This window comes from Salmo trutta, unplaced genomic scaffold, assembly GCF_901001165.1.
Source record: "Salmo trutta unplaced genomic scaffold, fSalTru1.1, whole genome shotgun sequence".
Lineage (NCBI taxonomy): Eukaryota > Metazoa > Chordata > Actinopteri > Salmoniformes > Salmonidae > Salmo > Salmo trutta.
In genome coordinates this window covers 1820329-1892417 of record NW_021823043.1, presented here as the reverse complement: position 1 = coordinate 1892417, position 72089 = coordinate 1820329, and positions in this window count along the sequence as shown.

The window sequence follows — 72089 nt, the reverse complement described above, 5'->3', positions numbered from 1 at the left end:
TACACTGTCTACCATCTCATATGTGATAAACCTGTCTCTGATGGTTGAAGTGTGCACACTGAGTAGCCTATGTTTCCAATGATCAGAAGCAGCATTGGCAGTCCCCTGTGGTCTCCCATGTAAGAATCAAACTCCCATGTAAGAAGAGAGAGTGAAGGGAGAGTTCCCTGTCAGTGGTTCCCATCGTTCTCCATGTGTAGCGCTCAGCCTTGGAGTATAGTAGAGCAGAGTAAACTATCTCATTAAGGGCTAGCCTGACAACCTCTCACCTAGCAGTAGTGTACAGCAGAGTAAACTATCTCATTAAGGGCTAGCCTAACAACCTCCCACCTAGCAGTAGTGTACAGCAGAGTAAACTATCTCATTAAGGGCTAGCCTGACAACCTCTCACCTAGCAGTAGTGTACAGCAGAGTAAACTATCTCATTAAGGGCTAGCCTGACAACCTCTCACCTAGCAGGAGTGTAGAGCAGAGTAAACTATCTCATTAAGGGCTAGCCTGACAACCTCTCACCTAGCAGTAGTGTACAGCAGAGTAAACTATCTCATTAAGGGCTAGCCTGACAACCTCTCACCTAGCAGTAGTGTAGAGCAGAGTAAACTATCTCATTAAGGGCTAGCCTGACAACCTCTCACCTAGCAGGAGTGTACAGCAGAGTAAACTATCTCATTAAGGGCTAGCCTGACAACCTCTCACCTAGCAGTAGTGTACAGCAGAGTAAACTATCTCATTAAGGGCTAGCCTAACAACCTCCCACCTAGCAGTAGTGTACAGCAGAGTAAACTATCTCATTAAGGGCTAGCCTGACAACCTCTCACCTAGCAGTAGTGTACAGCAGAGTAAACTATCTCATTAAGGGCTAGCCTGACAACCTCTCACCTAGCAGGAGTGTAGAGCAGAGTAAACTATCTCATTAAGGGCTAGCCTGACAACCTCTCACCTAGCAGGAGTGTAGAGCAGAGTAAACTATCTCATTAAGGGCTAGCCTGACAACCTCTCACCTAGCAGGAGTGTACAGCAGAGTAAACTATCTCATTAAGGGCTAGCCTGACAACCTCTCACCTAGCAGGAGTGTAGAGCAGAGTAAACTATCTCATTAAGGGCTAGCCTGACAACCTCTCACCTAGCAGGAGTGTAGAGCAGAGTAAACTATCTCATTAAGGGCTAGCCTGACAACCTCTCACCTTGCAGGAGTGTACAGCAGAGTAAACTATCTCATTAAGGGCTAGCCTGACAACCTCTCACCTTGCAGGAGTGTACAGCAGCAGGCTGACAGATTGGCTGCCACGCTGATAAAAGGAGAATTCGACGCCATCGCAGCCTTGCCTGAAAACACAACGCATCACTCAGGACCCGGACCCTGGAGGGGCTGTCATCTTATCTCTCCATATCTCTCCTCCCCTCTCTCTCTCTCTCTCTCTCTCTCTCTCTCTCTCTCTCTCTCTCTCTCTCTCTCTCTCTCTCTCTCTCTCTCTCTCTCTCTCTCTCTCTCTCTCTCTCTCTCTCTCTCTCTCCTCCCCTGTCCCGTTCTGTTTCTTTCTTTATCTCTCTCTTCTTTCCTCCCCTCTCTCTCCCATTCTGTTTCTTAATTAATATCTCTCTTGTCTCTCACGGTCTCTCCCTCTCACTCACCTAATGAATGACAGAAAGCTAGGACACTGTCAGGAGGACTTCTGAAGGAGAATGCTGGGTAGAGTTTATAATAACCCCGTCAGAGGAGGAGGTACATCACAGTAGTAGACTACCAACTGTGATGAAAATATCACCTCTGGAAGTTTCCATTATTCTGAAAGGTGTTTTGTCTTCATTGGGCTCAGTGGTGTGAAATGGAAGCCCAGGATGATGTCTCGGTCTCTCTCTGTGCAGGTTGGTGTTTTGAAGGGAGGTTTGTTTTGGGAAGCTGTCGTGTTTTCTTGTCATGTGAAACCCTGCCACACCCCTCCTCCCATCGCCTCTCAAGCTGCCTGCCTCTCGGGCTCAATAGAATGAAGATATCAGGTTCTGTCCCAGTCAAACTCCAGCTGAGACAAATGGCTTGTTTAAAAGAGTCATTAGCAACATTACTTCATATAGCCTGAGTACTGAATTACACCTCTCTTCCCCCATCTATTGGTCCACTGCAACAAAGCCTACTGCTGCCTCGGTCCGCACCCACACACCTACCTACCCAACACCTGTGAGAAGGCGAGGCGCATGTTATCGGGTTACACATAGAGCGTGATGGATTGGGGATGGGAACACCTCACGTGGAGAAGAGTTAAAGCGTTATCGCCTAATTGAGACGGATGCATTTTTAATGACTAGCGTTGGCTCGTAGTGAGAGAGGCATCGAAATATGCGAAGTCGGTGAAAAATGCTGATGATGAGCCAGCCAATGGCTGTATGTTGTTCCAAGAGTTTACCGTTTTTTTCTGCACTCATTATACTGGTTCACGACCTGAGAGATTGTGTTGCGTTTGATTGATGCCGTCTGACATTCCATTTTCAGAGGTAAAGCACTTTTAAAAGAATAGAAGATTCTGCTGATGCAATAGTCATATACAAAACAAGGATGCATGTCTCGTCCCAAAGAGGCAAGCACTGTAGGAATTGTAGAATGACTTCAAAGTGAATTGCATCAGACTGACACAAAGCTCCTCTGCCCTACATATAACCTAGTGCCTTTTCACAATCCTGTTTCTGCGTCATTTGAAAGAGAACCTCTATTAATATTCAAGCAACTTCTCAGTTATAATATTATTTGAGGAGGCGTTGTTACCACGTAATTTCAACCCAAAGAATCTATGTGGGGACATTGAATCAACGTTGAAAACTGATTGAATTTGCAAAACAGTCATCAACTAAAGGCATTTTCACCAACTTTTACAACCAATGGCATGGTGACATGTTTTGTTCAGCTTCCACAATCTTCTTATTATCAATATATTTCAACCAATCACCAGTCATTTGTGTCAGTGATGTACATGTTGAGTGCCCTTCTCTATAAGCATGCTGAAAGTCTGTTATCAATTTGTTTAGAGAGAAACAGAATTGTATTTTATCAAACACCATTTTTTCAACAGTTTGCTAAGAGCTGGCATAAAGCTGATTGGTCTGCTGTTAGAACCTGTAAAGGCTGCTTTACCTCTCTTTGGTAGCGGAATGACTTTCACTTCCCTCCAGGCCTGAGGACAAACACCTTCCTCTAGACTCAGATTAAAGATATGACAGATAGGAGTGACTATAGAGTCAGCTAACATCCTCAGAGCCTTCCATCGAAGTTGTCAATGCCAGGATGTTTGCCATTATTGATTGATAACAATATTTTTTTCCAACTGTCCCACACTAACTTTACAAAATTCAAACTTACAATGCTTTTCTTTGATTATTAGTTTTTTTTATGCATGAATACGCAGTGGCAACCCATCATGTTTTGAGCCCTACATTTTGCATTAAAAAACAATGATATATATGTATATACACAATCCAAAAATGTGCTTTTCTTTCAAAAACAAGTGACTCCAAACTTTTGAAGGGCTTTTGAACCTGAACCAGATTACAGGCTGGTTATAGTGAGAAGCTTCCTCTTGAGCAGATAGCTTGATGGAAACCAGTCAATATTCAGGTCCCCAAGAAAGTAGACCTCTCTGTTTACATCACATACACTATCAAGCGTTTCACACATATTATTTAAATACCGACTGTTAACACTTGGTGGCCTATAGCAACACCCCAAAAGAATAGGCTTTAGATGAGGCAGGTGAACCTGCAGCCACATTAATTCAATAACATTTGACATGAGCTCTTTTCTAAGCATTACTGGGATATGGCTCTGAATATATATAGCAACACCGCCCCCTGTCACGCCTGTACCCGCTCCCCCTCCCTGGCGCTCGAGGGCACCAGGCTACCCTTCTTTACACGCACCTGTCAACATCATTACGTGCAGCAGCGCTCATTGGACTCACCTGGACTCCTTCACGTTGTTGATTACCCCCTGTATATCTGTCTGTTCCTCGGTGGTGTTCCCTGTGTCCTCATTAATTGTTGTTATGTGTTCCCGTCCAAACGCTGTTCCTGTTCTGTTTCATGTCCGTCAGCTATTAAACCTTCCCTCCCTGTACCTGCTTCTCATCTTCTGTGTCGATCCTTCCACCCCCATAAGCATTCCTGTCTCTTCTATAGATGTTATATCCTTGTATTGCTACTGCTGTATTATCAAAGGAATTATCTAAGTGAGTCTCAGAAATGGCTAATATATTCATGTTATCTGATGTTAGCAAGTTATTGATTTCATGAACCTTATTTCTAAAGCTCCACATATTAATATGGGCTATTTTCAGCCCTTTCCTGGGTAGCTTCTCAGAGATAGACATAATATGGAAAAGAACAAACAAAGCAAGAGAAAAAAACATTAGCAGCCCATTAATCAGTTGCTGTGTGTACAGTAAGTGTGTGTGTGTGTTGCAGGGTTGAAGCTACGAACCCATAGGCTTGGCTCTCCCATCCCTTCCAGGCTTTTGGGAGGGAAGGTGGACAATGAGCCTTTCATAGGGAATGTAAGTAACTTCCCCACTCGCTCTGGCAGCTTTCATGGCCGGGATAAGTTATTTTATCTTCTAGCGCACATCTTTAGGATAGTCCTCGTTGAGGAAGATGTACGTTCCCCTCAAGTTCTTGACTAATGTCCTCTCTCAATGATTTACAGATTGTTGTCACCTTGCCGTTTTCCTGTTTAAACTCATCGGGCTGACCTTGGGAGAACTGCAAACTGTTCTCCAGGTCCTGGACCTCTCTGGTCAGGTCTATTATTTTATTAGTTGACTCCACCAGTATTTGGACAAAACACTTGAAAAATGTTTTTGTTTGTTGTAATAACTGCTTGTAAAACTATTTCTGTTTGTTTAAAAGATCCTTCATCTGTGATAGAGAGACACCACTGTCTTCAACGGTACTCCCACCGGCTTTGGTCTTTGTCATTGTAGCAACGAAGGCTACACTGTTACTCCCTGCAATTTCAGACAGGGCAGGTCGCATGGAAGATGGGAACAGCAACAAACAGTAGGGGTCTAGACAGCCACAAGCCCGGGACAGTGAATACGACAACCAGAGACAGAACAGGAGAATGATCCCACAACACTTGATTTTTCAGCTATCTCTGTGGGTTGACTGGGTTCAGAAAGGGTTTATTTCTCAGCTATCTCTGTGGGTTGACTGGGTTCAGAAAGGGTTTATTTCTCAGCTATCTCTGTGGGTTGACTGGGTTCAGAAAGGGTTTATTTCTCAGCTATCTCTGTGGGTTGACTGGTTTCAGAAAGGGTTTATTTCTCAGCTATCTCTGTGGGTTGACTGGGTTCAGAAAGGGTTTATTTCTCAGCTATCTCTGTGGGTTGACTGGGTTCAGAAAGGGTTTATTTTTCAGCTATCTCTGTGGATTGACTGGGTTCAGAAAGGGTTTATTTTTCAGCTATCTCTGTGGGTTGACTGGGTTCAGAAAGGGTTTATTTCTCAGCTATCTCTGTGGTTTGACTGGGTTCAGAAAGGGTTTATTTCTCAGCTATCTCTGTGGGTTGACTGGTTTCAGAAAGGGTTTATTTCTCAGCTATCTCTGTGGGTTGACTGGGTTCAGAAAGGGTTGATTTTGAAGTGACAGGTCAAAAAACAGATCCTAGAGATGAGTTTTAACTGTGTACTGCCAGGGCTCACCCAGTAATTTGGCACCTGGGGAAAACTATCTAGATATCAAAGAGAAGATGTCTTAGCGTTGCCGGGGTTTGGTAATGAGATGCAGACAGTTCTCCCCTGTTGCCATCTATCACCGGAGAAAATCTCAAGAGACTAACTTTACTTTTAGTTTTCCTCCTATGCAGACTGTGTGTGTGTGTGTGTGTGTGTGTGTGTGTGTGTGTGTGTGTGTGTGTGTGTGTGTGTGTGTGTGTGTGTGTGTGTGTAAAACACCTCTCTATGCTTCTACTACATGACTAGTAGAGCTGGGTCAAGGCCAATGGGGAACACAGCTGTTAGACTGCTGCTTGTTTACGCTCAGACATTATTCTGTTTTAGCCATCATCTAATATGTACTATATTTCCTTAATGATTATAGTGATCATGGCATGATGAGTGTTATGGTTAAAGAACATATTTTGCTGAAGGAAATGGGAAATAAAGGTCAACCTCAATGTAGTACTTACCCAAACGGCAAAATCTTCAAATAGTTATGATAATACGCCATGTTGTAATGTATAACCATGTATAGAAACACAGTGCTGTGTGGGTAATATACCATGTTGTAATGTATGACCATGTATAGAAACACAGTGCTGCGTGGGTAATATACCATGTTGTATTGTATGACCATGTATAGAAACACAGTGCTGTGTGGGTAATATACCATGTTGTATTGTATAACCATGTATAGAAACACAGTGCTGTGTGGGTAATATACCATGTTGTAATGTATAACCATGTATAGAAACACAGTGCTGTGTGGGTAATATACCATGTTGTAATGTATAACCATGTATAGAAACACAGTGCTGTGTGGGTAATATACCATGTTGTATTGTATAACCATGTATAGAAACACAGTGCTGTGTGGGTAATATACCATGTTGTATTGTATAACCATGTATAGAAACACAGTGCTGTGTGGGTAATATACCATGTTGTAATGTATAACCATGTATAGAAACACAGTGCTGTTTGGGTAATATACCATGTTGTAATGTATAACCATGTATAGAAACACAGTGCTGTGTGGGTAATATACCATGTTGTAATGTATAACCATGTATAGAAACACAGTGCTGTGTGGGTAATATACCATGTTGTAATGTATAACCATGTATAGAAACACAGTGCTGTGTGGGTAATATACCATGTTGTAATGTATAACCATGTATAGAAACACAGTGCTGTGTGGGTAATATACCATGTTGTAATGTATAACCATGTATAGAAACACAGTGCTGTGTGGGTAATATACCATGTTGTAATGTATAACCATGTATAGAAACACAGTGCTGTGTGGGTAATATACCATGTTCTGCATGGATGTTAAATCAGGGAGGTGATTGGCCCTGCAGACTGTAAGTAATTGTATCTGTCTCTGTCTCTATGTGTAGGAGGAAATGTTCCTGTGATCCATAATGCTTAATTTTAGATCTAGACGAGAGAGAGAGAGAGAGAGAGAGAGAGAGAGAGAGAGAGAGAGAGAGGAGAGAGAGAGAGAGAGAGAAGGAGAGAGGGAGAGAGAGAGAAAGGGGAGAGAGAGGAAAGAAATGAGAGAGAGACAGAAAGCAAGAGTAAACCGTTCAATATTAATCTGATCTTTGTGTTATTATTCCTGAAGAGTCATCTGAACTGGAGACTGATACAGGATGCTGAGGTGAATGTATGCAGAGGACAGTGGAAGGTGATTAGACATGATCTTTTCACACTGCTGAACCAAGCCAAGCCAAGTATTTTTTTTAAACCTTTATTTAACTAGGCAAGTCAGTTAAGAACAAATTCTTATTTACAATGACGGCCTACTAGAGGACAATGTGTTAACTGCCTTGTTCAGGGGCAAAACAACAGATTTTTACCTTGTCAGCACGGGGATTCGATCCAGCAACCTTTCAGTTACTGGCCCAACCCTCTATCCACTAGGTTACCTGCCACCCCGAGTAAAGCCAAGCCGAGTAAAGCCAAGCCAAGTAAAGCCAAGCCGGGTAAAGCCAATCCGAGTAAAGCCAATCCGAGTAAAGCCAATCCGAGTAAAGCCAAGCCGAGTAAAGCCAAGCCGGGTAAAGCCAAGCCGGGTAAAGCCAAGCCGAGTAAAGCCAAGCCGAGTAAAGCCAAGCCGAGTAAAGCCAAGCCGGGTAAAGCCAAGCCGAGTAAAGCCAAGCCGAGTAAAGCCAAGCTGAGTAAAATTATGCTGTGCTGGCCTGTTTATTCATCCATTATTGCAGCTGGAATCGTTCTGGAAATTACAATGTGAAAGAAAAGTATCCAAACCAGCAAATGAGTTTGGGTGTGTCAATCTGCATGCAGATATTAATAGTAGTCTCTATCATTGGGTGTGTCAATCTGCGTGCAGATATTGATAGTAGTCTCTATCATTGGGTGTGTCAATCTGCATGCAGATATTGATAGTAGTCTCTGTTGTTGGTTTGTGGGGATGGGTTGGACATAGTCCACATATTGGTCAGACAAAAGAGGCCAATGAGCAGCTGCTCCACTCAGTACAGGCTGTGTGATCCTACAGCCTGGTTAGTCTGTGCTGGATGACATTGTGATGCGTGGTGGAGCGGTAGCCCCACTCAGTACAGGCTGTGTGATCCTACAGCCTGGTTAGTCTGTGCTGGATGACATTGTGATGTGGTGGTGGAGCGGTAGCCCCACTCAGTACAGGCTGTGTGATCCTACAGCCTGGTTAGTCTGTGCTGGATGACATTGTGATGCGGTGGTGGAGCGGTAGCTCCACTCAGTACAGGCTGTGTGATCCTACAGCCTGGTTAGTCTGTGCTGGATGACATTGTGATGCGGTGGTGGAGCGGTAGCTCCACTCAGTACAGGCTGTGTGATCCTACAGCCTGGTTAGTCTGTGCTGGATGACATTGTGATGTGGTGGTGGAGCGGTAGCCCCACTCAGTACAGGCTGTGTGATCCTACAGCCTGGTTAGTCTGTGCAGGATGACATTGTGATGTGGTGGTGGAGCGGTAGCTCCACTCAGTACAGGCTGTGTGATCCTACAGCCTGGTTAGTCTGTGCTGGATGACATTGTGATGTGGTGGTGGAGCGGTAGCCCCTCATTCCTATTGTTCCTGAACATTACACAAACTAGCTCAGCCAGATCCCCCAGCCTAGTCCCCTGTCACTGGGCAGTGGTGTGAAAGCAGGTTAGTTAGCGCTGCTAATTGCCTCTATTTGATAGTGAGCGTGGTTCTGTCAGAAAAAACTGAATGAACTGAATAGAAATACATGTGTAATGGAACATTAAATCCACAAGCTTTCACTCTGTTGGTCAAATTCCTCCCGTCATTCTCTGTCTCGGTAGAGGAACGTCTAAAGACTACAGGCTGAATGAACTAGCAAGGCAAGCTCCACTACTGAGCTAAAACACAAATAGCTCTATGCATTCCTTTGACCTTTAATGTTTCTACTTTCTCCCATGTTGGGAGGCATTACAGTAGGGTACGAAGGTTATCACCTCTGTGTGTGGGAACGTCCGGAGGAGGTCAAGGGGTCTGTGTCATGGTAGTAGGGTCAGACAGCGATGCATTACACTGCCCTCTAACTCTACTAGACCCTGTAGGACAGAAGGGGGTCTATCTGATACATTAGAGGTTGCTTTCATAGATCAGATTCCATCTTATCATATTGCTATAGTGAAATCATCTTTATCACTATGTGACATTTAGTCCCTTCCCATAATTCCCTTGAGCAGGAAGCAGAAATCCAGAAATGCAGATGGTGTGTATAGGGGTATTATCGTATAACCTTTGACACCTGGGTGACCCTGAACACATGGCTGTTAGCTGACCCCTGCTGGATGAAATGTCTTTAGAGAGGAGAGGGAATCTGTTTCAGGGAGTACCAACATCTGGTGGGTTCTTACTCAGCATATTGTCCTCTGAATGAGGATTGGTCAAGGAGCGCTCGATGAATGACTGGTATTTATTAGGATCCCCATTAGTTCTGCCAAGGCTACTCTTCCTCGGGTCCAAACGCATAAAGACACTTACATTACATATACAACAAAAGATAAAACAGTACATCATATAACATTATTACACCACTACATATCTACAATACAAAATGTATAATACAGCAATATTACAATGTGCGTGTGTGTAGAGTGCGTGTGTCTGTACCTTTGTGTGTGTCTCTTCACAGTCCCCGTTGTTCCATAAGGTGCATTTTTACCTGTTTTTGAAATTTGATTCTACTGCTTGCATCAGTTCCCTAATGTGGAATAGAGTTCCATGTAGTCATGGCTCTATGTAGTACTGTGTGCCTCCCATAGTCTGTTCTGGACTTGGTGCATCCTTCTTGACTAGAGAAGCTGTCAATACTTGTTAAAGCTAGTTAAGAGGGAGGAACAGGTTATTATGTAAGTGTTGTCTCACACTAGCTAGTTAAGAGGGAGGAACAGGTTATTATGTAAGTGTTGTCTCACACTAGCTAGTTAAGAGGGTGGAACAGGTTATTATGTAAGTGTTGTCTCACACTAGCTAGTTAAGAGGGTGGAACAGGTTATTATGTAAGTGTTGTCTCACACTAGCTAGTTAAGAGGGAGGAACAGGTTATTATGTAAGAGTTGTCTCACACTAGCTAGTTAAGAGGGTGGAACAGGTTATTATGTAAGTGTTGTCTCACACTAGCTAGTTAAGAGGGTGGAACAGGTTATTATGTAAGTGTTGTCTCACACTAGCTAGTTAAGAGGGAGGAACAGGTTATTATGTAAGTGTTGTCTCACACTAGCTAGTTAAGAGGGTGGAACAGGTTATTATGTAAGTGTTGTCTTACACTAGCTAGTTAAGAGGGAGGAACAGGTTATTATGTAAGTGTTGTCTCACACTAGCTAGTTAAGAGGGTGGAACAGGTTATTATGTAAGTGTTGTCTCACACTAGTTAATTTAGAGGGAGGAACAGTTTTTTTTGTAAGTGTTGTCTTACACTAGCTAGTTAAGACAGAGGAACAGGTTATTATGTAAGTGTTGTATCACAGGCGAGTTAAGAGGAAGGAACAGGTTATTATGTAAGTGTTGTCTCACACTAGCTAGTTAAGAGGGAGGAACAGGTTATTATGTAAGTGTTGTCTCACACTAGCTAGTTAAGAGGGTGGAACAGGTTATTATGTAAGTGTTGTCTCACACTAGCTAGTTAAGAGGGAGGAACAGGTTATTATGTAAGTGTTGTCTCACACTTGTTAGTTAAGAGGGAGGAACAGGTTATTATGTAAGTGTTGTCTTACACTAGCTAGTTAAGAGAGAGGAACAGGTTATTATGTAAGTGTTGTCTCACACTAGTTAATTTAGAGGGAGGAACAGTTTTTTGTGTAAGTGTTGTCTTACACTAGCTAGTTAAGACAGAGGAACAGGTTATTATGTAAGTGTTGTATCACAGGCGAGTTAAGAGGAAGGAACAGGTTATTATGTAAGTGTTGTCTCACACAGGCTAGTTAAGAGGGAGGATGGGTAATTATGTAAGTGTTGTCTCACACTAGCTAGTTAAGAGGGTGGAACAGGTTATTATGTAAGTGTTGTCTCACACTAGCTAGTTAAAAGGGAGGAACAGGTTATTATGTAAGTGTTGTCTCACACTAGTTAGTTAACAAGGAACCACCTGCGGAACCCCTAGCCAACAGCCAATGGCATCGCACGGCGTGAAATACAAAACCAACTAAAATACCACAATTCAATTTTCTCAAACAATCAACTATTTTACACCATTTTAAAGACAAGACTCTCGTTAATCTAACCACATTGTCCGATTTTTCAAAAAGGCTTTACAGCGAAAGCAAAACATTAGATTATGTGAGGAGAGTACCCTGCCAAAAATAATCACACAGCCATTTTCAAAGCAAGCATATATGTCACAAAAACCAAAACCACAGCTAAATGCAGCACTAACCTTTGATGATCTTCATCAGATGACACTCCTAGGACATTATGTTATACAATACATGCATGTTTTGTTCAATCAAGTTCATATTTATATCAAAAACCAGCTTTTCACATTAGCATGTGATGTTCAGAACTAGCATACCCACCGCAAACTTCCGGTGAATTTACTAAATTACTCACGATAAACGTTCACAAAAAACACAACAATTATTTTAAGAATTATAGATACAGAACTCCTTTATGCAATCGCGGTGTCAGATTTTAAAATAGCTTTTCGGCAAAAGCACATTTTGCAATATTCTGAGTAGATAGCTCGCCATCACGGGCTAGCTATTTTGACACCCACCAAGTTTGGCACTCACCAAACTCAGATTTACTATAAGAAAAATTGGATTACCTTTGCTGTTCTTCGTCAGAATGCACTCCCAGGACTTCTACTTCAACAACAAATGTTGTTTTGGTTCGAAAAAATCCATAGTTATATTGAAATAGCTCCGTTTTGTTTGTGCGTTGAGGTCACTATCCGAAGGGTGACGCGCGAGTGCATTTCGTGACAAAAAATGTCAAAATATTCCATTACCGTACTTCGAAGCATGTCAAATGCTGTTTAAAATCAATTTTTATGCTATTTTTCTCGTAAAATAGCGATAATATTCCAACCGGGCGACGTTGTATTCATTCAAAGACTGAAAGAACAAAATGGAGTAGTCTCGTGGATGCGCATCTCCAGTGTCACTGTCCCCAGGCAGGCAAGTAACAAACAGAGCTGCTGTACTTAGCCCAGAGACTGCAGACCTCTCATTCCACTTTCTGGCACCTTCTGAGAGCCAATGGAAGCCTTAGAAAATGTCATGTTAGAGCACAGATGCTGTATTTTCGATAGAGAGGCTACAGAAGGACAATAAATTGTCAGACAGGGCACTTCCTGTATGGAATCTTCTCAGGTTTTGGCCTGCCATATGAGTTCTGTTATACTCACAGACACCATTCAAACAGTTTTAGAAACTTTAGAGTGTTTTCTATCCAAATCTACTAATTATATGCATATTCTCGTTTCTGGGCAGGAGTAGTAACCAGATTAAATCGGGTACGTTTTTTATCCGGCCGTGAAAATACTGCCCCCTATCCCAAACAGGTTAAGAGGGAGGAACAGGTTATTATGTAAGTGTTGTCTCACACTAGCTAGTTAAGAGGGAGGAACAGGTAATTATGTAAGTGTTGTCTCACACTAGTTAGTTAAGAGGGAGGAACAGGTAATTATGTAAGTGTTTTCTTACACTAGCTAGTTAAGAGGGAGGAACAGGTTATTATGTAAGTGTTGTCTCACACTAGCTAGTTAAGAGGGAGGAACAGGTTATTATGTAAGTGTTGTCTCACACTAGCTAGTTAAGAGGGAGGAACAGGTAATTATGTAAGTGTTGTCTCACACTAGTTAGTTAAGAGGGAGGAACAGGTAATTATGTAAGTGTTTTCTTACACTAGCTAGTTAAGAGGGAGGAACAGGTTATTATGTAAGTGTTGTCTCACACTAGCTAGTTAAGAGGGAGGAACAGGTTATTATGTAAGTGTTGTCTCACACTGTCTAGTTGATTTCCAAATGTTCTGTCATCGTCTGAGACATATTATTTAGCACTACAACATACTTTATGGTTGCAATTTAGTTCCGGACTACCAAGTTATCGGCTTCATTTTGTTGATTAAGCTTGTTAGATTTGATTTGGCAGATAGTTAATCAATCTGGTTTCGTGACTTATTGGTGTAAATCCTGTCTGTTTCTTAGCCTCTGATCCTTTGGATCCCCTAAAGACTGATTTAAAAAAAAAAAAAAGTTTACTTTTTTTATTTCACCTTTATTTAACCAGGTAGGCCAGTTGAGTACAAGTTCTCATTTACAACTGTGACCTGGCCAAGATAAAGCAAAGCAGCGCGACACAAACAACAGTTACACACGGAATAAACAAACGTACAGTCAATAACACAATAGACATTTGTGTGCAAATTAAGTAAGATTAGGGAGGTAAGGCAATTTAGACTGGTTTAGACTAAATACTGGTTTAGATTAATGACTGATTTAGACTAGTTTAGACTAAAGACTGGTTTAGACTGGTTTAGATTAAGACTGGTTTAGACTGGTTTAGATTAAAGAATAGTTTAGACTAAAGATTGGTTTGGACTAAAGACTGGTTTAGACTAACTGACCTGGAAGAATGAATTGGAAAGCTATAAAATCTTTAAAGAATTAACATGGAAAACACAGGATGGATTACTCAGTTCTGATCACAGCTCTCAGGGTTTTTTTAGAGTCCGGGTCTCCTTGAATGATTAAATGAATTGGGGAATTATGTTGTAGATATAAGAGTCTTACAACATCTGGCCTCAATGTCTAATACATATTAATTTAGATAAATATTTATTTGTTGAGGTTTGGGTGGCACTTTATTCGTCTGATGTGTTGACCAAGGACATGAGTTTGATTGGTCTATAGAAAGGCACATTCATATTCCATTTGATTTATTTATTTTTATACAAGGAGCATTTTGGGTGAGCTACTAATCACAGTGTGCAGTGCTTTGTTTGTGAAGGAGTTTGAGGTCACTGTGGTCTGCTGCTTCATTAAACATGATCATTCCCTCTGTATAATGACATTCTTTGTGGAGATTCATTTGTCTTCTCCAAATATAGAACATTGTGTTCAGGTTAATTGTTTACACCCCTCTTTGGGTACTTTATAACACCCCTCTTTGGGTACTTTATAACACCCCTCTTTGGGTACTTTATAACACCCCTCTTTGGGTACAGATTGAAAAGGAGGACAGCATCATTTGAAGACCCTCACCAGACAATAGTATCAGTGTGTGTTAGAGAGAGAGAGAGAGAGAGATAGCGAGAGAGGAGAGAGAGAGATAGCAAGAGAGGAGAGAGACAGAGAGAGAGAGAGGAGTAAAGAGAAGGAGAGAGAGAAGAGAGAGAAGGAGAGAGAGAAAGAGAGAGAGAGAGAGGAGATTGCGAGAGAGAAGAGAGAAATAGGAGATTGCGAGAGAGGAGAGAGAGAGATAGCGAGAGAGGAGAGAGACAGAGAGAGAGAGAGAGTGAGGAGTACAGAGAAGGAGAGAGAGAAGAGAGAGAGAAGAGAGAGAGAGAGAGAGAGAGAGAGAGAGGAGAGAGGAGAGGAGAGAGAGATAGAGAGAGAGGAGAGGAGAGAGAGAGAGAGAGAGAGAGAAGATTGCGAGAGAGAAGAGAGAGATAGGAGATTGCGAGAGAGAAGAGAGTGATAGGAGAGAGAGAGAGAGTGAGAGAGAGAGAAATAGAAGGAGATAGCGAGAGAGGAGAGCGACAGAGAGAGAGAGAGGAGTAAAGAGAAGGAGAGAGAGAGAGAGTCAATTCAATTCAATTCAATTCAATTCGCTTTATTGGCATGACGTAACAATGTACATATTGCCAAAGCTTACTTTGGATATTTACAATATAAAAAATAAATAAAAATGAGAATCAAAAATTGTCAACGGGACAACAGTAAAAACAATAACCAACGGTCAATATAACCATACATTCAACAATAACAATAATCATACAGTTGAGGACATGTGCAGGTTTATTGGTCTGTCAGACACTGTCCCTCAACTTATGGCAGGCAGCAATGTAGTGCGCTGCCAACCCACAGCTCTCTGCGTCCTCCCCCAACAGGATGGGTAGCCAATCCTCATCAGAGAGGTCTTTAAAACCTTGAATAAGGATTTCAAATTTGGGGAAATGACACTCTCTAATTGTTTTATATTTTTGACATTTTGTCAGGAAATGCAGCTCCGTCTCAGGTTCTGCTGTTGTGCAGTGGTTGCACAGCCTTTCCTCTACAGGGAGCCAGGTTTTCCTGTGTCTACCCTTCTCAATGGCAAGGCTGTGCTCACTGAGCCTGTACTTTGTCAAGGTTTTTCTAAGGTTTTGATCAGTAACCATGGTCAAATATTTAGCCATAGTGTACTGTCGATTTAGGGCCAGATAGCACTGCATTTTGCTTTGTGTTTGTGCTTGTGTTTCCCAATAAGCAATGTAGTTTTGTTTTGACTGTGTTGTAATTTGGTTTATTCTGATTGATTGGATGTTCTGGTCCTGAGGCTTCAGTGTGTTAGTAGAACAGGTTTGTGAACTCAGCCCCAGGACCAGCTGGATGAGGGGACTCTTTTCTTTGCTCAGCTCTTGGCATTGCAGGGCTTGGTAATGATATGAGAGGGGGTCACTGTATTTTAGATGTTTCCAAAACTTAATTGCTCTTTTTTGAGTTTTTATTATTAGTGGATATTGGCCTAATTCTGCCCTGCATGCATTGTTTGTAGTTTTCCTCTGGACACGTAGGAGAATCTTACAGAACTCTGCATGTAGGGTTTCAATGGGGTGTTTGTCCCATTTGATGAAATCTTGTTTTGCAAGTGGACCCCACACCTCGCTGCCATAAAGTGCAATTGGTTCAATGACATATTCAATTAGTTTTAGCCAAATTTTAATAGGTATTTCAATTTGAATTTGCTTTTTAATGGCGTAGAATGCCCTGCGTGCTTTCTCTCTCAGTTCATTCACTGCCTCATTAAGGTGTCCAGTTGAGCTTATTTTTAAACCTAAGTAATTGTAGTGTGTACAGAGAGTCTGTGTGTTGGTGTGTGTGTTCAGCCTAAAGGTTTTATCTGCCTCCACTGCCAGCTAGCCAGGTAGTCAACCTGATGTGTGTATGGTTGTGTGAAATTGTACTGTGTCCATCAACATTGATATCAATTAGATAAACTGGTAAGGCAGACTGGCCTTCATAGCATAGTATTGATTTGATTAGGGAATCTACTAACAAGAACGTTGACCACATCCAAGCAATGCATGGATGTGTGTGTGTGTGTGTGTGTGTGTGTGTGTGTGTGTGTGTGTGTGTGTGTGTGTGTGTGTGTGTGTGTGTTGTTGTCAGTGTGGGGCGGAATCCAATTTCGGCTAATTTGAGTCAGTAATTTACATTTATTTTGCCACTACAATTCAAATCTACATAATTTATCTGGCCCATTAACAAGATAAATGGACATTCTTTGTATGCGTCCCAAATAGCACCCTATTCCCGACATGGTGCACTACGTTTGACCAGGGCCCATAGGGAATAGGTTGCAATTTGGGATTCAGCATTTGTATCCAACTAAAACTAGCCACTTTGATAAGAAAAGCATTTTACAACTTCTTGCAAAATGTATAAATTCATAAATGTAGTGTGAATCGTTAACGCAGAGATAACGCATGGAAGTAATCTACCCTTTAATTGATGTAAAGGCAGTATAGTTTATTGGCTTTTTCATTCGACACAGTTTCCCCTCAGGACATATAAGCGGCGGTATGGTACTGAGCTTGTCTGATGACCAAAGTTGGATTCATAGTCTGTAGTCTGTGAATGGGATTAAACATTTATTCATGAGGCTGGATCGTTGTGGATGGCTTCACTGTTACACAGTAATAAGGGTACGGTATTGTTCTCTGTAACACAGTAATAAGGGTACGGTATTGTTCCCTGTTACACAGTAATAAGGGTACGGTATTGTTCCCTGTTACACAGTAATAAGGGTACGGTATTGTTCTCTGTTACACAGTAATAAGGTTACGGTATTGCTCCCTGTTACACAGTAATAAGGGTACGGTATTGTTCCCTGTTACACAGTAATAAGGGTACGGTATTGTTCCCTGTTACACAGTAATAAGGGTACAGTATTGTTCCCTGTTACACAGTAATAAGGGTACGGTATTGTTCCCTGTTACACAGTAATAAGGGTACGGTATTGTTCTCTGTAACACAGTAATAAGGGTACGGTATTGTTCCTGTTACACAGTAAGGGTACGGTATTGTTCCCTGTTACACAGTAATAAGGGTACGGTATTGTTCCCTGTTACACAGTAATAAGGGTACGGTATTGTTCTCTGTACACAGTAATAAGGGTACGGTATTGTTCCCTGTTACACAGTAATAAGGGTACGGTATTGTTCCCTGTTACACAGTAATAAGGGTACGGTATTGTTCCCTGTTACACAGTAATAAGGGTACGGTATTGTTCCCTGTTACACAGTAATAAGGGTACGGTATTGTTCCCTGTTACACAGTAATAAGGGTACGGTATTGTTCCCTGTTACACAGTAATAAGGGTACGGTATTGTTCCCTGTTACACAGTAATAAGGGTACTGTATTGTTCCCTGTTACAGTAATAAGGGTACGGTATTGTTCCCTGTTACACAGTAATAAGGGTACGGTATTGTTCCCTGTTACACAGTAATAAGGGTACGGTATTGTTCCCTGTTACACAGTAATAAGGGTACGGTATTGTTCCCTGTAACACAGTAATAAGGGTACGGTATTGTTCCTGTTACACAGTAATAAGGGTACGGTATTGTTCCCTGTTACACAGTAATAAGGGTACGGTATTGTTCCCTGTTACACAGTAATAAGGGTACGGTATTGTTCCCTGTTACACATTAATAAGGGTACGGTATTGTTCCCTGTTACACAGTAAATAAGGGTACGGTATTGTTCCCTGTTACACAGTAATAGGGTACTGTATTGTTCCCTGTTAACAGTAATAAGGGTACGGTATTGTTCCCTGTTACACAGTAATAAGGGTACGGTATTGTTTCCCTGTTACACAGTAATAAGGGTACGGTATTGTTCCCTGTTACACAGTAATAAGGGTACGGTATTGTTCCCTGTTACACAGTAATAAGGGTACGGTATTGTTCCCTGTTACACAGTAATAAGGGTACGGTATTGTTCCTGTACAACAGTAATAAGGGTACGGTATTGTTCCCTGTTACACAGTAATAAGGTACGGTACTGTTCCTGTTACACAGTAATAAGGGTACGGTATTGTTCCCTGTTACACAGTAATAAGGGTACGGTACTGTTCCCTGTTACACAGTAATAAGGGTACGGTATTGTTCCCTATTACACAGTAATAAGCGTACGGTACTGTTCTCTGTTACACAGTAATAAGGGTACGGTATTGTTCACTGTTACACAGTAATAAGGGTACGGTATTGTTCCCTGTTACACAGTAATAAGGGTACGGTTTTGTTCCCTGTTACACAGTAATAAGGGTACGGTATTGTTCCCTGTTACACAGTAATAAGGGTACGGTATTGTTCCCTGTTACACAGTAATAAGGGTACGGTATTGTTCCCTGTTACACAGTAATAAGGGTACGGTATTGTTCCCTGTTACACAGTAATAAGGGTACGGTATTGTTCCCTGTTACACAGTAATAAGGGTACGGTATTGTTCCCTGTTACACAGTAATACGGGTACGGTATTCTTCACTGTTACACAGTAATAAGGGTACGGTATTGTTCCCTGTTACACAGTAATAAGGGTACGGTATTGTTCCCTGTTACACAGTAATAAGGGTACGGTATTGTTCCCTGTTACACAGTAATAAGGGTACGGTATTGTTCCGTTACACAGTAATAAGGGTACGGTATTGTTCCCTGTTACACAGTAATAAGGGTACGGTATTGTTCCCTGTTACACAGTAATAAGGGTACGGTATTGTTCCCTGTTACACAGTAATAAGGGTACGGTATTGTTCCCTGTTACACAGTAATAAGGGTACGGTATTGTTCCCTGTTACACAGTAATAAGGGTACGGTATTGTTCCCTGTTACACAGTAATAAGGGTACGGTATTGTTCCCTGTTACACAGTAATAAGGGTACGGTATTCTTCACTGTTACACAGTATTAAGGGTACGGTATTGTTCCCTGTTACACAGTAATAAGGGTACGGTATTGTTCCCTGTTACACAGTAATAAGGGTACGGTATTGTTCCCTGTTACACAGTAATAAGGGTACGGTATTGTTCCCTGTTACACAGTAATAAGGGTACGGTATGTTCCCTGTTACACAGTAATAAGGGTACGGTATTGTTCCCTGTTACACAGTAATAAGGGTACGGTATTGTTCCCTGTTACACAGTAATAAGGGTACGGTATTGTTCCCTGTTACACAGTAATAAGGGTACGGTATTGCTCCCTGTTACACAGTAATAAGGGTACGGTATTGTTCCCTGTTACACAGTAATAAGGTTACGGTATTGCTCTCTGTTACACAGTAATAAGGGTACGGTATTGTTCCCTGTTACACAGTATTAAGGGTACGGTATTGTTCCCTGTTACACAGTAATAAGGGTACGGTATTGTTCTCTGTAACACAGTAATAAGGGTACGGTATTGTTCCCTGTTACACAGTAATAAGGGTACGGTATTGTTCCCTGTTACACAGTAATAAGGGTACGGTATTGTTCCCTGTTACACAGTAATAAGGGTACGGTATTGTTCCCTGTTACACAGTAATAAGGGTACTGTATTGTTCCCTGTTACACAGTAATAAGGGTACGGTATTGTTCCCTGTTACACAGTAATAAGGGTACGGTATTGTTCCCTGTTACACAGTAATAAGGGTACGGTATTGTTCCCTGTTACACAGTAATAAGGGTACGGTATTGTTCTCTGTAACACAGTAATAAGGGTACGGTATTGTTCCCTGTTACACAGTAATAAGGGTACGGTATTGTCCCTGTTACACAGTAATAAGGGTACGGTATTGTTCCCTGTTACACAGTAATAAGGGTACGGTATTGTTCCCTGTTACACAGTAATAAGGGTACGGTATTGTTCCCTGTTACACAGTAATAAGGGTACGGTATTGTTCCCTGTTACACAGTAATAAGGGTACGGTATTGTTCCCTGTTACACAGTAATAAGGGTACGGTATTGTTCCCTGTTACACAGTAATAAGGGTACGGTATTGTTCCCTGTTACACAGTAATAAGGGTACGGTATTGTTCCCTGTTACACAGTAATAAGGGTACGGTATTGTTCCCTGTTACACAGTAATAAGGGTACGGTATTGTTCACTGTTACACAGTAATAAGGGTACGGTATTGTTCCCTGTACACAGTAATAAGGGTACGGTATTGTTCCCTGTTACACAGTAATAAGGGTACGGTATTGTTCCCTGTTACACAGTAATAAGGGTACGGTACTGTTCCCTGTTACACAGTAATAAGGGTACGGTATTGTTCCCTGTTACACAGTAATAAGGGTACGGTACTGTTCCCTGTTACACAGTAATAAGGGTACGGTATTGTTCCCTGTTACACAGTAATAAGGGTACGGTATTGTTCCCTGTTACACAGTAATAAGGGTACGGTATTGTTCTCTGTTACACAGTAATAAGGGTACGGTATTGTTCCCTGTTACACAGTAATAAGGGTACGGTATTGTTCCCTGTTACACAGTAATAAGGGTACGGTTTTGTTCCCTGTTACACAGTAATAAGGGTACGGTATTGTTCCCTGTTACACAGTAATAAGGGTACGGTATTGTTCCCTGTTACACAGTAATAAGGGTACGGTATTGTTCCCTGTTACACAGTAATAAGGGTACGGTATTGTTCCCTGTTACACAGTAATAAGGGTACGGTATTGTTCCCTGTTACACAGTAATAAGGGTACGGTATTGTTCCCTGTTACACAGTAATAAGGGTTACGGTATTGTTCCCTGTTACACAGTAATAAGGGTACGGTATTGTTCCCTGTTACACAGTAATAAGGGTACGGTATTGTTCCCTGTTACACAGTAATAAGGGTACGGTATTGTTCCCTGTTACACAGTAATAAGGGTACGGTATTGTTCCCTGTTACACAGTAATAAGGGTACGGTATTGTTCCCTGTTACACAGTAATAAGGTACGGTATTGTTCCCTGTTACACAGTAATAAGGTATTGTTCCCTGTTACACAGTAATAAGGGTACGGTATTGTTCCCTGTTACACAGTAATAAGGGTACGGTATTCTTCACTGTTACACAGTATTAAGGGTACGGTATTGTTCCCTGTTACACAGTAATAAGGGTACGGTATTGTTCCCTGTTACACAGTAATAAGGGTACGGTATTGTTCCCTGTTACACAGTAATAAGGGTACGGTATTGTTCCCTGTTACACAGTAATAAGGGTACGGTATTGTTCCCTGTTACACAGTAATAAGGGTACGGTACTGTTCCCCTGTTACACAGTAATAAGGGTACGGTATTGTTCCCTGTTACACAGTAATAAGGGTACGGTATTGTTCCCTGTTACACAGTAATAAGGGTACGGTATTGTTCCCTGTTACACAGTAATAAGGGTACGGTATTGCTCCCTGTTACACAGTAATAAGGGTACGGTATTGTTCCCTGTTACACAGTAATAAGGTTACGGTATTGCTCTCTGTTACACAGTAATAAGGGTACGGTATTGTTCCCTGTTACACAGTATTAAGGGTACGGTATTGTTCCCTGTTACACAGTAATAAGGGTACGGTATTGTTCTCTGTAACACAGTAATAAGGGTACGGTATTGTTCCCTGTTACACAGTAATAAGGGTACGGTATTGTTCCCTGTTACACAGTAATAAGGGTACGGTATTGTTCCCTGTTACACAGTAATAAGGGTACGGTATTGTTCCCTGTTACACGTAATAAGGGTACTGTATTGTTCCCTGTTACAGTAATAAGGGTACGGTATTGTTCCCTGTTACACAGTAATAAGGGTACGGTATTGTTCCCTGTTACACAGTAATAAGGGTACGGTATTGTTCCTGTTACACAGTAATAAGGGTACGGTTATTGTTCTCTGTAACACAGTAATAAGGGTACGGTATGGTTCCCTGTTACACAGTAATAGGGTACGGTATTGTTCCCTGTACACAGTAATAAGGGTACGGTATTGTTTCTCGGTCCCTGTACAAGTAATAAGGGTACGGTATTGTTCTCTGTAACACAGTAATAAGGGTACGGTATTGTTCCCTGTTACACAGTAATAAGGGTACGGTACTTGTTCCCTGTTACACAGTACTAAGGGTACGGTATTGTTCCCTGTTTACACAGTAATAAGGGTACGGTATTGTTCCCTGTTACACAGTAATAAGGGTACGGTATTGTTCCCTGTTACACAGTAATAAGGGTACGGTATTGTTCCCTGTTACACAGTAATAAGGGTACGGTATTGTTCCCCTGTTACACAGTAATAAGGGTACGGTATTGTTCACTGTTACACAGTAATAAGGGTACGGTATTGTTCCCTGTTACACAGTAATAAGGGTACGGTATTGTTCCCTGTTACACAGTAATAAGGGTACGGTATTGTTCCCTGTTACACAGTAATAAGGGTACGGTACTGTTCCCTGTTACACAGTAATAAGGGTACGGTATTGTTCCCTGTTACACAGTAATAAGGGTACGGTACTGTTCCCTGTTACACAGTAATAAGGGTACGGTATTGTTCCCTGTTACACAGTAATAAGGGTACGGTATTGTTCCCTGTTACACAGTAATAAGGGTACGGTATTGTTCCCTGTTACACAGTAATAAGGGTACGGTATTGTTCCCTGTTACACAGTAATAAGGGTACGGTATTGTTCCCTGTACACAGTAATAAGGGTACGGTATTTGTTCCCTGTTACACAGTAATAAGGGTACGTATTGTTCCCTGTTACACAGTAATAAGGGTACGGTTATTGTTCCCTGTTACACAGTAATAAGGGTACGGTATTGTTCCCTGTTACACAGTAATAAGGGTACGGTATTGTTCCCTGTTACACAGTAATAAGGGTACGGTATTGTTCCCTGTTACACAGTAATAAGGGTACGGTATTGTTCCCTGTTACACAGTAATAAGGGTACGGTATTGTTCCCTGTTACACAGTAATAAGGGTACGGTATTGTTCACTGTTACACAGTAATAAGGGTACGGTATTGTTCCCTGTTACACAGTAATAAGGGTACGGTATTGTTCCCTGTTACACAGTAATAAGGGTACGGTATTGTTCCCTGTTACACAGTAATAAGGGTACGGTATTGTTCCCTGTTACACAGTAATAAGGGTACGGTATTGTTCCCTGTTACACAGTAATAAGGGTACGGTATTGCTCCCTGTTACACAGTAATAAGGGTACGGTATTGTTCCCTGTTACACAGTAATAAGGTTACGGTATTGCTCTCTGTTACACAGTATAAGGGTACGGTATTGTTCCTGTTACACAGTATTAAGGGTACGGTATTGTTCCCTGTTACACAGTAATAAGGGTACGGTATTGTTCTCTGTAACACAGTAATAAGGGTACGGTATTGTTCCCTGTTACACAGTAATAAGGGTACGGTATTGTTCCCTGTTACACAGTAATAAGGGTACGGTATTTTTCCCTGTTACACAGTAATAAGGGTACGGTATTGTTCCCTGTTACACAGTAATAAGGGTACGGTATTGTTCCCTGTTACACAGTAATAAGGGTACGGTATTGTTCCCTGTTACACAGTAATAAGGGTACGGTATTGTTCCCTGTTACACAGTAATAAGGGTACTGTATTGTTCCCTGTTACAGTAATAAGGGTACGGTATTGTTCCCTGTTACACAGTAATAAGGGTACGGTATTGTTCCCTGTTACACAGTAATAAGGGTACGGTATTGTTCCCTGTTACACAGTAATAAGGGTACGGTATTGTTCTCTGTAACACAGTAATAAGGGTACGGTATTGTTCCCTGTTACACAGTAATAAGGGTACGGTATTGTTCCCTGTTACACAGTAATAAGGGTACGGTATTGTTCTCTGTAACACAGTAATAAGGGTACGGTATTGTTCCCTGTTACACAGTAATAAGGGTACGGTATTGTTCCCTGTTACACAGTAATAAGGGTACGGTATTGTTCCCTGTTACACAGTAATAAGGGTACGGTATTGTTCCCTGTTACACAGTAATAAGGGTACGGTATTGTTCCCTGTTACACAGTAATAAGGGTACGGTATTGTTCCCTGTTACACAGTAATAAGGGTACGGTATTGTTCCCTGTTACACAGTAATAAGGGTACTGTATTGTTCCCTGTTACAGTAATAAGGGTACGGTATTGTTCCCTGTTACACAGTAATAAGGGTACGGTATTGTTCCCTGTTACACAGTAATAAGGGTACGGTATTGTTCCCTGTTACACAGTAATAAGGGTACGGTATTGTTCCCTGTTACACAGTAATAAGGGTACGGTTTTGTTCCCTGTTACACAGTAATAAGGGTACGGTATTGTTCCCTGTTACACAGTAATAAGGGTACGGTACTGTTCCCTGTTACACAGTAATAAGGGTACGGTACTGTTCCCTGTTACACAGTAATAAGGGTACGGTACTGTTCCCTGTTACACAGTAATAAGGGTACGGTACTGTTCTCTGTTACACAGTAATAAGGGTACGGTATTGTTCCCTGTTACACAGTAATAAGGGTACGGTATTGTTCCCTGTTACACAGTAATAAGGGTACGGTTTTGTTCCCTGTTACACAGTAATAAGGGTACGGTATTGTTCCCTGTTACACAGTAATAAGGGTACGGTATTGTTCCCTGTTACACAGTAATAAGGGTACGGTATTGTTCCCTGTTACACAGTAATAAGGGTACGGTATTGTTCCCTGTTACACAGTAATAAGGGTACGGTATTGTTCCCTGTTACACAGTAATAAGGGTACGGTATTGTTCCCTGTTACACAGTAATAAGGGTACGGTATTGTTCCCTGTTACACAGTAATAAGGGTACGGTATTGTTCCCTGTTACACAGTAATAAGGGTACGGTATTGTTCCCTGTTACACAGTAATAAGGGTACGGTATTGTTCCCTGTTACACAGTAATAAGGGTACGGTATTGTTCCCTGTTACACAGTAATAAGGGTACGGTATTGTTCCCTGTTACACAGTAATAAGGGTACGGTATTGTTCCCTGTTACACAGTAATAATGGTACGGTATTGCTCCCTGTTACACAGTAATAAGGGTACGGTATTGTTCCCTGTTACACAGTAATAAGGTTACGGTATTGCTCCCTGTTACACAGTAATAAGGGTACGGTGTTGTTCCCTGTTACACAGTAATAAGGGTACGGTATTGTTCCCTGTTACACAGTAATAAGGGTACGTTATTGTTCACTGTTACACAGTAATAAGGGTACGGTATTGTTCCCTGTTACACAGTAATAAGGGTACGGTATTGTTCTCTGTTACACAGTAATAAGGGTACGGTATTGTTCCCTGTTACACAGTAATAAGGGTACGGTATTGTTCCCTGTTACACAGTAATAAGGGTACGGTATTGTTCTCTGTTACACAGTAATAAGGGTACGGTATTGTTCTCTGTTACACAGTAATAAGGGTACGGTATTGTTCACTGTTACACAGTAATAAGGGTACGGTATTGTTCCCTGTTACACAGTAATAAGGGTACGGTATTGTTCCCTGTTACACAGTAATAAGGGTACGGTATTGTTCCCTGTTACACAGTAATAAGGGTACCGTATTGTTCACTGTTACACAGTAATAAGGGTACGGTATTGTTCCCTGTTACACAGTAATAAGGGTACGGTATTGTTCCCTGTTACACAGTAATAAGGGTACGGTATTGTTCCATGTTACACAGTAATAAGGGTACGGTATTGTTCCCTGTTACACAGTAATAAGGGTACGGTATTGTGTTTCTGTTTCCCAGGATACAAACCAACCCTTAATATCCACTGTAAGGTGCAATGAGGAATTACCACCTAAAAGGATGTAAGGGCTTTGTCACTGAGGTGGTACCCTAAAATGGAACATTTGCACAATCATTATATTCAACATATTTCCCAGCATGCTCTACTGCAGGTAGATAAAAAAAATAGTTTTTAATATCTGTGTTTTGCATGTACATTGATGCATTGATCAATCTTATGCCACACATAAATACTGTGTGAGCTGGCAACTTAGTTTTTTATGCCATATGATACAGTCAATCCCCATGAGCTGGTTGTACAGGGATGGCGTTGTCCACAACCTACACACACACACACACACACACACACACACACACACACACACACACACACACACACACACACACACACACACACACATACACACACACACACACACACACACACACACACAGAAAAGGTACTACTGAAGGGGGCAGTGTGAGTAGAGTTAGGGTTGGTGAAGTGGAGAGGTGGGGGTGTTTGACGTAGAGCCAGGAACTCCACTTCTGCACTGTTTAATTGATGGATGTGCTCGGTACAAGACACTGATGTACTCACTCTCAGCCCTTTCCCCATCGACCACCTCCAGCCTCACTGGTGTGAAATAGTCAATTACTGCTGGGTCTATTGGCCGTAACAGGCCAATGAGCAAATGGCTGCTTTGGGACTCTGATGGGACTCTGTGACTATGAGGTGATGGGACAGGTGTGTGTGTGTGTGTGTGTGTGTGTGTGTGTGTGTGTGTGTGTGTGTGTGTGTGTGTGTGTGTGTGTGTGTGTCTGTGTGTGTGTGTGTGTGTGTGTGTGTGTGTGTGTTTGTGCGTGCGTGCGTGCGTGCGTGTAGGTGATGACAGGACAAGGGGACCCCATGTGTTTGTTCCTTATGGATCTTTACCACCAACATCTGTTCCTCGGCTGGTTGGATCACAGAAGAGAAGAAGCATTACTATGGTCTGATCACTGTAATCAGAGAAGAGGGATTAATATGGTCTGATCACTGTAATCAGAGAAGAGGGATTACTATGGTCTGATCACTGTAAACAGAGAAGAGGGATTACTATGGTCTGATCACTGTAATCAGAGGAGAGGGATTACTATGGTCTGATCACTGTAATCAGAGGAGAGGGATTACTATGGTCTGATCACTGTAATCAGAGAAGAGGGATTACTATGGTCTGATCACTGTAATCAGAGGAGAGGGATTACTATGGTCTGATCACTGTAATCAGGGAAGAGGGATTACTATGGTCTGATCACTGTAAACAGAGAAGAGGGATTACTATGGTCTGATCACTGTAATCAGAGGAGAGGGATTACTATGGTCTGATCACTGTAATCAGAGGAGAGGGATTACTATGGTCTGATCACTGTAATCAGAGAAGAGGGATTACTATGGTCTGATCACTGTAATCAGAGGAGAGGGATTACTATGGTCTGATCACTGTAATCAGAGGAGAGGGATTACTATGGTCTGATCACTGTAAACAGAGAAGAGGGATTACTATGGTCTGATCACTGTAATCAGAGGAGAGGGATTACTATGGTCTGATCACTGTAATCAGAGGAGAGGGATTACTATGGTCTGATCACTTTAATCAGAGAAGAGGGATTGGTTGGAGAGCAGACCTGGGTTTAAATACTATTTGAAATCATTTCTAAAACTTTAGCTGGGCTTGATTGAGAACCAATTGAATAGTCGCAGCAGTGCAAACATCGGCCATGTAACAATCCAGGCAGACCAAGGATTTGAAATATTTCAAATAATATTTGAATCCAGGTCTGTTGGAGAGACAGGAATCTACTTCTCTCAGGGCCACAGCAGTGTTCTTATAGTAGTCCTCTGCTGATCTCCATTGACTCCTACTTTATGAGCCACGGCATGATGCTGTTCAGAGACACAGGGTCAACCATCAGACCACCATGGGGTAGAAATACACCAATTAGAAGCTGTTTAGGACATAATAGAAGAAAGTCTCATTCCAAAGATCTCTACAAATCATAGGTTGTCTTTTTTATAATCATAGTTGTCAATGTGGTCCGTTGCTGAGCCGCTAAAAAGCTGCTCCCTGACTCTAAACATGCTAGAGATGGAATACATTGTTTTGGTTGACTGGGGACCTTGACCAGTATGACTGATAGCATGTGTTTCATGTCTGTAAGGATCCCTTACTCTACTGGTTCAGTGAAACCCTCATGTTATAGGGATGATAGTATAGCTGGGAGGCTGTAGGACACCCCCCCCAGGATAGTGTCATACATTGGAGCAGGGGACCATGACAGAGGGAGATAAACATGGTGTATACTTCACATGCTGTCAGGACCTGCTATCATTTGTCTCACTGTGTCTCTGACAGACAGACAGTACAGCTGTTTTCAGATGGGGGACTTTTCCATACAGTTTGTGCTAGCTAAGCTCCTATCTATTGTACATTGATAGACTCATTGTACTTATATGATAGACTCAATGTACTACATTTCTAAACCACATGTCTTCAATGCATTCATGTTTGCATAAAGATTCAGCATGAATAAGAAATGTACCAAACATGGAGCGTTTTGTTCATGGTCTATAGAAACGGATGTATAGCTATACACATGCGTTCACAGCCCGCGGTTGAAGCCGTTTCCTTAGCTACAGAGTCCTCCCCACAACACTTGTCGTGAAGTTAGAATGCACTCACTCTGTGCAATAATGGATCTAAATGTGAGAGTACTTACAGCTAATAGAGAAACATGGGGTAAAATCTGCTAGATTATATAACTGGTGAAATTGATCATTTTTCAATACCTTGCTGTGATTGTATAAGAGTGCACAGCTGGTGGCCACGGTTCAGATGAAGCGATTAGCTTCCGTGTGGAATATAACATTCTTAGAATGTGGTAATAGCGTGCTTGGTAAAGACACCATGGAAGGCTAACTTGCATTCATGCCTGGCCCATTAAAATCTTACTTATAAAGAATGCCTGGCCTATTAAAATCTTACTCATAAAGAATGCCTGGCCCATTAAAATCTTACTTATACAGAATGCCCGGCCCATTAAAATCTTACTTATAAAGAATGCCTGGCCCATTAAAATCTTACTTATACAGAATGCCCGGCCCATTAAAATCTTACTTATACAGAATGCCTGGCCCATTCAAATCTTACTTATACAGAATGCCCGGCCCATTCAAATCTTACTTATACAGAATGCCTGGCCCATTCAAATCTTACTTATACAGAATGCCTGGCCCATTAAAATCTTACTTATAAAGAATGCCTGGCCCATTAAAATCTTACTTATACAGAATGCCCGGCCCATTAAAATCTTACTTATACAGAATGCCTGGCCCATTCAAATCTTACTTATACAGAATGCCCGGCCCATTCAAATCTTACTTATACAGAATGCCCGGCCCATTAAAATCTTACTTATACAGAATGCCCGGCCCATTAAAATCTTACTTATACAGAATGCCCGGCCCATTCAAATCTTACTGATAAAGAATGCCCGGCCCATTAAAATCTTACTTATACAGAATGCCTGGCCCATTAAAATCTTACTTATACAGAATGCCCGGCCCATTAAAATCTTACTTATACAGAATGCCCGGCCCATTCAAATCTGACTTATACAGAATGCCTGGCCCATTCAAATCTGACTTATACAGAATGCCTGGCCCATTCAAATCTTTCTCATATATAATGTGAATACCCAGTGTTGTTGATGGTAGATGAAGCAGCTAAAGTGGGAACACCTGTCAGTATTCAGAGATCAGCAAAGATGTGATATTATTATTTACATAAGAGGTTAGAGCACTTGTATGTTCTGGAAGCGTCACACATTCCATGTCTGACACTTATGTTCTTCCTTTTGAGCCCCCTCCCTCTCCCTCTCTCTCTCTCTCTCTCTCCCTCTCTCTCCCCCCCTCTCTGTCGCTGTCTCTGTCACTCTCTTTTTCTCCTTCCATCCCTCACTCTCTATTTAATGAGAACAATGGCTGTCATTACAGCCGTGGTTGGGTTAGAGTGAGGTAGTGGTAGAGGGATGGAGTGATGGTTGATGGCTGTGGGTTAGAGTGAGGTAGTGGTAGAGGGATGGAGTGATGGTTGATGGCTGTGGGTTAGAGTGAGGTAGTGGTAGAGGGATAGAGTGATGGTTGACGGCTGTGGGTTAGAGTGAGGTAGTGGTAGAGGGATAGAGTGATGGTTGATGGCTATGGGTTAGAGTGAGGTTGGGGTTAGAGGGATGGAGTGATGGTTGACGGCTGTGGGTTAGAGTGAGGTAGTGGTAGAGGGATGGAGTGATGGTTGATGGCTGTGGGTTAGAGTGAGGTAGTGGTAGAGGGATGGAGTGATGGTTGACGGCTGTGGGTTAGAGTGAGGTAGTGGTAGAGGGATGGAGTGATGGTTGATGGCTGTGGGTTAGAGTGAGGTAGTGGTAGAGGGATGGAGTGATGGTTGACGGCTGTGGGTTAGAGTGAGGTAGTGGTAGAGGGATGGAGTGATGGTTGACGGCTGTGGGTTAGAGTGAGGTAGTGGTAGAGGGATGGAGTGATGGTTGACGGCTGTGGGTTAGAGTGAGGTAGTGGTAGATGGATGGAGTGATGGTTGACGGCTATGGGTTAGAGTGAGGTAGTGGTAGAGGGATGGAGTGATGATTGACGGCTGTGGGTTAGAGTGAGGTAGTGGTAGAGGGATGGAGTGATGGTTGACGGCTGTGGGTTAGAGTGAGGTAGTGGTAGAGGGATGGAGTGATGGTTGATGGCTGTGGGTTAGAGTGAGGTAGTGGTAGAGGGATGGAGTGATGGTTGATGGCTGTGGGTTAGAGTGAGGTAGTGGTAGATGGATGGAGTGATGGTTGATGGCTGTGGGTTAGAGTGAGGTAGTGGTAGAGGGATGGAGTGATGGTTGATGGCTGTGGGTTAGAGTGAGGTAGTGGTAGAGGGATGGAGTGATGGTTGATGGCTGTGGGTTAGAGTGAGGTAGTGGTAGATGGATGGAGTGATGGTTGATGGCTGTGGGTTAGAGTGAGGTAGTGGTAGAGGGATGGAGTGATGGTTGACGGCTTTGCACGGACGGGTATTTGGAGCAATGTAAAGATGGAGGAGAGCGAGGAGAGATGGAAGAGGGGGACTGATGATCAGGACAGAGACCTGCTCGGAGGTCTGGAGTGGTCTGTTAACTGGTCATAATGGGCTGTCATTAAGGGACTGCCAGTAGTAGAAAAAGGCTGAAGCCGTGTTAGGCTTGCTGTAGTCGGAAGTCCAAAACCTTTAAAGGCATGTTTTTGATGCTTCAACATGTTGTAATAGCCTTGGATGAGCTTCATTGCAGGTTTAGGTTAAATGGAGAAAGGGATGGCTTTTACTGCCATGGTAGGTTGATAGTATCCCTTCTAGTATCTAGTATTAGAGAAGAAGAGAGATGTTCTAATGGCATACTGTATATGGGATAATTGCCTTGAGGCCTAATATCAGATAATTGACTTATTTATGAACAGGATATCTGTGGACCTATGAGTATCGTTTGTCATTGAGAACCCCCTCCTAGTACATAGTACTATGATGCTGGATAACTGCATCAGCTGCCAGACCGTCTCCCATTGAGATGTGTGAGTGCCCACCGGTATTCCTTTTATAAACTTCTCCCTGCTTTGGCTCTAAGCCAGTAGGCTCAGTACTCCTACAACCTCCAATGACCCCCAGCTCCAGCCCGGCGCCCCGCGCCCTAGCCACCCTCCAATGACCCCCAGCTCCAGCCCTGCGCCCCGCGCCCTAGCCACCCTCCAATGACCCCCAGCTCCAGCCCGGCGCCCCGCGCCCTAGCCACCCTCCAACCACCAGCCCAGAGAAAGACACTAAATCATGTGTAGAGTGGGCAGGGTGAGCCTGGGTGAGCCCAGCATCAGACCCTGCGATGAAGCACTAAGCAACAGGTATTAACCGTTCCCCTGGCTGCTGGCTGTTGGCTGATGGCTTTAGCCAAAGCCCAGGGCTTTACTGTCTCAGGACACCTCCATGGTTACATCTGGAGGCTGATGTTGATGTGAGTTTAGGAGTGAGAAATAGAGATTGTTGGGGGCAAAAAGTTTGTAGTTTTTCTCTTTTTCAGTGAAGAGAAATCTGTTTTCTTGTACTTCTCAAAGGCTGTAGAGGGCTGCGACGCAATAGTTGTTGGAAGTAGGAGCTGAAACGTGTCTCTGGCTGCCTTTCAGCAAGGTGCTGTTCTGAGGAGAGCTGCAGTCTGTCCGTGGTCCTCCAACCATGTCTGATTTGTGATTTGTGACCACTGCCTCTCCTCTGGGTCTCCTCCAGGTTAATCTCCATTGTGTGCTGGGCAAGAACACATCCCCCGAGAGTACACTCCTATGAGTATCCATCTATTGCCCTGCTGTCCAATAACATTGTCCCGCCTGGAGGCCTCACGGTATGCTCTCATTGGCTGAGAGGTGAACTCTGACCGTTAGCTAACCCCTAACTGACCCTGTCACATGCTAGGTGCTCGGGAACATGTTTAGGTTATTCAGTTTTTAAGTTTTTTTCTCTCTGACCGGGGGACCCCCACAGGGACATACTTTGACCCCAAAATGGCCTCAAGGAGTAAACTGATGGATAGCCTAGTGGGGTCACCACCAATGCCAACATCAGAGGAATGACTCTCTTTGTATCTCAGAGGTTGTGTTGGACCAGAGAGGGGGGCAACAATGAAGAAGCTATGACCTTTTCAGAGTCACTTCATCACTTGTATTATAGTGTTAGTTGGAGTTGATTCAATATGTTCTCTTCGAACAAATCCGTTTGGGAATAAGCTGACTGCAAAGGAGGAAAAGGTGGTCGAAGTCAATGCAGCAATAGCCAAGACCAAATTGCGCTGATCTGTCCAAGGGTTCTTGTTTAGCGCAACAAGCTTCCTGCCACTCACCTGTCTTTCCTTTTCTACTCATTTTTAAAAGTGCTTTAAACCAGCCATTGCCCTTTCTTTCTCTCACAACCCTGTTTGTGACACTAGACCTGAAGATACTGAAACACGTCCTGTGTCATGTTGGCAGTTGGTTGAGTGGATGAAGAAGCACCTATTTAAATAAACACATTTCTGTCTTTCTGCGGAGCCAGCAGAACAATGAGTTATGGTGCTACACATGGCTGCTCTGTGAGTAGCTGTAACACCACTGTCGCCACTGCAGCCATTCCAGAGATGAATCTAGTGCAGAGAGAGGTCTCTGTCATCAGTTTCTGGTTTCCACGGCAACGGCGATGAGTCCTCCAGAGAAGGGGAGAGAGTGAGAGTGCGATAGTAGCACCCAAACACTCTATCATCTAGTGTAGAGTATGGGGTTCTCTTTTTAACTAGAAAACCAATGTTTAGTCTTCCCCAGATAGATGGTTGGTGAGAGTCAGGAGTTAGTGGGCTTTTAAAAACACACACACACCATGGCAGTCACTAGCCGGCTTCCGCCCGGTTACGCAACCCTGCACCTTATAGGGCTGCTGCCCTATATACATATCAATCAATCAATCAAATGTTTTTATAAAGCCCTTTTTTACATCAGCCGATGTTGCAAAGTGCTATACAGAAACCCAGCCTAAAACCCCAAACAGCAAGCAATGCAGATGTAAAAGCACGGTGGCTAGGAAAAACTCCCTAGAAAGGCAGGAACACAGGAAGAAACCTAGAGAGGAACCAGGCTATGAGGGGTGGCCAGTCCTCTTCTGGCTGTGCCGGGTGGAGATTATAACAGTACATGGCCAAGATGTTCAAATGTTCATAGATGACCAGCAGGGTCAAATAATAATCACAGTGGTTGTAGAGGGTGCAACAGGTCAGCACCTCAGGAGTAAATGTCAGTTTTCTTTTCATAGCTGATCATTCAGAGTTAGAGACAGCAGGTGCGGTAGAGAGAGCGAGAGAGTTGAAAACAGCAGGTCCGGGACAAGGTTGCACGTTTGGTGAACAGGTAAGGGTTCCATAGCCGCAGGCAGAACAGTTGAAACTGGAGCAGCAGCACAACCAGGTGGACTGGGGACAGCAAGGAGTCATCAGGCCAGGTAGTCCTGAGGCATGGTCCTAGGGCTCAGGTCCTCCGAGAGAAGAGAAAGAGAGAAAGAGAGAGAATTAGAGGGAGTCTACTTAAATTCACACAGGACACCGGATAAGACAGGAGAAATACTCCAGATATAACAGACTGCACCCCGACACATAAACTATTGCAGCATAATTACTGGAGGCTGAGACAGGAGGGGTCGGGAGACACTGTGGCCCCGTCCGGCTATACATAGACTTGGAATCACTGGCCACTTTAATAATGGAACACTAGTCACTTTTAAAAAAATGTAATAATGTTTACATACTGCTTTACTAATCTCATATGTACAGTATATACTGTATTCTTTTCTACTGTATTTTAGTCAATGCCATTCTGACATTGCTCAATCTAATATTTATATATTTCTTCTTTTACTTTTCAATTTGTGTGTATTGTTGTGAATTATTTTAGATACTACTGCACTGTTAGATACTGCTGCACTGTTGGAGCAAGGAACACAAGCATTTTGCTCCACCCGCAATAACATCTGCTAAATATGTGTATGTGACCAATACATTTTGACTTGATTGATATTTGCGTCCCATCAGGTTGACGACCTGGCTAACTGGCAGTGGAGGCAACGTTTATGGTTTATGGTACTGTTGTTGTGTCTCTGTTGACATCGGCCTGTACAGATAAAACCTATAGGCTGAACTCACCTTCTTTTACAGTCAGTCTGGCTGTAAAGCAGCATATTAAACCATGGCTGGTTTTGGGCCATAAACTCAACAGACCAGGATGGTTCAATATAAAACATTAAATCATAATTTGAAGAGTTCCATATAGAGCAGTAAACAGTAAACCAGGTGATTTGTGTGTGACTATAAACTGATTTCCAAACCATATCCCGTGGGAGGACAAATAAAACAGAATTTGTTAAAGGGAAGTCCACCACTTTTCAAACTCATTTTCAATATCTTCAGCACAATACTAGTGTCAACATGTGTAAAAGCGATGCATTTCTACATTTTGTAGAAAAACTATATAAAGTTAAAACATTAAAACATAATCAAAAGTTAAAACATTTTGTTTTTTAAATGTTCAAACACTATGAGATTCGCTGTGATGTGGGGAGCAAGAAAATACCTTCCCTCTGGCTAGAAACGCGTTGAAGGTTTTGAAAATCACAATTTTTATTACGTTTAATCTTACATTGTGATGTCACACAGAAGCATTTTTTAATGATAATAATAATCATTATTGTTAATGTATTAAACTTCTATAGTGCTTTTCAGAACATAAACAAATCTCAAAGCGCTTCAAAAGCAAAAACCAAACAACCAATATATCATCATGAGTGGCCTAGCTGTAGCTAACTAGCTCAACCAATACATCATCATGATTAGCCTAGCTGTAGCTAGCTAGCTCAACCAAAAATCATCATGAGTAGCCTAGCTGTAGCTAGATAGCTCAACCAATACATCATCACGACTAGCCTAGCTGTAGCTAGCTAGCTCAACCAATAAATCATCATGAGTAGCCTAGCTGTAGCTAGCTAGGTTAACCAATACATCATCATGAGTAGCCTAGCTGTCGCTAGCTAGGTTAACCAATATATCATCATGAGTAGCCTAGCTGTAGCTAGCTAGGTTAACCAATACATCATCATAAGTAGCCTAGCTGCATCTAGCTAGGTTAACAAATACATCATCATGAGTAGCCTAGCTGTATCTAGCTAGGTTAACCAATACATCATCATGAGTTGCCTAGCTGTAGCTAGCTAGGTTAACCATTAGTGGCCAAGTCTTTGAGTGCATGCATCCTCCAAAGATGGAGAGGGACAGTTCATGGCTTGATCAGAGGAAGGTGGTCAGGGAGATGAAGAGTTTGGTGACGATCTTGCAGAGGCCTACTCTGGGAACCAGCCTGAGCCCATCTGGACAAGAGGAATACCTATGTAAGAATGCTGTTCATTGACTACAGCTCAGCGTTTAACACCATAGTACCCTCCAAACTGGGTCTCGACCCCACCCTGTGCAACTGGGTCCTGGACTTTTTTACGGGCCGCCCCGAGGTGGTGAAGGTAGGAAACAACATCTCCCCCCCGCTGATCCTCAACACTGAGGCCCCATAAGGTTGCATTCTCAGTCCTCTCCTGTACTCCTTGTTCACCCATGACTGTGTGGCCATGCACGCCTCCAACTCAATCACCAAGTTTGCAGACGACACTACAGTGGTAGGCTTGATTACCAACAACGATGAGACAGCCTACAGGGAGGAGACAGCCTACAGGGAGGAGTTGAGGGCCCTCGCAGTGTGGTGTCAGGAAAATAACCTCTCACTTAATGTCAACAAAACAAAGGAGATGATTGTGGACTTCAGGAAACAGCAGAGGGAGCAGCCCCCCATCCACATCGACGGGACAGTAGTGGAGAAGGTGGAAAGTTGTAAGTTCCTCGGCATACACATCACGGACAAACTGAAATGGTCCACCCACACAGACAGCGTGGGGAAGAAGGCGCAGCAGCGCCTCTTCAATCTCAGGAGGCTGAAGAAATTCGGCTTGTCACCAAAAACACTCACAAACTTTTACAGATGCACAATCGAGAGCATCCTGTCGGGCTGTATCACCGCCTGGTACGGCAACTGCATCGCCCTCAACCGCAAGGCTCTCCAGAGGGTAGGGCGGTCTGCACAACGCATCACCGGAGGCAAACTACCTGCCCTCCAGGACACCTAAAGCACCCGATGTCACAGGAAGGCCAAAAAGATCATCAAGGACAACAACCACCTGAGCCAATGCCTGTTCACCCCGCTATCATCTAGAAGGTGAGGTCAGTACAGGTGCACCAAAGCTGGGACCGAGAGACTGAAAAACAGCTTCCAACTCAAGGCCATCAGACTGTTAAACAGCCATCACTAACATAAAGAGGCTGCTGCCAAAATACAGACTCAAATCTCTGGCCACTTCAATAAATGGATTTAATAAAGGTATCACTAGTCACTTTAAATAACGGCACTTTAATAATGTTTACATATCCTACATTACTCATCTCATATGTACAGTTGAAATCGGAAGTTTACATACAGTTAGGTTGGTGACATTAAAACTCGTTTTTCAACCACTCCACAAATTTCTTGTTAACAAACTATAGTTTTGGCAAGTCGGTTAGGACATCTACTTTGTGCGTGACACAAGTCATTTTTCCAACAATTGTTTACAGACAGATTATTTCACTTATAATTCACTGTATCACAATTCCAATGGGTCAGAAGTTTACATACACTAAATTGATTGTGCTTTTAAACAGTTTGGAAAATTCCAGAGAATTATGTCATGGCTTTAGAAGTTCTGACATCATTTGAGTCAATTGGAGGAGTACCTGTGGATGTATATCAAGGCCTACCTTCAAACTCTGTGCCTCTTTTCTTGACATCATGGGATAATCAAAAGAAATCAGCCAAGACCAAAGAAAAACAATTGCAGACCTCCACAAGTCTGGTTCATCCTTGGGAGCAATTTCCAAATGGCTGAAGGTACTACGTTCATCTGTACAAACAATAGTACGCAAGTATAAACACCATGGGACCACGCAGCCGTCATACCGCTCAGGAATGTCTCCTAGAGATGAACATACTTTGGTGCGAAAAGTGCAAATCAATCCCAGAACAACAGCAAAGGACCTTGTGAAGATGCTGGAGGAATCTATATCGACAGTAAAACGAGTCCTATATCGACATAACGTGAAAGGCCGCTCAGCAAGGAAGAAGCCACTGCTCCAAAACCGCCATAAAAAAGCCAGACTTTGGTTTGCAACTGCACATGGGGACAAAGATTGTACTTTTTTGGAGAAATGCCCTATGGTCTGATGAAACAAAAATAGAACTGTTTGGCCATAATGACCATCGTTATGTTTGGAGGGAAAAGGGGGAGGCTTGCAAGCCGAAGAACTCCATCCCAACCGTGAAGCACGAGGGTGGCAGCATCATGTTGTGGGGGTGCTTTGCTGAAGGAGGGACTGGTGCACTTCACAAAACAGATGGCATCATGAGGGAGGAAAATGATGTGGGTATATTGAAGCAACATCTCAAGACATCAGTCAGGAAGTTAAAGCTTGGTCGCAAATGGGTCTTCCAAATGGACAATGACCCCAAGCGTACTTCCAAAGTTGTAGCAAAATGCTTAAGGACAACAAAGTCAAGGTATTGGAGTGGCCATCACAAACCCTGACCTCAATCCTACAGAAAATTTGTGGGCAGAACTGAAAAAGCTTGTGCGAGCAAGGAGGCCTACAAACCTGACTCAGTTACACGAGCTTTGTCAGGAGGAATGGGACAAAATTCACCCAACTTATTGTGGGAAGCTTGTGGAAAGCTACCCGAAACGTTTGACCCAAGTTAAACAATTTAAAGACAATGCTACCAAATACTAATTGAGTGTATGTAAACTTCTGACCCACTGGGAATGTGATGAAAGAAATAAAAGCTGAAATAAATAATTCTCTCTACTATTATTCTGACATTTCACATTCTTAAAATAAAGTGGTGATCCTAACTGGCCTAAGACAGGGATTTTTTTACTAGGATAAAATGTCAAGAATTGTGGAATACTGAGTTTAAATGTATTTGGCTAAGGTGTATGTAAGCTTCTGACTGCAACTCTATATACTGTGTTCTATAGCGTCTACTGCATCTTGCCTGTGCCGCATGGCCATCGCTCATCCATATATTTATACAGTATGTACATTTTCTCATTCATCCCTTTACATTTGTGTATATAAAGTAGTCGTTGTGAATTTGTTAGATTACTTGTTACAAATTACTGCATCGTCGGAACTAGAAACATAAGCATTTTGCTACACTCGCCTTAACATCTGCTAACCATGTTTATGTGAGCAATAACGTTTGATTTGATTTGAGTCGTGTAGCCACTGGACTTCTCCTCCTTCTCAATGTGTGGCACCCACTTGGGTGATGCCTCAGCAGCTCTGGGTACCAGAAAGCTCACCACACACAGTTCAATGTAGTAGCCAGTCGTCCTCACTACGAGCCCTCTGCCTCAGCACTGCATTCCTCTACTGCATCTCCCATTCCTCTCAAGCTTCAGGTGACTCAAACGATGTGTCCAGAAGATCAGGAACCAGCAACCAGGTGAAACAAAAAGCTGGTACAGTGTCTAGATGCATCATGTAAACAAAAACATTAGCCAGATAGCTAGCTAACTAAAAACATACCTGCTAGTCAATCTGAAAATCTATGGGTCAAAACCACCATATGCAATAAGAGCTCAACATTATCAAAAACAAAACAGGTGATTAAAAAGCAATTAAAAACACTTAAAAATAACTCAATGTGTACATATTTACACTTACAGGAGCTCTCTGCTTAGGCTGCTACTACGGCACCATGGCAACTAGCACCTTCTTTTCTTTTTAACTACACATCATAGAAACACGTCATTGTCACATAGACACCGGTATGGTGCTGGAGATGATGAACATGAGGATGACAAGGGGTGGAGATGCTCTTTAAGGTCTTTAAAATAACATTCCTGCTACCTCTTCAAAACCTTCTGGTCTTTCTTTGCTTGCTCGCTCACTGGTGAACTAAAGTCCTTTAGGCCCATTTTGTGCGGCAAAGAAAATACTCACAAAGGAATTCCACTGAGGGGATGTGTTGTGTTGTAATTGAATGGACCACAGTGTGTAGGGCTTAGTGAACGACAGTGGGTAGTGTGTGTGTGTGTGTGTGTGTGTGTGTGTGTGTGTGTGTGTGTGTGTGTGTGTGTGTGTGTGTTTTTGTGTGTGTGTGTGTGTGCGTGTGTGTGTAGAGTTCTGTAAGTGAGCAGATACCTTCCATTCATTAGCATCGTAAAGAGCAGGGTCATCCGACCCCTCTTGCCCCCTGGCTCCAGGGTTAAAGGTCAAGCTACATCCAATGTCACAACCTTACGTTCGTTCTCAGAACAGGCCCCATTCAGATTGTTTAACGTATTTACAAGGTCAATCTATACAAAGTGCCCTATTGGTTGACACTGAACAGAGCAGCTAAGATTTGCAGCCACATTAGTAGATACAGAAGCTTTAATTTACCGTGGTGACATTTTAAATGTAATAGATCTTTTTTTTTACTTAATGATTTTACCACAAGTAAAACAAGCATTGTACAAGAAATGTTCAACAGTACAATATTTACAAATACTGTCACGTCCTGACCATTGAGTGCTCTTATTGTCTATGGTAGAGTAGGTCAGGGCGTGACTGGGGGGTTTATCTAGTTGATTTTTTCTGTGTTGTGTTCTAGTTTCTTTTTTCTATGTTGTTTTTTTTGTATGATTCCCAATTAGAGGCAGCTGGTCATCGTTGTCTCTAATTGGGGATCACATTTAAGTAGTTGTTTTTCCCAGCTGTGTTTGTGGGAGATTATTTTGAGTTAGTGCATGTTGCAGCGCTGTCGTCATGGTTTGTTTATACGCTATTGTTTGTTTGGCTAAGTTTCACAATATAATAAAGATGTGGAATGATACGCATGCTGTGCCTTGGTCCGTTCCTACACACAATCGTCACAAATACACTACAAAAAATCTTGTTATTTCAGCTAAATATTATTAAGTAACTGGCTCGACAGCTTTTTGTTGGTGGCCTGAACTTAGCTCAACATAAGAAAGCATAGGCAAAACACTGTGAACTTAAAATGTTTGTTTAATTTGTCTAATTTGTTAATTGAAAGAAAATATTATTTTGGCATTTTGCCAACAAAAGACAGTGACTGTGGAACTAGTTACACAGTGCTTTAAACATACAATGTTTTCAACTTACATATTTAACAACCATGATTAAATGCATGTTTACTTATGCAGTAATTAGTATTCAACATGTCCTCACCAGGGGTTTTGAACTCACAACTTCTTAGATCACAACATTTTGAGCGTTCCAGTCATTCCACCATGTCTGTGTCAATGAGTAAATCTCAGCTCTGTTAAAAGTACACTCAAGAATAAAACGATTTTATTTATTATAGTGATTAACAAACATTTACTAAATAAGTAATCAAATCAATGATGAGAAAATAGTCAAATGAACTGATAATTGATACAGACATGGTGGTGTAGCAGGATGATAGAAAGGACATGAACCAAGAGGTTCATATAAATACCTGGGTGTCTGGCTAGACTGTAAACTCTCCTTCCAGACTCACATTAAGCATCTCCAATCCAAAGTTAAATCTAGAATCGGCTTCCTATATCGCAACAAAGCCTCCTTCGCTCATGCTGCCAAACATACCCTCGTAAAACTGACTATCCTACTGATCCTTGACTTCGGCGATGTCATTTACAAAATAGCCTCCAACACACTACTCAGCAAATCGGATGCAGCCTATCCCAGTGCCATCCGTTTTGTCACCAAAGCCCCATATTCTACCCACCACTGCGACCTATATGCTCTCGTTGGCTGGTCCTCACTACATATTCGTCGCCAAACCCACTGGCTCCAGGTCATCTATAAGTCTTTGCTAGGTAAAGCTCTGCCTTATCTCAGCTCACTGGTCACCATAGCAAAACCCACCCATAGCAACCGCTCCAGCAGGTATATTTCACTGGTCAGCCCCAAAGCCAACACCTCCTTTGGCCACCTTTCCTTCCAGTTCTCTGCTGCCAATGACTGGAACGAATTGCAAAAATCGCTGAAGTTGGAGACTTATATCTCCCTCACTAACTTTAAACATCAGCTATCTGAGCAGCTTACCGATCGCTGCAGCTGTACACAGCCCATCTGTAAATAGCCCATCCAACCAACTACCTACCTCATCCCCATATTTGTTTTAGTTTTTCTGCTCTTTTGCACACCAGTATTTCTACTTGCACATCCTCATCTGCACATATATCACTCCAGTGTAAATTGCTAAATTGTAATTACTTTGCCGCTATTGGCCTATTTATTGCCTTACCTCCTTACTTCATTTGCACACACTGTATACAGATTTTTCTATTTTGTTGTTGACTGTACGCTTGTTTATCTTATCTGTAACTCTGTGTTGTTGTTTGTGTCGCACTGCTTTTCTTAATCTTGGCCAGGTCACAGTTGTAAATGAGAACTTGTTCTCATCTGGCCTACCTGGTTAAATAAAGGTGAAATAAAAATATAAATAATAAAAAGGTTGCGAGTTCAAATCCCAGGTGAGGACATGTGTCACGTCCTGACCCTAGTAAGATGTAATTTTCTATAGTAGAGTAGGTCAGGGCGTGACAGGAGGTGTTTTGGGTTTTCTATGTTTTCTATTTCTATGTTTAAGTTCTAGTTTTTCTATTTCTATGTTGGGGTTGTTTGGGTTGATCTCCAATTGGAGGCAGCTGATCCTCGTTGCCTCTGATTGGAGATCATATTTAAGTAGGGGTTTTTCTCTTCCTGTTTTGTGGGTTATTGTCTTTTGAGTAGTGTTTGTTTCTCTCTGCGTCACGGTGTGTAGTATTTTGTGTATTGCAACGTTTCACTATAAATAAAAAGATGTGGAACTACAACCATGCTGCACCTTGGTCTGCTCCTTCAGACAACCATGACACATGCTGAATAATAATTACTGTCAAATTTAACATGAGGTCATGTATGTCAAATATGTACGTTGAAAACATTGTATGTTAAAAGCACTGTGTGTAACTGGTTTCACAGACTTTTTTTTGGTAAGATGTCAAAAATAATAATTGCTAGTTGAATCAACATTGAGCAAACACATAATTTTAAGTTGACTGAATTTTTGCAACGCTTTCTCATGTTGGAGCTAAGTTTGGGCCAACTAAAAATATTAAGTTCAGTTAACACTGACCAAAAAGTTGAGTAACCCCCAAAAAGGCTGTTAACCATAATTAGTTGAAACAAGTAAATTTGTGTGTTGTTTTTTACAGTGTATTCCGACAGCAAAGTTGAAACACCTATAAGCGACTTGTATAACGTTTCACCTGTTAGCTGAGGTGGAGGCTTCTGTTCTCTCCCTGTTGGAGATAGCTGAGGTGGAGGTTTCTGTTCTCTCCCTGTTGGAGATAGCTGAGGTGGAGGTTTCTGTTCTCTCCCTGTTGGAGATAGCTGAGGTGGAGGTTTCTGGTCTCTCCCTGTTGGAGATAGCTGAGGTGGAGGTTTCTGTTCTCTCCCTGTTGGAGATAGCTGAGGTGGAGGTTTCTGTTCTCTCCCTGTTGGAGATAGCTGAGGTGGAGGTTTCTGTTCTCTCCCTGTTGGAGATAGCTGAGGTGGAGGTTTCTGTTCTCTCCCTGTTGGAGATAGCTGAGGTGGAAGTTTCTGTTCTCTCCCTGTTGGAGATAGCTGAGGGGGAGGTTTCTGTTCTCTCCCTGTTGGAGATAGCTGAGGTGGAGGTTTCTGTTCTCTCCCTGTTGGAGATAGCTAGGGTTGAGGTTTTGGTTTATCCCCAGGCTCAAGGAGAGGTGATGAACAGAACATATGGAATTTGGAAAAGAGGGAAAGAATATAATGAACTACAGTAAACACCTGCACACACACGCACACATGCGCATGCGCACACACACACACAATGAGAATGATTAACTATTCTGGTTCATTATATTGTGTAGATGACAGAGATGCAGTACACTGGAGGGAAAGCAGTTCCACCTGGCTAGGTGTGAGCGTGTTCTGTAAATCTTGTTATACAATCCCTCAATTCAATTTCAGCAAAAATATCCCCTCATTGTTTTATGGGCTTCATGTAAACTCAAACTAACACACACTGATTGTATTTGTGGTTCCCATAATCACGTTACCTTCACCTGATGCTCAGACTCGGCTGCAAAGCAGACTACACACTCTATTATCTCTCTCTGTGCCTGCCTCTCTCTCTCTCTCTCTCTCTCTCTCTCTCTCTCTCTCTCTCTCTCTCTCTCTCTCTCTCTCTCTCTCTCATCGCCTGTATCTCTGAATATACAGTATGCCTTAATCATCCATCTATTTGATTTCTATTGATTGAACCAGAGTTAGCTGCATTGCTCATGTCCAGCTCGTGTCCATCGGTGCTCCTATATAGTAACCATTGTACCTGTTGTGAAATGGATTCAGAGTGATATTGAATAGGTAATCTAGCCTTTGTTAAAATGTGTCCCCGTAATGCAGGATGGTCATTGTGGGAACAGTAAAGTTTTTATGGGTCATTGGGGGACTAGTAGACAGCAGTGCCGTCATAACCCACTGTGTTCTGACCTACTGACGGGACCATGGGGATCCACTGTGTGCGTGTGTGTGAAACCATAGGGGTTCCCCCTTCTGCCCCATGTTCAGATGGGTCCAATAGATCTGTTTTTGCTTGGTCTACAGGAGCCCAGCTCTGTTCTACATTGACTGGGATGTAGACAGCCTCTGCCTAGCCAGTTGGACACAGACAGGCTAGAATCAATGCTGCCCGCGAGTGCCTTAAGATGCATGGGCTCTGTCTCCCATGGCGTCTGCTCTCCCTTCTCTGGTCTGTCTTCTGCCTGGTCTCCCCCGCTAGTAGCAGGGATGGGGAGTTGTAAAGTTAACTCAGTCACCCTTTAGATGTTAACTCTTAGCCAACATTAGCTCTCTGTCGGTCAGACATGAGCAGATATTGAGACTATTTTAGAGCAAAGAACACGTATCTCATCCCTGTCGTGACAGATAGGGCTATTGTCAGAGTAAGTGATGGGGCTTAGGACTCCCGGGCTTATATCAGGAGTAAAACAGACACCCTTATGGCAGACAGGAAATACTTATTCATTAACAAGCGAGCCAATGAGGAGTTAAAGAGGGTAGAGGATGCTGCAACAACCTCCAGCTGGAGCCAAGCAGCGAGACCTCACGCGGCTTCTCTGAGTCTGGCGCCGGGCTCTGAGAGGTGTGACAAATCCGGCCTCTCCGGCACAACTCGCTCCCCCTCTAGCACCGGCTTCCACAGTGTGTGGGGGGCCAGATTAGGACACATTAATCCACCACAGGAGGCCTTTCAACCCAGCCGACACACTGATAGAGATCAATTAAGGCCGCGCTGCTTAAATAACTAAGAACAGATGTGGGGAGATAAACGTGAATCGGCTGTGGCTGTGCTTAACCAAGGCCGGAGTAAGTGAAGCAGAAAAAAGTGGAAACCAGGGATAAACAGGAAGAAATGGACAGAAAGGGTTAGTGAGGCTAACAGAGATCACACAAGGCTGGGTTGAAGTACAGACACTAGTGAAAAGACAAAGCAATGACACAGAAAGAAACAGAAGGAGAGGAGGACAGAAGGAGAGGTGCTGGTCTGTATCCATCCATAAGGTTAAGGCCGGACGTGAAAGACCAAAGTAAAAGAAGGAAGCCAGGGAGAGACAGAAGGAGACGGAACGGAGCCGGAAGGAGACAAAATGTAGAGAGATCCATTCATCTCTTACACCGTATCCATCTATCCATCCATTAGGTGGAGGGTCCAATATCTCTTACACCGTATCCATCTATCCATCCATAAGGTGGAGGGTCCAATATCTCTTACACCGTATCCATCTATCCATCCATAAGGTGGAGGGTCCAATATCTCTTACACCGTATCCATCTATCCATCCATAAGGTGGAGGGTCCAATATCTCTTACACCGTATCCATCTATCCATCCATAAGGTGGAGGGTCCAATATCTCTTACACCGTATCCATCTATCCATCCATAAGGTGGAGGGTCCAATATCTCTTACACCGTATCCATCTATCCATCCATAAGGTGGAGGGTCCAATATCTCTTACCTTACACCGTATCCATCTATCCATCCATAAGGTGGAGGGTCCAATATCTCTTACACCGTATCCATCTATCCATCCATAAGGTGGAGGGTCCAATATCTCTTACACCGTATCCATCTATCCATCCATAAGGTGGAGGGTCCAATATCTCTTACACCGTATCCATCTATCCATCCATAAGGTGGAGGGTCCAATATCTCTTACACCGTATCCATCTATCCATCCATAAGGTGGAGGGTCCAATATCTCTTACACCGTATCCATCTATCCATCCATAAGGTGGAGGGTCCAATATCTCTTACACCGTATCCATCTATCCATCCATAAGGTGGAGGGTCCAATATCTCTTACACCGTATCCATCTATCCATCCATAAGGTGGAGGGTCCAATATCCCTTACTCCGTATCCATCTATGGGTGCCGGAGTGGCGCAGCGGTCTAAGGCACTACAACTCAGTGCAAGAGGTGTCGCTATAGAACCTGGTTTGAATCCAGGCTGTATCACATCCGACCGTGATTGGGAGTCCCATAGGGCGGCGCACAATTGGCCCAGCGTCGTCTGGCTTTGGCCGGAGTAGGCTGTCATTGTAAGTACAAATTTGTTATTAACTGATTTGCCTGGTTAATTGTAAAAAAATTATAAGGGTCTAATATCTCTTAGTCCTTATCCATCTGACCATACATAAGATAGAGGCTCTAACGTGTCCTTGTGTCTCTAAATTTGATCTGTCAGGTTAAGTTCCTCTACGAGGTTTACTAGAGGCTGCTATAGGACCTTATAATCCTGTTAGACACCTGCATAATGCTGATAGCTGGCCTGGATATCTGCTATATGACCTTATAATCCTGTTAGACACCTGCATAATGCTGATAGTTGGCCTGGATATCTGCTATATGACCTTATAATCCTGTTAGACACCTGCATAATGCTGATAGCTGGCCTGGATATCTGCTATATGACCTTATAATCCTGTTAGACACCTGCATAATGGACCAACAGCTGGCCTGGATATCTGCTATAGGACCTTATAATCCTGTTAGACACCTGCATAATGGACTGATAGCTGGCCTGGATATCTGCTATATGACTTTATACTCCTGTTAGACACCTGCATAATGGACTGATAGCTGGCCTGGATATCTGCTATAGGACCTTATAATCCTGTTAGACACCTGCATAATGGACTGATAGCTGGCCTGGATATCTGCTATAGGACCATATAATCCTGTTAGACACCTGCATAATGGACCAACAGCTGGCCTGGATATCTGCTATAGGACCTTATAATCCTGTTAGACACCTGCATAATGGACCAACAGCTGGCCTGGATATCTGCTATATGACCTTATAATCCTGTTAGACACCTGCATAATGGACTGATAGCTGGCCTGGATATCTGCTATATGACCTTATACTCCTGTTAGACACCTGCATAATGGACTGATAGCTGGCCTGGATATCTGCTATATGACCTTATACTCCTGTTAGACACCTGCATAATGGACCAACAGCTGGCCTGGATATCTGCTATATGACCTTATAATCCTGTTAGACACCTGCATAATGGACTGATAGCTGGCCTGGATATCTGCTATATGACCTTATAATCCTGTTAGACACCTGCATAATGGACTGATAGCTGGCCTGGATATCTGCTATATGACCTTATACTCCTGTTAGACACCTGCATAATGGACCAACAGCTGGCCTGGATATCTGCTATATGACCTTATACTCCTGTTAGACACCTGCATAATGGACCAACAGCTGGCCTGGATATCTGCTATATGACCTTATAATCCTGTTAGACACCTGCATAATGGACTGATAGCTGGCCTGGATATCTGCTATAGGACCTTATTATCCTGTTAGACCCCTGCATAATGGACTGATAGCTGGCCTGGATATCTGCTATATGACCTTATAATCCTGTTAGACACCTGCATAATGGACTGATAGCTGGCCTGGATATCTGCTATAGGACCTTATAATCCTGTTAGACACCTGCATAATGGACCAACAGCTGGCTTGGATATCTGCTATATGACCTTATACTCCTGTTAGACACCTGCATAATGGACCAACAGCTGGCCTGGATATCTGCTATATGACCTTATACTCCTGTTAGACACCTGCATAATGGACTGATAGCTGGCCTGGATATCTGCTATAGGACCTTATAATCCTGTTAGACACCTGCATAATGGACCAACAGCTGGCCAGGATATCTGCTATATGACCTTATACTCCTGTTAGACACCTGCATAATGGACTGATAGCTGGCCTGGATATCTGCTATAGGACCTTATAATCCTGTTAGACACCTGCATAATGGACTGATAGCTGGCCTGGATATCTGCTATAGGACCTTATAATCCTGTTAGACACCTGCATAATGGACCAACAGCTGGCCTGGATATCTGCTATAGGACCTTATAATCCTGTTAGACACCTGCATAATGGACTGATAGCTGGCCTGGATATCTGCTATATGACCTTATAATCCTGTTAGACACCTGCATAATGGACTGATAGCTGGCCTGGATATCTGCTATATGACCTTATAATCCTGTTAGACACCTGCATAATGGACTGATAGCTGGCCTGGATATCTGCTATATAACCTTATAATCCTGTTAGACACCTGCATAATGGACTGATAGCTGGCCTGGATATCTGCTATATGACCTTATAATCCTGTTAGACACCTGCATAATGGACTGATAGCTGGCCTGGATATCTGCTATATGACCTTATACTCTTGTTAGACACCTGCATAATGGACTGATAGCTGGCCTGGATATCTGCTATATGACCTTATACTCCTGTTAGACACCTGCATAATGGACCAACAGCTGGCCTGGATATCTGCTATATGACCTTATAATCCTGTTAGACACCTGCATAATAGACTGATAGCTGGCCTGGATATCTGCTATATGACCTTATAATCCTGTTAGACACCTGCATAATGGACCAACAGCTGGCCTGGATATCTGCTATATGACCTTATACTCCTGTTAGACACCTGCATAATGGACCAACAGCTGGCCTGGATATCTGCTATATGACCTTATAATCCTGTTAGACACCTGCATAATAGACTGATAGCTGGCCTGGATATCTGCTATATGACCTTATAATCCTGTTAGACACCTGCATAATGGACCAACAGCTGGCCTGGATATCTGCTATATGACCTTATACTCTTGTTAGACACCTGCATAATGGACTGATAGCTGGCCTGGATATCTGCTATATGACCTTATACTCCTGTTAGACACCTGCATAATGGACCAACAGCTGGCCTGGATATCTGCTATATGACCTTATAATCCTGTTAGACACCTGCATAATAGACTGATAGCTGGCCTGGATATCTGCTATATGACCTTATAATCCTGTTAGACACCTGCATAATGGACCAACAGCTGGCCTGGATATCTGCTATATGACCTTATACTCCTGTTAGACACCTGCATAATGGACCAACAGCTGGCCTGGATATCTGCTATATGACCTTATACTCCTGTTAGACACCTGCATAATGGACTGATAGCTGGCCTGGATATCTGCTATATGACCTTATAATCCTGTTAGACACCTGCATAATGGACTGATAGCTGGCCTGGATATCTGCTATATGACCTTATAATCCTGTTAGACACCTGCATAATGGACTGATAGCTGGCCTGGATATCTGCTATATGACTTTATACTCCTGTTAGACACCTGCATAATGGACTGATAGCTGGCCTGGATATCTGCTATAGGACCTTATAATCCTGTTAGACACCTGCATAATGGACTGATAGCTGGCCTGGATATCTGCTATAGGACCATATAATCCTGTTAGACACCTGCATAATGGACCAACAGCTGGCCTGGATATCTGCTATAGGACCTTATAATCCTGTTAGACACCTGCATAATGGACCAACAGCTGGCCTGGATATCTGCTATATGACCTTATAATCCTGTTAGACACCTGCATAATGGACCAACAGCTGGCCTGGATATCTGCTATAGGACCTTATAATCCTGTTAGACACCTGCATAATGGACCAACAGCTGGCCTGGATATCTGCTATATGACCTTATAATCCTGTTAGACACCTGCATAATGGACTGATAGCTGGCCTGGATATCTGCTATATGACCTTATACTCCTGTTAGACACCTGCATAATGGACTGATAGCTGGCCTGGATATCTGCTATATGACCTTATACTCCTGTTAGACACCTGCATAATGGACCAACAGCTGGCCTGGATATCTGCTATATGACCTTATAATCCTGTTAGACACCTGCATAATGGACTGATAGCTGGCCTGGATATCTGCTATATGACCTTATAATCCTGTTAGACACCTGCATAATGGACTGATAGCTGGCCTGGATATCTGCTATATGACCTTATAATCCTGTTAGACACCTGCATAATGGACCAACAGCTGGCCTGGATATCTGCTATATGACCTTATACTCCTGTTAGACACCTGCATAATGGACCAACAGCTGGCCTGGATATCTGCTATATGACCTTATAATCCTGTTAGACACCTGCATAATGGACTGATAGCTGGCCTGGATATCTGCTATAGGACCTTATTATCCTGTTAGACCCCTGCATAATGGACTGATAGCTGGCCTGGATATCTGCTATATGACCTTATAATCCTGTTAGACACCTGCATAATGGACTGATAGCTGGCCTGGATATCTGCTATAGGACCTTATAATCCTGTTAGACACCTGCATAATGGACCAACAGCTGGCCTGGATATCTGCTATAGGACCTTATAATCCTGTTAGACACCTGCATAATGGACTGATAGCTGGCCTGGATATCTGCTATATGACCTTATAATTCTGTTAGACACCTGCATAATGGACTGATAGCTGGCCTGGATATCTGCTATATGACCTTATAATCCTGTTAGACACCTGCATAATGGACTGATAGCTGGCCTGGATATCTGCTATATAACCTTATAATCCTGTTAGACACCTGCATAATGGACTGATAGCTGGCCTGGATATCTGCTATATGACCTTATAATCCTGTTAGACACCTGCATAATGGACTGATAGCTGGCCTGGATATCTGCTATAGGACCTTATAATCCTGTTAGACACCTGCATAATGGACTGATAGCTGGCCTGGATATCTGCTATATGACCTTATACTCTTGTTAGACACCTGCATAATGGACTGATAGCTGGCCTGGATATTTGCTATATGACCTTATACTCCTGTTAGACACCTGCATAATGGACCAACAGCTGGCCTGGATATCTGCTATATGACCTTATAATCCTGTTAGACACCTGCATAATAGACTGATAGCTGGCCTGGATATCTGCTATATGACCTTATACTCCTGTTAGACACCTGCATAATGGACCAACAGCTGGCCTGGATATCTGCTATATGACCTTATACTCCTGTTAGACACCTGCATAATGGACCAACAGCTGGCCTGGATATCTGCTATATGACCTTATAATCCTGTTAGACACCTGCATAATAGACTGATAGCTGGCCTGGATATCTGCTATATGACCTTATAATCCTGTTAGACACCTGCATAATGGACCAACAGCTGGCCTGGATATCTGCTATATGACCTTATACTCTTGTTAGACACCTGCATAATGGACTGATAGCTGGCCTGGATATCTGCTATATGACCTTATACTCCTGTTAGACACCTGCATAATGGACCAACAGCTGGCCTGGATATCTGCTATATGACCTTATAATCCTGTTAGACACCTGCATAATAGACTGATAGCTGGCCTGGATATCTGCTATATGACCTTATAATCCTGTTAGACACCTGCATAATGGACCAACAGCTGGCCTGGATATCTGCTATATGACCTTATACTCCTGTTAGACACCTGCATAATGGACCAACAGCTGGCCTGGATATCTGATATATGACCTTATACTCCTGTTAGACACCTGCATAATGGACTGATAGCTGGCCTGGATATCTGCTATATGACCTTATAATCCTGTTAGACACCTGCATAATGGACTGATAGCTGGCCTGGATATCTGCTATAGGACCTTATAATCCTGTTAGACACCTGCATAATGGACCAACAGCTGGCCAGGATATCTGCTATATGACCTTATACTCCTGTTAGACACCTGCATAATGGACTGATAGCTGGCCTGGATATCTGCTATAGGACCTTATAATCCTGTTAGACACCTGCATAATGGACTGATAGCTGGCCTGGATATCTGCTATAGGACCTTATAATCCTGTTAGACACCTGCATAATGGACCAACAGCTGGCCTGGATATCTGCTATAGGACCTTATAATCCTGTTAGACACCTGCATAATGGACTGATAGCTGGCCTGGATATCTGCTATATGACCTTATAATCCTGTTAGACACCTGCATAATGGACTGATAGCTGGCCTGGATATCTGCTATATGACCTTATAATCCTGTTAGACACCTGCATAATGGACTGATAGCTGGCCTGGATATCTGCTATATAACCTTATAATCCTGTTAGACACCTGCATAATGGACTGATAGCTGGCCTGGATATCTGCTATATGACCTTATAATCCTGTTAGACACCTGCATAATGGACTGATAGCTGGCCTGGATATCTGCTATATGACCTTATACTCTTGTTAGACACCTGCATAATGGACTGATAGCTGGCCTGGATATCTGCTATATGACCTTATACTCCTGTTAGACACCTGCATAATGGACCAACAGCTGGCCTGGATATCTGCTATATGACCTTATAATCCTGTTAGACACCTGCATAATAGACTGATAGCTGGCCTGGATATCTGCTATATGACCTTATAATCCTGTTAGATACCTGCATAATGGACCAACAGCTGGCCTGGATATCTGCTATATGACCTTATACTCCTGTTAGACACCTGCATAATGGACCAACAGCTGGCCTGGATATCTGCTATATGACCTTATAATCCTGTTAGACACCTGCATAATAGACTGATAGCTGGCCTGGATATCTGCTATATGACCTTATAATCCTGTTAGACACCTGCATAATGGACCAACAGCTGGCCTGGATATCTGCTATATGACCTTATACTCTTGTTAGACACCTGCATAATGGACTGATAGCTGGCCTGGATATCTGCTATATGACCTTATACTCCTGTTAGACACCTGCATAATGGACCAACAGCTGGCCTGGATATCTGCTATATGACCTTATAATCCTGTTAGACACCTGCATAATAGACTGATAGCTGGCCTGGATATCTGCTATATGACCTTATAATCCTGTTAGACACCTGCATAATGGACCAACAGCTGGCCTGGATATCTGCTATATGACCTTATACTCCTGTTAGACACCTGCATAATGGACCAACAGCTGGCCTGGATATCTGCTATATGACCTTATACTCCTGTTAGACACCTGCATAATGGACTGATAGCTGGCCTGGATATCTGCTATATGACCTTATAATCCTGTTAGACACCTGCATAATGGACTGATAGCTGGCCTGGATATCTGCTATAGGACCTTATAATCCTGTTAGACACCTGCATAATGGACTGATAGCTGGCCTGGATATCTGCTATATGACTTTATACTCCTGTTAGACACCTGCATAATGGACTGATAGCTGGCCTGGATATCTGCTATAGGACCTTATAATCCTGTTAGACACCTGCATAATGGACTGATAGCTGGCCTGGATATCTGCTATAGGACCATATAATCCTGTTAGACACCTGCATAATGGACCAACAGCTGGCCTGGATATCTGCTATAGGACCTTATAATCCTGTTAGACACCTGCATAATGGACCAACAGCTGGCCTGGATATCTGCTATATGACCTTATAATCCTGTTAGACACCTGCATAATGGACCAACAGCTGGCCTGGATATCTGCTATAGGACCTTATAATCCTGTTAGACACCTGCATAATGGACCAACAGCTGGCCTGGATATCTGCTATATGACCTTATAATCCTGTTAGACACCTGCATAATGGACTGATAGCTGGCCTGGATATCTGCTATATGACCTTATACTCCTGTTAGACACCTGCATAATGGACTGATAGCTGGCCTGGATATCTGCTATATGACCTTATACTCCTGTTAGACACCTGCATAATGGACTGATAGCTGGCCTGGATATCTGCTATATGACCTTATAATCCTGTTAGACACCTGCATAATGGACTGATAGCTGGCCTGGATATCTGCTATATGACCTTATAATCCTGTTAGACACCTGCATAATGGACTGATAGCTGGCCTGGATATCTGCTATATGACCTTATAATCCTGTTAGACACCTGCATAATGGACTGATAGCTGGCCTGGATATCTGCTATATGACCTTATACTCCTGTTAGACACCTGCATAATGGACCAACAGCTGGCCTGGATATCTGCTATATGACCTTATACTCCTGTTAGACACCTGCATAATGGACCAACAGCTGGCCTGGATATCTGCTATATGACCTTATAATCCTGTTAGACACCTGCATAATGGACTGATAGCTGGCCTGGATATCTGCTATAGGACCTTATTATCCTGTTAGACCCCTGCATAATGGACTGATAGCTGGCCTGGATATCTGCTATATGACCTTATAATCCTGTTAGACACCTGCATAATGGACTGATAGCTGGCCTGGATATCTGCTATAGGACCTTATAATCCTGTTAGACACCTGCATAATGGACCAACAGCTGGCCTGGATATCTGCTATAGGACCTTATAATCCTGTTAGACACCTGCATAATGGACTGATAGCTGGCCTGGATATCTGCTATATGACCTTATAATCCTGTTAGACACCTGCATAATGGACTGATAGCTGGCCTGGATATCTGCTATATGACCTTATAATCCTGTTAGACACCTGCATAATGGACTGATAGCTGGCCTGGATATCTGCTATATAACCTTATAATCCTGTTAGACACCTGCATAATGGACTGATAGCTGGCCTGGATATCTGCTATATGACCTTATAATCCTGTTAGACACCTGCATAATGGACTGATAGCTGGCCTGGATATCTGCTATAGGACCTTATAATCCTGTTAGACACCTGCATAATGGACTGATAGCTGGCCTGGATATCTGCTATATGACCTTATACTCTTGTTAGACACCTGCATAATGGACTGATAGCTGGCCTGGATATTTGCTATATGACCTTATACTCCTGTTAGACACCTGCATAATGGACCAACAGCTGGCCTGGATATCTGCTATATGACCTTATAATCCTGTTAGACACCTGCATAATGGACTGATAGCTGGCCTGGATATCTGCTATATGACCTTATAATCCTGTTAGACACCTGCATAATGGACCAACAGCTGGCCTGGATATCTGCTATATGACCTTATACTCCTGTTAGACACCTGCATAATGGACCAACAGCTGGCCTGGATATCTGCTATATGACCTTATAATCCTGTTAGACACCTGCATAATAGACTGATAGCTGGCCTGGATATCTGCTATATGACCTTATAATCCTGTTAGACACCTGCATAATGGACCAACAGCTGGCCTGGATATCTGCTATATGACCTTATAATCCTGTTAGACACCTGCATAATGGACCAACAGCTGGCCTGGATATCTGCTATATGACCTTATACTCCTGTTAGACACCTGCATAATGGACTGATAGCTGGCCTGGATATCTGCTATATGACCTTATAATCCTGTTAGACACCTGCATAATGGACTGATAGCTGGCCTGGATATCTGCTATAGGACCTTATAATCCTGTTAGACACCTGCATAATGGACTGATAGCTGGCCTGGATATCTGCTATATGACCTTATACTCCTGTTAGACACCTGCATAATGGACTGATAGCTGGCCTGGATATCTGCTATAGGACCTTATAATCCTGTTAGACACCTGCATAATGGACTGATAGCTGGCCTGGATATCTGCTATAGGACCATATAATCCTGTTAGACACCTGCATAATGGACCAACAGCTGGCCTGGATATCTGCTATAGGACCTTATAATCCTGTTAGACACCTGCATAATGGACCAACAGCTGGCCTGGATATCTGCTATATGACCTTATAATCCTGTTAGACACCTGCATAATGGACCAACAGCTGGCCTGGATATCTGCTATAGGACCTTATAATCCTGTTAGACACCTGCATAATGGACCAACAGCTGGCCTGGATATCTGCTATATGACCTTATAATCCTGTTAGACACCTGCATAATGGACTGATAGCTGGCCTGGATATCTGCTATATGACCTTATACTCCTGTTAGACACCTGCATAATGGACTGATAGCTGGCCTGGATATCTGCTATATGACCTTATACTCCTGTTAGACACCTGCATAATGGACTGATAGCTGGCCTGGATATCTGCTATATGACCTTATAATCCTGTTAGACACCTGCATAATGGACTGATAGCTGGCCTGGATATCTGCTATATGACCTTATAATCCTGTTAGACACCTGCATAATGGACTGATAGCTGGCCTGGATATCTGCTATATGACCTTATAATCCTGTTAGACACCTGCATAATGGACTGATAGCTGGCCTGGATATCTGCTATATGACCTTATACTCCTGTTAGACACCTGCATAATGGACCAACAGCTGGCCTGGATATCTGCTATATGACCTTATACTCCTGTTAGACACCTGCATAATGGACCAACAGCTGGCCTGGATATCTGCTATATGACCTTATAATCCTGTTAGACACCTGCATAATGGACTGATAGCTGGCCTGGATATCTGCTATAGGACCTTATTATCCTGTTAGACCCCTGCATAATGGACTGATAGCTGGCCTGGATATCTGCTATATGACCTTATAATCCTGTTAGACACCTGCATAATGGACTGATAGCTGGCCTGGATATCTGCTATAGGACCTTATAATCCTGTTAGACACCTGCATAATGGACCAACAGCTGGCCTGGATATCTGCTATAGGACCTTATAATCCTGTTAGACACCTGCATAATGGACTGATAGCTGGCCTGGATATCTGCTATATGACCTTATAATCCTGTTAGACACCTGCATAATGGACTGATAGCTGGCCTGGATATCTGCTATATGACCTTATAATCCTGTTAGACACCTGCATAATGGACTGATAGCTGGCCTGGATATCTGCTATATGACCTTATAATCCTGTTAGACACCTGCATAATGGACTGATAGCTGGCCTGGATATCTGCTATAGGACCTTATAATCCTGTTAGACACCTGCATAATGGACTGATAGCTGGCCTGGATATCTGCTATATGACCTTATACTCTTGTTAGACACCTGCATAATGGACTGATAGCTGGCCTGGATATTTGCTATATGACCTTATACTCCTGTTAGACACCTGCATAATGGACCAACAGCTGGCCTGGATATCTGCTATATGACCTTATAATCCTGTTAGACACCTGCATAATAGACTGATAGCTGGCCTGGATATCTGCTATATGACCTTATAATCCTGTTAGACACCTGCATAATGGACCAACAGCTGGCCTGGATATCTGCTATATGACCTTATACTCCTGTTAGACACCTGCATAATGGACCAACAGCTGGCCTGGATATCTGCTATATGACCTTATAATCCTGTTAGACACCTGCATAATAGACTGATAGCTGGCCTGGATATCTGCTATATGACCTTATAATCCTGTTAGACACCTGCATAATGGACCAACAGCTGGCCTGGATATCTGCTATATGACCTTATACTCTTGTTAGACACCTGCATAATGGACTGATAGCTGGCCTGGATATCTGCTATATGACCTTATACTCCTGTTAGACACCTGCATAATGGACCAACAGCTGGCCTGGATATCTGCTATATGACCTTATAATCCTGTTAGACACCTGCATAATAGACTGATAGCTGGCCTGGATATCTGCTATATGACCTTATAATCCTGTTAGACACCTGCATAATGGACCAACAGCTGGCCTGGATATCTGCTATATGACCTTATACTCCTGTTAGACACCTGCATAATGGACCAACAGCTGGCCTGGATATCTGCTATATGACCTTATACTCCTGTTAGACACCTGCATAATGGACTGATAGCTGGCCTGGATATCTGCTATATGACCTTATAATCCTGTTAGACACCTGCATAATGGACTGATAGCTGGCCTGGATATCTGCTATAGGACCTTATAATCCTGTTAGACACCTGCATAATGGACTGATAGCTGGCCTGGATATCTGCTATATGACTTTATACTCCTGTTAGACACCTGCATAATGGACTGATAGCTGGCCTGGATATCTGCTATAGGACCTTATAATCCTGTTAGACACCTGCATAATGGACTGATAGCTGGCCTGGATATCTGCTATAGGACCATATAATCCTGTTAGACACCTGCATAATGGACCAACAGCTGGCCTGGATATCTGCTATAGGACCTTATAATCCTGTTAGACACCTGCATAATGGACCAACAGCTGGCCTGGATATCTGCTATATGACCTTATAATCCTGTTAGACACCTGCATAATGGACCAACAGCTGGCCTGGATATCTGCTATAGGACCTTATAATCCTGTTAGACACCTGCATAATGGACCAACAGCTGGCCTGGATATCTGCTATATGACCTTATAATCCTGTTAGACACCTGCATAATGGACTGATAGCTGGCCTGGATATCTGCTATATGACCTTATACTCCTGTTAGACACCTGCATAATGGACTGATAGCTGGCCTGGATATCTGCTATATGACCTTATACTCCTGTTAGACACCTGCATAATGGACCAACAGCTGGCCTGGATATCTGCTATATGACCTTATAATCCTGTTAGACACCTGCATAATGGACTGATAGCTGGCCTGGATATCTGCTATATGACCTTATAATCCTGTTAGACACCTGCATAATGGACTGATAGCTGGCCTGGATATCTGCTATATGACCTTATACTCCTGTTAGACACCTGCATAATGGACCAACAGCTGGCCTGGATATCTGCTATATGACCTTATACTCCTGTTAGACACCTGCATAATGGACCAACAGCTGGCCTGGATATCTGCTATATGACCTTATAATCCTGTTAGACACCTGCATAATGGACTGATAGCTGGCCTGGATATCTGCTATAGGACCTTATAATCCTGTTAGACCCCTGCATAATGGACTGATAGCTGGCCTGGATATCTGCTATATGACCTTATAATCCTGTTAGACACCTGCATAATGGACTGATAGCTGGCCTGGATATCTGCTATAGGACCTTATAATCCTGTTAGACACCTGCATAATGGACCAACAGCTGGCCTGGATATCTGCTATAGGACCTTATAATCCTGTTAGACACCTGCATAATGGACTGATAGCTGGCCTGGATATCTGCTATATGACCTTATAATCCTGTTAGACACCTGCATAATGGACTGATAGCTGGCCTGGATATCTGCTATATGACCTTATAATCCTGTTAGACACCTGCATAATGGACTGATAGCTGGCCTGGATATCTGCTATATAACCTTATAATCCTGTTAGACACCTGCATAATGGACTGATAGCTGGCCTGGATATCTGCTATATGACCTTATAATCCTGTTAGACACCTGCATAATGGACTGATAGCTGGCCTGGATATCTGCTATAGGACCTTATAATCCTGTTAGACACCTGCATAATGGACTGATAGCTGGCCTGGATATCTGCTATAGGACCTTATAATCCTGTTAGACACCTGCATAATGGACTGATAGCTGGCCTGGATATCTGCTATATGACCTTATAATCCTGTTAGACACCTGCATAATGGACCAACAGCTGGCCTGGATATCTGCTATATGACCTTATAATCCTTTAGACACCTGCATAATGGACCAACAGCTGGCCTGGATATCTGCTATATGACCTTATAATCCTGTTAGACACCTGCATAATGGACCAACAGCTGGCCTGGATATCTGCTATAGGACCTTATAATCCTGTTAGACACCTGCATAATGGACCGATAGCTGGCCTGGATATCTGCTATAGGACTTTATAATCCTGTTAGACACCTGCATAGTGGACTTATAGCTGGCCTGGATATCTGCTATAGGACCTTATAATCCTGTTAGACACCTGCATAATTGACCAACAGCTGGCCTGGATATCTGCTATAGGACTTTATAATCCTGTTAGACACCTGCATAATGGACTGATAACTGGCCTGGATATCTGCTATAGGACTTTATAATCCTGTTAGACACCTGCATAATGGACTGATAGCTGGCCTGGATATCTGCTATATGACCTTATAATCCTGTTAGACAGCTGCATAATGGACCAACAGCTGGCCTGGATATCTGCTATAGGACTTTATAATCCTGTTAGACACCTGCATAATGGACTGATAGCTGGCCTGGATATCTGCTATATGACCTTATAATCCTGTTAGACACCTGCATAATGGACTGATAGCTGGCCTGGATATCTGCTATATGACCTTTTACTCCTGTTAGACACCTGCATAATGGACCAACAGCTGGCCTGGATATCTGCTATATGACCTTATAATCCTGTTAGACACCTGCATAATGGACTGATAGCTGGCCTGGATATCTGCTATATGACCTTATACTCCTGTTAGACACCTGCATAATGGACTGATAGCTGGCCTGGATATCTGCTATATGACCTTATAATCCTGTTAGACACCTGCATAATGGACCAACAGCTGGCCTGGATATCTGCTATAGGACCTTATAATCTTGTTAGACACCTGCATAATGGACCAACAGCTGGCCTGGATATCTGCTATATGACCTTATAATCCTGTTAGACACCTGCATAATGGACCAACAGCTGGCCTGGATATCTGCTATATGACCTTATAATCCTGTTAGACACCTGCATAATGGACCAACAGCTGGCCTGGTGTTACCTTCCTCTGCACAGCACTGACAGGCCACTCATACACACACACATACGGAAATACACAGACACATACATATACACATCCACGGACACACACACACACACACACACACACACACACACACACACACACACACACACACACACACACACACACACACACACACACACAATCCATATTAGCCAATGGGAGCGAGGTCAGTGTCAACGTTACAGAACTGAAAAAGCTGCAACAGCAGAACATGAACAGCTCGGAGAGAGTAACTAGACACCTACTAGACTCACAGGAGTGGAGGAAGGGAGGGAGGGAGGGAGGGAGGGAGGGAGGGAGGGAGGGAGGGAGGGAGGGAGGTTGGGAGGGATGGAGGGAGGGAGGGAGGGAGAGAGGGAGAGAGAGAGAGAAATTGAATTGAGAAAGGGAGGGAGAGAGAGAGAGACAGCAGCAAATACAGACATAGAATGATCCAACTACAGAAAGAGAATAATCCAACTGCAGAAAGAGAATGATCCAACTGCAGAAAGAGAATGATCCAACTGCAGAAAGAGAATGATCCAACTGCAGAAAGAGAATGATCCAACTACAGAAAGAGAATGATCCATCTACAGAAAGAGAATGATCCAACTGCAGAAAGAGAATGATCCAACTGCAGAAAGAGAATGATCCAACTACAGAAAGAGAATGATCCAACTGCAGAAAGAGAATGATCCAACTGCAGAAAGAGAATGATCCAACTACAGAAAGAGTGAGTCAAGCTGACAGAATAATAGTGAAAGGTGTAAAGAAAGCCAGCAACCCCCTGCTGTGGTACAGATTGGTAACCATCGGAGGAACTTATCCCTGGCTACGTAATGGCTGTCCTGGCACAGATGCTGCTGAAAGTTGAAGAGGACTACTTGTGCCATTTCCCCAGCAGCAGCAACAGGGTCCAGCAGGAGCAGCAGTATCCAGGAGCAGCAGTGTCCAGGAGCAGCAGGGTCCAGCAGGAGCAGCAGGGTCCAGCAGGAGCAGCAGGGTCCAGCAGGAGCAGCAGGGTCCAGGAGCAGCAGGGTCCAACAGCAGCAGCAGGGTCCAGGAGCAGCAGGGTCCAGCAGCAGGGTCCAGAAGCAGCAGGGTCCAGCAGCAGCAGGGGATTTGTCACGTTCTGACCAGTAGAGGGGTTATTTGTTATTGTAGTTTGGTCAGGACGTGGCAGGGGGGTATTTGTTTTATGTGGTTCGGGGTGTGTTAGTATATGTGTTTATGTAGAGGGGTGTTTGGTTAGAGTATTCCGGGGTTTTTGGGTTATGTTCTATATTTCGTATTTCTATGTTCTGTCTATGTTGTGTATTTCTTTGTTAGCCTGGTATGGCTCTCAATCAGGAACATCGTTGTTGCTGATTGAGAGTCATACTTAAGTAGCCCTGTTTTCACCTGTCCCTCTTTGGGAAGTTGTGGTTGCATAGCTGTGTGTTTAGCCTGCAATCCTGTTCGTTCGATCGTTTTCTTGTTTTGTTTGTTACGTGTTCAAGAAAGTCACTATGAGCACTCAACCCGCTGCGCCTTGGTCCACTACATACGACGACTGTTACAGGACTGCCCTCTAATCAGTTTTGTTAGAGCAGTAGTATTGGGTTAACACATCAGAGACAGGACAGGGGCCAGCTGTGTGTGTGTGTGTGTGTCCGCACCCCCTCGGGCCACGACACAGACAATCCTGGGACACACACTACACTCACACATCGTCGTCTGTAACACACACATGGTCTGGGTGAAAGGTGAGGCTCAGCTGCATGGCAGATGAGCTCCTGTCTCTCTGACTGTGGCGCTTTGGTTAAACTGGTCCAGAGTGAATTTACAAAGAGTCTAGTGTCAGACTATGTGGAAATGAAGGGCCAACCTTACTCAATACTGTAAATGATGATTTAATCATTCTTGCCTCAAATAATATGACCAGAATGTAACGTTGGTCTTCCTCGTGTTAGTGTCTGGGAGTAAACAGTCCGTCGTTATGATAGTTAAGCTTCATACACCACATGTCAGATCTGTGGTCAGTGTGACACCTATTAGGTTGACTTCTGGACCTGTGATGAGGCTGTAGACTAGAGCCACTCTACTGCCCGTGGCGGGGCAGCTGTGTGTGTTCCAGACTGTCGTCAGCCTGATAGTCACCACCGGAGGTTTGCTGTGTGTGTGTGTGTGTGTGTGTGTGTGTGTGTGTGTGTGTGTGTGTGTGTGTGTGTGTGTGTGTGTGTGTGTGTGTGTGTGTGTGTGAGTGTGTGTGTGTGTGTGTGTGTGTGTGTGTGTGTGTGTGTGTGTGTGTGTGAGAGTGTGTGTGTGTGTGTGTGTGTGTGTGTGTGTGTGTGTGTGTGTGTGTGAGAGTGTGTGTGTGTGTGTGTGAGAGTGTGTGTGTGTGTGTGTGTGTGTGTGTGTGTGTGTGTGTGAGAGTGTGTGTGTGTGTGTGTGTGTGTGTGTGTGTGTGTGTGTGTGAGAGTGTGTGTGTGTGTGTGTGTGTGTGTGTGTGTGTGTGTGTGTGTGTGTGTGTGTGTGTGTGTGTGAGAGTGTGTGTGTGTGTGTGTGAGAGTGTGTGTGTGTGTGTGTGTGTGTGTGTGTGTGTGTGTGTGTGTGTGTCTGCTCAAAAGGTTTAACTGAGCGTGGAGGCAGATGAACCAACGCTCCCCTTTTTCCATAACAGCTCCCGTAATGAATGAGCTTAACTCACACGCTGCAGTCCGCTCATTACGGGGAAGAACAGCCAAAATGTCGACAGTTGAATGGATCTCATTTGAGTCTTCTGTCTCCTGTGGTTCCATTCTCCATCCCTCCGTCTTTTGTTCCTCTCATCACTCTGCTCATCATGTGATAATTAAATCAGTAAAAAGTCACCCTGACACTTTTTACCTCGTTCAACCACTTTGTTTTCTACTGCGGAGGATTGAGAGACAGACAGATAGAGGGCCATGATGACGCTTTGACAATGTGGCCTTACAATGCAATTATACAACAATGAATTGCTAGGCTACAACGTAATTACAGAAGAAAGGATTGTTACATCATCATTACCAGAATAAGAAAATGGAGAGGGGATATTATGACTGTCATTACTCCGCCCCCTGACTTACCTCTGCACTAGAAATAGACCCTAATCATGTTTTACTCACATTAATCATTCAATACTGTTCAATTATGTATCATTCAAGGCCATTGAGAGGTGTGTGTGTGTGTGTTTATGTGTTTGTGTGTGTGTGTGTGTGTGTGTGTGTGTGTGTGTGTGTGTGTGTGTGTGTGTGTGTGTGTGTGTGTGTGTGTGTGTGTGTGTGTGTGTGTGTGTGTGTGAGAGAATGAGACTGTAGCCTCCAGCCGTTCTAATGTCATTGGCTTTGGGACGCCCAGCTGTCTGTATCGTCGTACATGCCCTGGAGACCATAACCATGGATACTGTTACCGTAGGTATGACAACCATGGCGGCTGATTGAGGGGTGTGTGAGCGGTGCGTTGTTCACACACCACTCACAGCCAAGTCAGCATAATAATAAGCATAATCATAACGATCGCACCGCAGCACGAAGCAGCACCCTCTTCGAAAGGGCAGACGGTGACGTGAAACCATTGGGTTTTTCTGAACCGCGATGACAGTCCAACTCATGAATGACATTCTGGTGGTTGTGTGAAAAACCTTCTCAGATCTTCACACAGGTCTCATTCATAAAGGCTGGACTGTGAGTCCTCAAGGTATTTCAGTAACGCACATGACAGAGATGAGTCTTTTCTGCTGAGGACAAGTGTCATATACTGTAATGTTGAGCTTCAAGGCAAAATTGATAGAAAGCGCGAGAGAGAGAGAGACTTTACCAACTTTTGATTGGTAACTTCTTTAAGGTGAGGTGGTACTTGATATTCTTCAGAGCAGTGTGCAGCTTGCATCAGGCCGGATGCGTGATCATTGTTCATGATTAGTTGCACTCTCTCCATCTCTCACACCGGTATGTCTGTAGTCAAGGTTACCGGGGGCTTTGAACCATTGAGCCTCTGTTTCGCCAACCTACAATTCCACCACACACCTCAGACTTGTGATGTTCTGAAATTTAAGACAACTAGGTTTTTCCTTTCAAGTGTCATTTCTCACCAACAAAGTGACCCATTTATGTGTACTGCATTATGTAGGACATTATGGTAATTCTAATGTGTCAGCTTTACTTTGAAGTCACACACATGTCCCCTGCAGCTTGGTCATTTCTGGTTAACCTTTAACCTGTAACCTCCAGCTCCAAACACAAATACCTTTCTGTCACCTGTCACACCTGAGCAGACCTGTTCTTGCTGTTCTTGCTGTTCTTGCTCTAACCTGTACCTACTCAAACCTGTACCTGCTCTAACCTGTACCTGCTCTAACCTGTACCTACTCTAACCTGTACCTACCCTAACCTGTCTCTAACCTGTACCTACTCAAACCTGTACCTGCTCTAACCTGTACATACTCTAACCTGTACCTACTCTAACCTGTATCTACTCTGTATCTACTCTAAACTGTACCTACCTAACCTGACTCTAACCTGTACCTATTCTTACCTGTATCTACTCTGACCTGTACCTACTCTAACCTGTATCTACTCTTACCTGTACCTACTCTTACCTGTATCTACTCTAACCTGTACCTACTCTAACCTGTATCTACTCTAACCTGTACCTACTCTGACCTGTATCTACTCTAACCTGTGCCTACTCTAACCTGTATCTACTCTAACCTGTGCCTACTCTAACCTGTACATACTCTAACCTGTACCTACTCTAACCTGCATCTCCTCTAACCTGTACCTACTCTAACCTGTGCCTACTCTAACCTGTGCCTACTCTAACCTGTATCTACTCGTACCTGTACCTACTCTAACCTGTATCTACTCTGTATCTACTCTAACCTGTACCTACCTAACCTGACTCTAACCTGTACCTATTCTTACCTGTACCTACTCTAACCTGTATTTACTCTAACCTGTACCTACATAACCTGTCTCTAACCTGTATCTACTCTTACCTGTACCTACTCTAACCTGTACCTACTCTAACCTGTATCTACTCTAACCTGTACCTACTCTAACCTTTACCTACTCTAACCTGTGCCTACTCTAACCTGTATCTACTCTAACCTGTGCCTACTCTAACCTGTACATACTCTAACCTGTACCTACTCTAACCTGTATCTACTCTAACCTGTGCCTACTCTAACCTGTGTCTACTCTAACCTGTCTATAACCTGTATCTACTCGTACCTGTATCTACTCTAACCTGTACCTACCTAACCTGTCTCTAACCTGTACCTACTCTAACCTGTCTCTAACCTGTATCTACTCTTACCTGTACTACTCTAACCTGTACCTACTCTAACCTGTACCTACTCTAACCTGTATCTACTCTAACCTGTATCTACTCTAACCTGTGCCTACTCTAACCTGTATCTACTCTAACCTGTACCTACTATAACCTGTACCTACTCTAACCTGTCTCTAACCTGTATCTACTCTAACCTGTCTCTAACCTCTACCTACTCTAACCTGTATCTACTCTAACCTGTACCTACTCTAACTTGTACCTACTCTAACCTGTACCTACTCTTACCTGACTCTAACCTGTATCTACTCTAACCTGTACGTACTCTAACCTGTACCTACTCTAACCTGTACCTACTCTTACCTGTCTCTAACCTGTACCTACTCTAACTTGTCTCTAACCTGTATCTACTCTAACCTGTCTCTAACCTGTATCTACTCTAACCTGTGCCTACTCTAACCTGTACCTACTCTAACCTGTCTTTAACCTGTATCTACTCTAACCTTTGCCTACTCTAACCTGTATCTACACTAACTTGTACCTACTCTAACCTGTCTCTAACCTGCACCTACTCTAACCTGTCTCTAACCTGTACCTACTCTAACCTGTACCTACTCTAACCTGTACCTACTATAACCTGTCTCTAACCTGTACCTACTCTAACCTGTACCTACTCTAACCTGTATCTACTCTAACCTGTACCTACTCTTACCTGTCTCTAACCTGTACCTACTCTAACCTGTATCTACTCTTACCTGTACCTAATATAACCTGTACCTACTCTAACCTGTATCTACTCTAACCTGTACCTACTCTAACCTGTACCTACTCTAACCTGTACCTACTCTTACCTGTCTCTAACCTGTACCTACTCTAACTTGTCTCTAACCTGTACCTACTCTTACCTGTCTCTAACCTGTATCTACTCTAACCTGTTTCTAACCTGTACCTGCTCTAACCTGTACCTACTCTAACACGTACCTACTATAACCTGTACCTACTATAACCTGTACCTACTCTTACCTGTCTCTAACCTGTATCTACTCTAACCTGTTTCTAACCTGTACCTACTCTAACCTGTCTTTAACCTGTATCTACTCTAACCATTGCCTACTCTAACCTGTCTCTAACCTCTCTAACCTGTATCTACACTAACTTGTACCTACTCTAACCTGTCTCTAACCTTTACCTACTCTAACCTGTACCTACTCTAACCTGTACCTACTCGAACCTGTACCTACTATAACCTGTCTCTAACCTGTACCTACTCTAACCTGTACCTACTCTAACCTGTACCTACTCTAACCTGTACCTACTATAACCTGTCTCTAACCTGTACCTACTATAACCTGTCTCTAACCTGTACTACTCTAACCTGTACCTACTATAACCTGTCTCTAACCTGTACTACTCTAACCTGTACCTACTATAACCTGTCTCTAACCTGTACCTACTATAACCTGTCTCTAACCTGTACTACTCTAACCTGTACCTACTATAACCTGTCTCTAACCTGTACTACTCTAACCTGTACCTACTATAACCTGTCTCTAACCTGTACTACTCTAACCTGTACCTGCTATAACCTGTCTCTAACCTGTACTACTCTAACCTGTACCTACTCTAACCTGTCTCTAACCTGTACCTACTCTAACCTGTACCTACTCTAACCTGTACCTACTCTAACCTGTACCTACTATAACCTGTCTCTAACCTGTACCTACTCTAACCTGTACCTACTCTAACCTGTACCTACTCTAACCTGTATCTACTCTAACCTGTACCTACTCTCACCTGTCTCTAACCTGTACCTACTCTAACCTGTATCTACTCTTACCTGTACCTAATATAACCTGTACCTACTCTAACCTGTATCTACTCTAACCTGTACCTACTCTAACCTGTACCTACTCTAACCTGTACCTACTCTTACCTGTCTCTAACCTGTACCTACTCTAACTTGTCTCTAACCTGTACCTACTCTTACCTGTCTCTAACCTGTATCTACTCTAACCTGTTTCTAACCTGTACCTGCTCTAACCTGTACCTACTCTAACACGTACCTACTATAACCTGTACCTACTATAACCTGTACCTACTCTTACCTGTCTCTAACCTGTAGCTACTCTAACCTGTTTCTAACCTGTACCTACTCTAACCTGTCTTTAACCTGTATCTACTCTAACCATTGCCTACTCTAACCTGTCTCTAACCTCTCTAACCTGTATCTACACTAACTTGTACCTACTCTAACCTGTCTCTAACCTTTACCTACTCTAACCTGTACCTACTCTAACCTGTACCTACTCGAACCTGTACCTACTATAACCTGTCTCTAACCTGTACCTACTCTAACCTGTACCTACTCTAACCTGTACCTACTCTAACCTGTACCTACTATAACCTGTCTCTAACCTGTACCTACTATAACCTGTCTCTAACCTGTACTACTCTAACCTGTACCTACTATAACCTGTCTCTAACCTGTACTACTCTAACCTGTACCTACTATAACCTGTCTCTAACCTGTACCTACTATAACCTGTCTCTAACCTGTACTACTCTAACCTGTACCTACTATAACCTGTCTCTAACCTGTACTACTCTAACCTGTACCTACTATAACCTGTCTCTAACCTGTACTACTCTAACCTGTACCTGCTATAACCTGTCTCTAACCTGTACTACTCTAACCTGTACCTACTCTAACCTGTCTCTAACCTGTACCTACTCTAACCTGTACCTACTCTAACCTGTACCTACTCTAACCTGTACCTACTCTAACCTTGTAACGATTGTCGTATGTGGAGGACCAAGACGCAACAGGGAAGTGTATACTCATCTTCTTTTTTTAATATATAAGAAGGAGAAACAAATGACTCTTACCTGTACCTACTATAACCTGTCTCTAACCTGTACCTACTCTAACCTGTACCTACTATAACCTGTCTCTAACCTGTACCTACTCTAACCTGTACCTACTATAACCTGTCTCTAACCTGTACCTACTCTAACCTGTACCTACTCTAACCTTGTAACGAGTGTCGTATGTGGAGGACCAAGACGCAACAGGGAAGTGTATACTCATCTTCTTTTTTTAATATATAAGAAGGAGAAACAAAATAAACACGTTTACAATTAACAGAAACGACACTAACAGTTCTGTCATGTGACAAGCACAAAACAGAATACAATTACCCACAAACCACAATACAAACACACCCCTAATTATAGGACCTTCAATCAGAGGCAACGATAGACAACTGCCTCCAACTGAAGGCCCCAACACCAATTAACTAAACATAGAAATACAAATGACTAGACAGAACATAGAAATAAACTAACATAGAACAATAACCAAAACCCTGGACTAATAAATCAAATACCCCTCTCTACATGGACACATACACACAACCACCCTGAACCACATAAAACAAATACCCCCTGCCACGTCCTGACCAAACTAAACACTAACAAATAACACCTTTACAGGTCAGAACGTGACAAACCTGTACCTACTATAACCTGTCTCTAACCTGTACCTACTATAACCTGTCTCTAACCTGTATCTACTCTAACCTGTACCTACTATAACCTGTCTTTAACCTGTACTACTCTAACCTGTACCTACTATACCTACTATAACCTGTCTCTAACCTGTATCTACTCTAACCTGTACCTACTATAACCTGTCTCTAACCTGTATCTACTCTAACCTGTACCTACTATAACCTGTCTCTAACCTGTACTACTCTAACCTGTACCTACTATAACCTGTCTCTAACCTGTACTACTCTAACCTGTACCTACTATAACCTGTCTCTAACCTGTACCTACTATAACCTGTCTCTAACCTGTACTACTCTAACCTGTACCTGCTATAACCTCTCTCTAACCTGTACTACTCTAACCTGTACCTACTCTAACCTGTCTCTAACCTGTACTACTCTAACCTGTACCTACTATAACCTGTCTCTAACCTATACCTACTATAACCTGTCTCTAACCTGTACTACTCTAACCTGTACCTACTATAACCTGTCTCTAACCTGTACTACTCTAACCTGTACCTACTATAACCTGTCTCTATCCTGTACTACTCTAACCTGTACCTACTATAACCTGTCTCTAACCTGTACCTACTATAACCTGTCTCTAACCTGTACCTACTATAACCTGTCTCTAACCTGTACTACTCTAACCTGTACCTACTATAACCTCTCTCTAACCTGTACTATTCTAACCTGTACCTACTATAACCTGTCTCTTACCTGTACCTACTCTAACCTGTACCTACTCTAACCTGACTCTAACCTGTATCTACTCTAACCTGTACCTACTCTAACCTGTACCTACTCTAACATGTACCTACTATAACCTGTACCTACTCTAACCTGTACCTACCCTAACCTGTACCTACTCTAACCTGACTCTAACCTGTATCTACTCTAACCTGTACCTACTCTAACCTGTACCTACTATAACCTGTACCTACTCTAACCTGTACCTACCCTAACCTGTACCTACTCTAACCTGTCTCCTAACCTGTACCTACTATAACCTGTCTCTTACCTGTACCTACTCTAACCTGTACCTACCTAACCTGTCTCTAACCTGTACCTACTATAACCTGTCTCTTACCTATACCTACTCTAACCTGTACCTACTCTAACCTGACTCTAACCTGTATCTACTCTAACCTGTACCTACTCTAACCTGTACCTACTCTAACCTGCTCTACTCTAACATGTACCTACTATAACCTGTACCTACTATAACCTGTACCTACTCTAACCTGTACCTACTCTAATCGGTCTCTAACAGGTACCTACTCTAACTTGTCTCTAACTTGTACCTACTCTAACCTGTATCTTCTCTAACCTGTACCTACTGTAACCTGTATATACTCTAACCTGTACCTACACTAACCTGTACCTACCCTAACCTGTACCTACTCTAACCTGTCTCTAACCTGTACCTACTCTAACCTGTCTCTAACCTGTACCTACTCTAACCTGTCTCTAACCTGTACCTACTCTAACCTGTACCTACTCTTACCTGTACCTACTATAACCTGTACCTACTCTAATCTGTACCTACTCTAACCTGTGCCTACTATAACCTGTACCTACTCTAACCTGTACCTACTATAACCTGTACCTAATCTAACCTGTACCTACTCTAACCTGTCTCCAACCTGTACCTACTCTAACCTGTACCTAACCTGTACCTACTCCAACCTGTACCTACTCTAACCTGTCTCTAACCTGTATCTACTCTAACCTGTCTCTAACCTGTCTCTAACCTGTACCTACTCTAACCTATACCTACTCTAACCTGTACCTACTCTAACCTGTCTCTAACCTGTACCTGCTCTAACCTGTCTCTAACCTGTACCTACTCTAACCTGTCTCTAAACCTGTACCTACTCTAACCTGTACCTACTCAAACCTGTCTCTAACCTGTACCTACTCTAACCTGTACCTACTCTCAGCTGTACCGACTCTAACATGTACCTGCTCTAACCTGTCTCTAACCTGTACCTACTCTAACCTGTCTCTAACCTGTACCTACTCTAACCTGTACCTACTCAAACCTGTCTCTAACCTGTACCTACTCTAACCTGTACCTACTCTCAGCTGTACCGACTCTAACATGTACCTACTCTAACCTGTCTCTAACCTGTACCTACTCTAACCTGTACCTACAGGTAGGTTAGAGTAGGTACAGGTTAGAGTAGGTACAGGTTAGAGACAGGTTAGAGTAGGTACAGGTTAGAGACAGGTTAGAGTAGGTACAGGTTACAGTAGGTACAGGTTAGAGTTTTTGGGGTATCTGTACTTTACCATTTATATTTTTGACAACTTTTACTTTTTCTTCACTACATTCCTAAAGAACATAATGTACATTTTACTCCATTCAT